The sequence below is a fragment of the Prionailurus bengalensis genome, chromosome C1, assembly GCF_016509475.1.
Source record: "Prionailurus bengalensis isolate Pbe53 chromosome C1, Fcat_Pben_1.1_paternal_pri, whole genome shotgun sequence".
In the NCBI taxonomy this organism is placed as follows: domain Eukaryota; kingdom Metazoa; phylum Chordata; class Mammalia; order Carnivora; family Felidae; genus Prionailurus; species Prionailurus bengalensis.
In genome coordinates, this window is record NC_057345.1 from 95,449,378 (window position 1) to 95,519,286 (window position 69,909).

General features: G+C 45.1%; 4 protein-coding genes and 1 long non-coding RNA gene across 5 annotated transcripts; 1 reads left to right on the forward strand and 4 right to left on the reverse strand.

Annotated features, from left to right (window-relative positions):
• Window positions 1–2,581: 2,581 nt before the first annotated feature.
• LOC122479442 (pepsin B-like) lies at window positions 2,582–13,584 on the reverse strand. The gene is made up of 9 exons (XM_043573350.1): window positions 13,470–13,584; window positions 9,918–10,108; window positions 8,594–8,711; window positions 7,973–8,091; window positions 7,102–7,301; window positions 5,767–5,889; window positions 4,092–4,239; window positions 3,119–3,217; window positions 2,582–2,889 (listed from the first exon to the last, which is right to left on the reverse strand). The coding sequence occupies exons 1-9, from the start codon at window positions 13,582–13,584 to the stop codon at window positions 2,737–2,739; spliced, it is 1,266 nt and encodes a 421-aa protein (XP_043429285.1). The 3' UTR covers window positions 2,582–2,736.
• A 1,938-nt stretch (window positions 13,585–15,522) lies between these two features.
• On the reverse strand, window positions 15,523–28,866 carry OVGP1 (oviductal glycoprotein 1). Its single transcript, XM_043573351.1, has 11 exons — window positions 28,842–28,866; window positions 28,199–28,228; window positions 27,583–28,006; window positions 26,293–26,349; window positions 25,904–26,069; window positions 25,298–25,422; window positions 23,921–24,029; window positions 23,639–23,824; window positions 21,975–22,091; window positions 17,305–17,440; window positions 15,523–16,360 (listed from the first exon to the last, which is right to left on the reverse strand). Exons 1-11 carry the CDS (start codon window positions 28,864–28,866, stop codon window positions 15,840–15,842), a joined length of 1,896 nt encoding a protein of 631 aa, XP_043429286.1. The 3' UTR covers window positions 15,523–15,839.
• Window positions 28,867–29,568: 702 nt separating this feature from the next.
• Window positions 29,569–32,184, reverse strand: LOC122479636. The gene is made up of 2 exons (XR_006296388.1): window positions 31,458–32,184; window positions 29,569–29,838 (listed from the first exon to the last, which is right to left on the reverse strand). It is a non-coding gene; the product is annotated as an uncharacterized LOC122479636 (long non-coding RNA).
• Window positions 32,185–34,429: 2,245 nt separating this feature from the next.
• Window positions 34,430–43,204, reverse strand: WDR77 (WD repeat domain 77). The gene is made up of 10 exons (XM_043575836.1): window positions 42,948–43,204; window positions 42,508–42,693; window positions 41,370–41,511; window positions 41,038–41,087; window positions 38,165–38,235; window positions 37,976–38,030; window positions 37,431–37,502; window positions 36,754–36,862; window positions 36,136–36,204; window positions 34,430–35,549 (listed from the first exon to the last, which is right to left on the reverse strand). Exons 1-10 carry the CDS (start codon window positions 43,060–43,062, stop codon window positions 35,390–35,392), a joined length of 1,029 nt encoding a protein of 342 aa, XP_043431771.1. The 5' UTR covers window positions 43,063–43,204; the 3' UTR covers window positions 34,430–35,389.
• Window positions 43,205–43,320: 116 nt separating this feature from the next.
• Window positions 43,321–58,146, forward strand: ATP5PB (ATP synthase peripheral stalk-membrane subunit b). Its single transcript, XM_043575837.1, has 7 exons — window positions 43,321–43,458; window positions 43,738–43,774; window positions 47,947–48,092; window positions 50,234–50,397; window positions 50,947–51,072; window positions 56,349–56,528; window positions 57,811–58,146. Exons 1-7 carry the CDS (start codon window positions 43,419–43,421, stop codon window positions 57,886–57,888), a joined length of 771 nt encoding a protein of 256 aa, XP_043431772.1. The 5' UTR covers window positions 43,321–43,418; the 3' UTR covers window positions 57,889–58,146.
• Window positions 58,147–69,909: the final 11,763 nt, after the last annotated feature.

A 69,909-nucleotide genomic window follows, 5' to 3' on the forward strand; every position in this document is an offset into this window, starting at 1 on the left:
GTAGAGAACTTTGCTTTCTACCTGGAGACAGCCTCATGGAGGGAATGGTGGACATTTATCCAAAGACATCCATGAGACTCTGGAGGTTACTGTTTCTCCCCCTTCCCACAAGCCCCCAAAATTGTCAAATGCATCACCTATTAGAAAACAGAAAATGGGATCTTCCAAATGGGGTTGACTTGTCCCATTCTGATCTCAGGAGGAAGGCAGTTCTTCTAGAAAGTTCCTTAAGTGAGGTGAATTTCAGTCAGTCTTTGAAGTTACTTTCCTTTTAAGTCCCTCTGGCAATTCTGGACTTTCTTTTGCTCACTGCCCTTGGCTAAGGAGCTTCAGAGGGACACAGGCCAGAGCACAACAGGGGCTTCCAGTTTAGAAGTAAGAGTAGGGAATGAGAAACAGAGGATTAGAGCAAAGAAGCCAATTTTTCTAGAAGATAAAATTACTGCCAAGGAAAAGGATGTCATTTTTATTTTTGTCAAGGTAGCTTGACATTTTCTTTCCTCTCCTCCAGAGCTACCTTTTCTATACTGTGTACTTTAGTCCTGAGTGGGGAGGTGGTCCCCAATACTACCTTTGGATTTCAAGTCCACCCAGGGTGTCTGTCCTGTGACTCTCCCAGGTATTTCAGAACAAAGTGCTGACTGCTGCTCGGGGGCCTGGAACTGGGAAATAGGACATCATCATTCCACTCGCAGGGCATGATCTTGTGATTGATCAAGCAGTGAAGGCATAGGTGAGGTCTACACACAGGCACAGTTCCACGTTCTCTGGCATGTATTTGGCAGGATCTGGATACTGGGACCCGTTGGTAAAGTAACACACAAGTTTCATAGCTACACCCGGACGGGAAGACCAGAAGGTAGGAGTTGGAAATCTTGAAACTCGCCATCTCCGTGCCCTGGGACTTTTCCGTGGGCTACCAGGAAAGGAGCAACAGAAACACTCTGGGGATGCCAGTTCTCCCTCTGGTTTTGGGGCTGGGGATGTGAGGAAGGCAGACAATGGGCCAATTTGGTGAGGCAAGACTATAAGCCAAACCCCCTTCTCAAAGACCTAGGAATGGAGTGAGAGCAAACAAATAGACGATAAAAATGGCAACTGTTTTCCACGAAGATTTCTAATTTCTGGAAAGTTAGTGATGGATCCGTTCTAAACTAGCACATTCTACCGCTACCTTCATTCCACACCCTAACAGGAATCGTCCTGATCCTCAGCAGCCCTCATTACCAATGCCATATGTTCCCAGTGGCTACGGATGGTCCCCTGCTGATGAATTTCAGGTTACTCATGATAACTTGGATTTTCTGTATCTCAGGATTGAGAACGTTCCAGACATTTTACCACTAACGAAAGATCATGGCTTTATATCATTGAGGCTAACCACTAGAGAATGAATAGAGGTGATACTGAGGCAGGAACAGTAGCTGACAGGGCAGATGGTGAGGATGTAGGTGAATTGCAGCTGAACTGAGATCCGTCCCTTTGGCAAAAAAATTGAAAAAGAAAAGTCTGTATCTCTTATAAGAGAAACACAACAAAAAGGAAAAGGAATGGCCAAAGTGCTTACATTAGTCAGTTCCATTAGATCAGTAGAGGGGAATGATGCGATGCTGTGGAGAAAGGCACACCTCTGTCCACCACCACCACCCATGCACATCTGGACTGAGAATTCTTTGCGTCTTTCTTCCCAGATACATCTTTCTAATTACATTTCCGGAAACAATTTTGAGTCCCAGAGCCACACCAGTTCTTAGCTCCCCAAAGGCAGCATTACTGCGGTCGAAGAACCCACTGCAGATGATTGCTCATAACCTACCGTGGAGGGCAAGTTCAGCTACTGGTCTTACTGCCATCAGAAAACCGCTCTGGAGCCAGAGGCTCTACTTGATAGAAAATCCCTAGGGAGCCAACGCCACGCCTCATTTATAATTGCATGCGTCCATGGCTTGCACATAGCAGACTTCATCACGTGGCAGCACAATAAAAGTATTTAATACCTTGAATCTGGATCTGATTTTAACACTAGCTGTATGACTACCTGTCCACACCTCACTTTCTTCCACTGTAAAATGAGATGGGGTTTCTAAACTCAAAAGCAGTCAGGCCCAGGCAGGTAAAGTGCGTACGTGAGCAGCCTGAGAGCACCATAGGGAGGATAATGTCTACGAAAATACCAGAAAATATTCATTAAAACTGTGCTGCTCCCTTCAAAAAGAACCACATTTTCTGATCAGATTTGTTCTCAGAGCACCAGTTGGAAATGTTCTCTAAAGTTTCTTTTTCTTCTCTAAAATTCTTGAGTCAGAGACTACTCCGGTTCACGTTCTTGTCTAAGAATGCAAAGAAGAATGTGTTGGAAGGGAGAGTGCTGGGAGAGCTGGTCACCTCCAGCCAGCGTTCGTCATGAAGGGACTGTTGCGTCCTTAAGGTCTGTGCAGTGGGTCCTCACTCAGAGATCTCTGCTCCATGTTCTCCCCCATTGGTCAATTCACAGATTTCCCAACGAGTGGGCACTAATTTTCAATTTAGAATAAACTACTACAAACATAAGGCAAAGAAGACATTTGGAAGGAGCAACAAAGACATTTGGAGATTCTTGATTTATTAGTTGCAGGAAGTAAGACTCTAGTGCACAGAAGGGTCAGATTAGTCTAAAATGCTGCGGTCAGCCCAGAGAAACTGTAGGGTAATCCCAGAGTCCTGCAGTGAGGGTGGAGACAGCTGCCTCTCACCTGTCTAGACAGAGAGGGCAAAGCCCATTCTATTGTTGCCCATGTCATAGATAGTGTAATATTCCTTGAGGAAGACATCTCCCAGAGTCCACAGGGGCTGCCCACTGGGGGAGGGCAGGTAGGTGGCCTCAATCCCAAGGGTGCAGTAGCCATTGTTCTAAAGAGACAAAAGACATACGGATATAACATTTTTGCATATAAAAGCCTTTCCCCACAGGAAGTTCCCACCCTATATTCCATGACACCTGCGGGGTCTCTGGCTTCTTGTTCACCCTCAGCCCTGCTACTGGTGACTCCCCATAGGTGTCCAGACGTGAGCTGGGACACGGAACAGCTGTTTGGGCCCATCCAATCCCATGTCCGTGGAGCCCGGAGTGCATACGTACATTGAGGACATAGGCAGAGGGAGGCAGAGGTAAAGGAGACCCGCTGATGACGAAGGTGATGGTGGGCATGCTCTGTATGGAGTTGCAGTTGACCACAAACTGAGAGAGAGGAGAGGCAGAGCTGTAGCGTGCCAGGAGGCGGGGGGCCCAGACAAAGGGCCCCAGTCCCCCTTTCCCTGTGAGACTTCCTTCCTGACCTTCCAGCAGAGGCTGTTTGAGAGCATGGAAGGCAAAACCCGATTCCCAGGCACAACACTGACCAGGTGCTCTGCTTTCCTGGGTCTCCCTGAGCACATCTCAAGTTTGGGATGTGTTGGTATGGCCGTAAGGAGTTAGACTCATTCCAGAACTGATTTCTACCTTCAGAAAGTGCAACTTACAGAGAAGAAACACAGGCCCAGCCTGTAAAAGCACGCTCTCACACAATTCATATCCCTGCTTGTGTGTACCTGTCCATGTACTCATCACACACACACAAACACACACACACACACACACACACACACCCTGAGGAGCCAAGATTTGGTCTGACTAAACGAGACTCTTGCATGCTGGAGGAGCAAACTGCAGAAGTGTGTACAAGGGCAGCAGGGGTGGGGACGGGAGGCTGCTCAGATAAAAGCCAAAGGAGTATTTCTAGGTAAAAAGAAATCTCAGTAGAATGGGGAAATGTGATATGCCTGCCTCTATTGGCACACGTCAAATGACACTGGCCACACCAAGGTGAAATGTGCTCCTAGGGCCTGCAATGGAACAGCCGTCCCTCCTGACAACCATTCAGCCCATACTCACAGTCTGGTTGGTGTTACTCCCTCCCCTCACCCCTCCTTGCTTTGAGGGTTCATGCCTGAAAGGCCATGCTGTGTCCCCACTTAATCTGTCCTGCCAGGGGTTTAGCCCCCCACCCAAACCCCTCTTCCTGTGCTGAGGCTGCATCCGTGTGCAGAGAAATCCTTGGCTTCTGGTTACTCACATCACCGTACTGAGACACCTCGGCTCCTGTTGCCTGCAGGAAGGAGTTCATGTACTGCTGGGGCACAGCCAGCACGTAGGTCCCTGTGTCCACAATGGCCTGGCAGCCCTGGGAGCACAAGCCGGTGGGCTGGTTCCCAACGAGAAACCTGAGAGGGATACCAGTACAAGAGAAATCAGTGGCCTACTGCCACATGCCTGTGCCATGTTCACCCTAATCTCCCCAACCTCGGAGCTCCGATGTTCTGCCTCTTCTAGGAAGCCTGGCCACCCCACGACACAGCTGCCCTTATAATGTTGCTGTGCCTTCTTGGTCTGGTAACCCTTCCAGCTCTGACTGAGAGGCCTGGGGAGGCAGGGCTTCTCTTCCTTTATCTTATCTTCCTTTTTCTATGTCTTACCTTTCTATATCTACCTATGTGAGGTCCACACAGTGCCAAAGCTGGGAATCACTTCATAAATCACTTGGGCATCTAATATGTGCAAGACATTCTTGCAAGAATTATCGTGATACAAACAGGAGCAGATTGTATTCATTGTTTTGAAAGAATACCTTCTAAGAGACATGAGACAACACCATACATTAAGCTACCACTTAATGCAGTAGCTGGTAATCTCCGTAATGTGGTCCTGTGTGATTCAGTCGCCGGCTCCTTCTCTACCCTTCCTCTTCAGTCCATGTATCTTTTGGGTACTGTTGGTGAACCAAGGTACTTGGATGTAATGGTGAATAAGACACCCAACCAATTACCTCTCTCTCTACTCTTCACATTGGGCTGGTTGCACTGTGACATACCCAAAGATGAGGAGATGCAAGCTGGTAAGACTATGGGACTGAAAGAGAGACTGGGCCCCTGAGAGGCCTTTTCAAGGGAGGTAGGAATTCATCTGGGCTCAGAAGGATGTGCAAGGACACGAGGACCACTTCAGGTGTTATAGTCAAAAGAGAAGAAGCAAGAAAGTCATGGCGAGGTACAAGGACATGGTCAGGTCCGTGCTGCACATCCGGAAGTGGTGGGAAGGCTGTTCTGATAGGTAGGGCTCAGCTGTCGGATGGTCTCGACTACTGGCCAAAGACATGTATCTTTATCTGGCAGTGATGGACATTTCCTGAAGGCTTGGGGTGTAGAAGTAACTGATTCATGATCGTGGGTAAGGGGATCAAATATGCTTGGGCTCAAATTTTGAAATGTGTGAAATGTGTGACTTTGGATAAGTTACTTAACCTCTGAGCCTTGATTTCTTTATCTATGCAAAGAAATATACTGCTGACCACCTTATAGTGTTGTAGTGGAGATTACATGCAATAATATATTAAATAAATATTTAGCACATTGGGCACATAGAAAACACCCATGACAGCTATTACATTTCCTGATGAAGGAAGTGGTAAAGACTATGCTAATTGGGATAATGAAGCGTCCAAGAACAAAGATATAGATTCACAGAGACCTAGGAATGACCAACCTGCTGACATGGCAAGGCTCAGTGACCAAGTCAAAAAGTTCAGTCGAGAGCTAGATGCCAAAGTCTACTGAGCTCCAGGAATAATCAGCCTGAGGGTTTGCTGATTCTCTTTAAGAGGTTTATGCCATGACAAGAACAGGAAATAGAGTCACACTGGAGGGACACTCTAGGGGTGTCCATAATCCATAGGAACTTTCCTCTGTACTTACTCATCGATGGCAACCTGCCAGTACAGTTCCCGGGTGACAGGAGTCCAGACGATCTCACCAGAATAAAATTGGCTGTTCATTCCTCCCAGGATGAGCTCTCCACCATACTCATAGGTTGGTTGGCTAGGGAGAAAAGGAGAAGAGCGTGAGTTCCCACAACACACATGGCCAGGCAGCCCCTCCCTCCCCTCTCACTGTCCCTCTCTCCTTCAGACACAGTGGAACCAGAGGAAGAGGGGTACCATCCTCTGACCTGCTCTTCAGGCTCCGCCAGGCTTAAGGCATAAGGGAGAGGAGCCTCCTCGGAGGAACACCCAGAGTACCAGAGAACTGGAAACACAGACTATGCTCATAAAAGAGGCGATGGGATTGGAAACCAGGCCTGTGAAAACAAACTCTAAAAGCTTCCCAGGGACACCCTCCTGAGGACAAAGTGAGAACAAGAAGAAACCCCTCAGAGAGTACCTGGAGGGGCCTGACAGACAGAGATCTCAAGTGGGCAGTGATGGAGATGCTCCTGTCGTGCTCAGGTTGGTAACTAGACAGTGTTAAGAGGATTCAGGCCTCTTCTGTTCCCTAACCTAGGCCTGCCAGTCATTGAACATTTGGACTCAGGTCCCCTGGGGATCATGTGGTTAGGAAGATGAAGCAGTAAGTAAAGTTTGCCACAAGAGTTCAAGGCCAGCAGAGTAAGAAAAGTACTGAATTTGTGACCAAGGTATTTGCATTTGAGTCATGGCTTCACCCCTGTCAGTGTCAGTCATGCTCAACAGTGACCACCTGTCTGAGCCTGCATTGCCTTTCTGGAAAAATGGAGCTAAAAACAAGATTTTTGAGATGTCCTGTGAAGTGATGACTACAAGAACTCTTTTTGGAGCCAGATATGTTCTTATAAATATCATTTCGTTATAGTTCTCTTTATTCTATATTTATACTTATTGTATTAAGAAATGATCATGTGGCTGGTCCTATAAGCTCTGAATTTTGTGAATCTAATACAACAATCTCGACATTTACTTATTAAATGTTGAGTGATTATAGTCCATTTTTAAGAAAAGAGTCATCTTGTGGTGCCTGGTGGCTCAGTCGGTTGGGCATCCAACTTCAGCTCAGGTCATGATCTCATGTTCACGAGTTTGAGTCCCACGTTAGGTTCTGTGCTAACAGCTCAGAGCCCGGAGCCTGCTTTGGGTTCTGTGTCTCCCTCTCTCTCTGCCTCTCCCCTGCTTGCACCCTGTCTCTCAACAATAAATAAATGTTTAAAAAATTAATAAAGTAAAATAAAAACCCTCACAGTGCCTCATTTGCTGAGCCCTACAGGGCAAAGATGCTCACCGAGAGAAGTAGAAGCTGAAGATGGGGTTGGTGAGCTGGCCCTGCTGCATCATGCTCTCCATGACTGTTGGGCTATTCCCCACCGCCAGGTTGGGGTAGGCCATTCCCAGGATACCATCAAAGTTTGCATAGTAGAAGGGGTTGCTAGGTTCAATCTCACTCAGACCAAACTCCTGGTTATGGATGACGATGTTCTGAACCTGAGACAAGTGAAAAGAAAAGATTAACAATTCAGGGTAGACAAATCCTTCCCAGACTTAGGTGTCCAGGGAATGGAACCTAGACCCTTTTTTAGGGAGAAGAAATTGGCTTCTTTCATTGAGTTGGCTCAGTCCTAGTATGGAAAAGAAGGGACAACAGCATCAGCCAAACATGCATGTCTTGGAAAGAAGAGTGTGGGTGTTGGAGAAGTAGAGGGCATTGTTTTTTGGAGTTAGTTTCCACTTCCATGGACAGCGAAAGGACAGTGGCTGGTTTTATATCGAACAATCCGTGTGCACAAATGACATAGGAAATGCGTGTGCTTGATGTAAAGAAAAGAAAATAGTGAAAGGAAGGTCTTCAAATACCCAGAGTGAAGTCCTGTGGAGGAGGAAGCAGATGTGCTCCAGGTGGTTGAGGAGGGCAGATAAGACCAAGGAGCAAAGTCACGGGGGAGGCACAACGTAAAGAGCCTGCAGCAGTCAGGACTGCGGTGGGGCAATTCCTGTCTTGGGACAAAGGTTTAATTAGATGGCCTGTGGCACTCTTTCCAAGAGTCCGCTTTTAGAAATTTGTACCTAATTAACAACTTTGATATCTATGACAGCTTAAGAGTCTAGAAAAGGGGAGCCAAATGGCAGACCCACAGAAAGATGAGAACAGCACTTACAGTCACGGTGTCATATCCCAGGAGCACAGTCAGGCTGCCACTTCCATAGTATAGTGTATAGGTTTGCCCATTGTTTTGGTAGGTGGAAGACATGCTGGGGTTGAACGTGTTGTGATTGGCTGTGCAAAGAGACAATGCAATGTTAGTGTCAACACATTTTCCAAAATACACGGAGGACACTTATCCTTGATGGCCTGGGACCATCAGACCAAGCCTGGGATTGGGCTTCAGCCTCAGACTCTGGGCTGAAAGCAATCAATAGCCCCAGAAAAGTCTGCCCCCTTGGGAAACAGATGTTGCCCCAATTCCTTCCAACCTACCATTTCCTGAAGCATGGGTCAACTCAAAAGTGCCAAGAATTGGGGCCCACAGAGAGCTGAGGAAAGGGATCAATAGAGAAAGGAATGGAAGCCCTGGTCTACTTCTTTCGCTTTCTAGAGATGCAGCACTTGTGAAATACAGACCAAGAGCAAGATTTCCAGATGTTCTGAATTTAAGGAGGCTGAGATCATGGATATGCACCAAGAACTCTAGACTTGGATGATGGGCTTGTGCTTAATCCTGACTCTGCGTCGCCCTCTGCTCCTATCCGTAGGTGGGTGGTGATGGTGGTATACTCACAACAGGCCTGGCTCTTGCAGTAGGTGGAGGGCACCCACAGGTTGGATGAACCCGTGTCAAAGAGGACCAGGAAATTTTGTGGTGGTGTCCCAATGCTGATCTCTCCAAAGTAGTAAGACTGCAAAGAAAAGTTTGTTACCCCAGTGTATTAAGCAGCCAAGCCATGTCCTAAAGATTGAGATGAAGTTGACTCACTAGAAGCCACATTGTGGCCAAATTATATTCTTCTCTTTCCAGAAATTCTCTGTCACTTCTGGAGCCAGAGCCCCTCGATATTCTCCATTTTTGTCCTTACATGCAAGACTTTGACCAGGTGAGAATTAGTCTGGCAAGACAATCTCTCCTTCCAGATGTGTTTTCTCCTTTGCAATAAGGTGATACCTCCATGGATTTGCCGTTCTATGCCAGAACATGCAAAGCTGGAGAAGCAATCACTTTTTTCTCCATTCCCAGTGCCCATCACCTTCCCCATCTCTCTCTCTCTCTCTGTCTCTCTCTGTTTCTCTGTCTCTGTCTCTGTCTCTCTCTCTCTCTCTCACACACACACACACACACACACACACACACACACACCTCTTTCTCTTCCGGTGTTAGATATTTCCACACCATTCTCCTCCCTTGGTCACTTAGTAGCCAAGGTGCCAGAAATAAAAAAAGAAAGGTGGCTAGAAAAGCAAGAAGAGAACTTCACTGAGACATAGTTTGAGTTCTAAGTGAATTTTAGCCAGTCATGTCACTGCCCTGCCTCTTCATCCACCATCTATAAAAGTGGGACTTGAGATAGGAGATTCCTTAAGTGGCTTCTAGATCTGACACTCATGTAACATCTCACTAAAGACAGTCCATAGGACACCAGTGTGTTGGGATGCCCTGAGCAGACACTGCAGTCTCAAGAACATGCAAATACTTGCTCTGAGCACCAGTGTATGTTCCCAAATGGGGAGCTACATAGCATCTGGAGCTACTGGAGATTTTGCCTGGCTGCTTTGCCTGTGCTTTCCCTCTTTCCCCTACAGCTCATCACTAGGACTTCCTTTCGATTGCTCAATTGACTGGAACATGGTCATTCGGAATCTCCTAACCATGTAAATGGAGCTTTAGAGAGTGAGCCAGTAATGACAGGAAAGAAGGAAGGAGAGGGAATGTGATAGTCTTAAATGTCTTAAATGGTACCAACTCATAACTTCTCCGGATACTTTCCTGAGGAAGGGAGAGACGTGGGTTTAGTAAAAAGTCCAAAATCAGAGCTAATGAGAGGTCTAAATGAGTATCTGAGAATGGTTTTCAGCCAAGGTTTATAGACACCACCTTGACCCTCACTTACATTCAGGTAGTTGGTGAAGGGCTCATAAGCAACAGCATCATTATTGAAAAGATACTTGGCAGCTGGATCAACCTTTGGGTGGTTCTTCAGGAAAGTCTGTAGTACACCCCGCTCTTCCATCACCTGGCGGATGGACTTGCCTTTCTTCAGAATGATTCTGCAGAGAATAGGGCAAAAGGAGTGACCTTCACCTTCCCCATGAAAGCAATGCCTTCATTGATCTGATGTGGGTTTTCAAACCTTCTTATACTCTACCCAAGAAGAGCCTCTTATAAGAAATCCTCCTGGATTTTAGTGAGTTCTGACCACTGCAGTCACTCCAGCATTTCCAGCATGAAAATGCACTGCAATATGTATTTGGGGTTTTCTGCTTGCATATGGCTTACACAGAATAAATATCTGTTCCTTCCCAGTCCTTCCTCTAAGCTTTATAGATACTGTACATCCTTCCTTCTTGTCCCACAAAACACCAAACCACCTTTAATCACACACACACACACACACACACACACACACCCCATCTGTCCACCCATCCATCCACCCATCCATCCATTGTAAGTCTTCACTCCCTGTGGTTTTTGGGTACATGTATCATGACACAATCTGACTGCCTTTCCATGAGATCTATAGGGGGAGGCCTTCGCTCTACCATAGCTTCTGATGCTCCCTCAGGGCTGAAGCTGAATCCCCATACACACCTTTCCACACCCTCCGAGAGGTGTAGACAAACCAACAACAAGACCAGGATCTTCATGGCGTTGATTTCAATGGCCCAGAGACACGTAGGACACAGTGGCAGACCCAAGGGATGGGACACACAGAGGGAGGTTGGATCTCTCTTTTATACCTCCATCTCCCTGCTCTTTTCATCTGAAAGCACGTGAGTTTCTTAACCTTTGTACCAGCTTGTGCCCTACAAGTCCATGGATTCTGTTTGTTTTTCCCTCTGGTAAGTGTCATGGCCTTTTTTATCCACTCTGTAGTCAACTTAAAAAGCAATTAGTGGATTTGCTGATCGAATCCACAGATTAGGATGTGATAACAAATGTGAAATGCACTGGGAACAAAGGATCCTGGTGCCCACATCTACTGGGAAATGGGTGCTGGAAACTTCTGCCAAAACAATGGAACAATTTGTGCTTTGACTCCAAAGTCCATGTGCTTTTGGGAGATTTACAATAGACTCTCCACTTCTTCCCCTTTTCCTTCTTGTTCCTCTCATCAGACTCATCTATGGTCTCCTGAATGCGATTCTCACAGTCCATGACACTGATCTTTATTTTCTGTTTCTTAGTTCACAATTAGCCAACACTTATGGAATATCTACTCTGTGCTCACCTCTGTGCTAAGCTCTGGGAGCACAAAATAAAATCAGAAATGGTCCTTGTATGCAAAGTCGGCATCCTGTCAAATGACTGACACCCTAGCATTCACATATGTGTTGAGTGAACAAGAGGGAGAAGAACAGTATGATAAAGCAAGCAGAGACAAGGAGTGATAGCTTCTGGAAGGATGGAAAAGCCTTCAGAGAAGAGGTAACATTTGAGGAAGGATCTTGCCAGATGGTAGTTGAGAAAGCAAGGAAATGGAAAATCCACTGGAGGCAGAAGCAAAGCCTGGACAACGGCACCCAGGAGTGAAGTGATGTGATGAAATCAGAGAACATCGTGACCAGCGTGGCCAGAAGAGCAATTTTCAACATGGCTCCTCGGAAGCCAGGACCCAGCCCAAGAACCTGCACTGGGGCTTAGCAGTCCTCATCATGCTAACTGTCGCTCTGGAAATTATTTTCTACTCAGGACCCATCGCAATGGAAAGGCCTGTAATGCTAAAATCAGAATACTCTTGATTCTGCAAAACTGTATTAAAGCAACGTATGTTCAGTATCCACCATATTTTAACTTCTAGTCCATTGAACTATTTGTTATCATGCTCCATACTGATGGAGCACACCTTGGAGCACCCGGATCAAACTCCTGGAGCACAGCACTAGGTGTCTACACAGACGTGACCAGAAGGTGAGGCAGACCCGGTATGCCATGCTAAGCAACATGGGCTGTATTCCATAAAGAGTTAAGGAATCATTAATTTTTTTTAATCCTGGAAATGACACACTTAATACCTTCTATACACACCTTACCTATTTGTAGGTATTTGTACCTATTTGTGTTCCTAGTTGTAACACTTTACTAGCTTCTAGATTGTAGTGTTTTAGAAGCATGTGGTAAGAGTAGCCAGTTTATAAAATGATTCCCTACATAAAGTTGTAGCAGCATGAGAGATTATTGGAACTTTGTCATGAATCTACTCCTGAACACTTTGAGCTATGCACAAAACCTAAAGAGTTTCTAATTTCATATTTCTTTCTTTATACAAAGAAATTCTTTAAAATTTTTTTAATGTTTATTTATTTTTGAGAGAGAGAGGTACAGGGTGTGAGTGGGTGAGGGGCAGAAAGAGGGAGACACAGACTCTGAAGCAGGCTCCAGGCTCTGAGCTGTCAGCACAGAGCTTGGCGTGGGGCTTGAACTCATCAACCACGAGATCATGATCTGGGCCAAAGTTGGACACTTAACTGACTGAGCCACCCAGGCGCTCCAAGAAATACTTAAATGGAAACTTGAAGCTCTACAGAAGATATGCTTATATCAATAACTCCCACTTATTGGCTTTGTATCAGATACATGTTTCATTTAACCATTGTAACAACCTTAGAAGCTGATTTAACTACCCCATGATCACATAGTTAATCCGAGCTGGGATTTCAAGTCTGGTTTGTCTGGACTCAACCTGTGTCTCAGAACTCAACCTGTATCTCAGCACAGCCCCTCCTCCAAGCTCAGGGCACTCATGCTCTCTCTGCGTCAATGTGCACAAAAGCATTGACTGTATTTTGTTGTTGTTTGTTTATTTATTTATGTATTTATGTATTTATTTTTGAGAGAGAGAGTAGAGCACGAGTGAGGGAGGGGCAGAGAGAGAGAGGAAGGGAAAGAGAATCTCAAGCAGGTCCTGTGCTGACAGCACAGAGCCAGACATGGGTCTCAACCTCACGAACCATGAGATCATGACCTGAACCAAAATCCAGAGTCTGACGCTTAACCGACTAAGCCACCCAGGTGCCCCAAATGTATCGACTTTAACGACAATGACAGATTTATATTTGATTTCATTTTCTGTACAGAGGTATTCTAACTACTTTTTTTCTACTCTCCTAGTTTTTCTTCCCACCTGCAGAGAAAATGTAACCCTGTATGCTGCTGCCCCCTGGTGGCAATATTCCTAACTCAACAAAAACAGGGTTTGGGAACCTTTTATGTAACTCTTCAAAGTCAAATGAGAAAGTGACAACAGCTCCTAACATGGTGTCCACAGATCACCTTCCTGTGCGGAGACAACCGGTGCCCGCTCATTAGTCATGCCCGTGGAGCTCGCGTCCTGCCCCCTTGCCCATCCGCGTCAAACCTTGCCAGGCGTTCCTGGGACTTGATCGTACATCTGTGCCTCTGGCCACCTGCCATTCCTTACTCCAGGCTCCCTTACAGCACTTACCAAGGCTTCTTTGCAGCGAGATAGTAGTACATGAGCTCTCAGAGTCTGTTTCCTCAGCATGAGATGAAATGTCGGTGAAGCACAGACCAGCCACTAGCTGCTCCCAGAGGTACATCACTTGAGTACTTTTCTCTCTCCCACCTGCGAGTCAAGTCTTGTAGAAGCCTGGTCTTGAAACCTCACCCACTGTCCTCGGCCCAGTGGCCCCCACTCGGAATCACCACTCAGAATCATCCACCAGGAGAGGGGAGACGGGAGCAGTATACACAGGCCTCCTTCCCCAGTTAGTCCAGGGGTGTTTGGGCACCTTCTCCTCAAGGTATGGGGCCTATTCGGATGTCACTGCTGTAGCCCCTTCTAGTGGTCCAAGCAGGAAATATATGTATGGATACACATATTTCTATATCAACCAATCCATATATAGTTTGAAATCATGATTTCATACTGATACTTCTGAGCCTAACGCCACAGGGTTCTTTCTAGCCTTTTCTGTTTTCCTATTTGTAACTACTTTCTCCGTCAGTGAGAAACATGGCCCTTCTTACCCACAGTGGATTTCCTTCTGTGTTTAATTCTGGAATGCATAGAAAGCAGTTTCAGAATGGCTACCTTATATACGTGTCAAAAGCAAATTTGCTGGAGGCCAGTATTTGTCCATGGTTCCTCTTTAGCTTTTCAATAAGGAGGCAAAATGCCGTTTTCCAAAGTGACTAAGGCTAGCTCTTTTCTTCCCTAATTCCTTCAATGTGATTACGCTGTTGGTGCATTTTTAGCGTGGCTAAATACATTTGTTGCTGTTTGTGCTCTAATTTTGAGTTGCTCTAGCTCCACCACCACCATCATCCTTGATTTTATTTATTTGTGGGATGTGAAACAGTCTCATGGTTCGAAAAGTCAGAATGACACAAACACGTGTACTCAGGTAAGTGGCAACCCGCCCCCCCCAACCCTTTGTACCCCCTTCCTGATCTCCCGTTCTCTCCACACCACCCTCACTCCACTCCTGCTAGTACCGATTTCATTATTTCCGTGTTTATCCTTTCTGTTTCTATTCTGTTTCTTTCCTTCCGTAATCTTTCTGTTACTTTCTATTACTCTGTGCACAAACGAGCAGACGTGTGTTTTCTTATGCCCCCTTTTCCCTTACGTGGAAGATAGTGTACTACGGACGTTTCTCTGCACTTTTGTTCTCTTGACAATAATACAGATGCTGTTTAAATGATGTGCTTAGAGGACAACACCAAGAGGGTGTGAATGTAAATACCGAAGAAAAGGGACCCAGGGAAGAGACTTGGAGCTCCCCAACATTAAGAGATCAGGGATAAGAGGAGAAATCAGCACAGAACGCTGTGAAGGAATGACCAGTCAGGTAAAATCAAAACCCGGAAGCATAGTTAAGGAAGTGTGTCACTGGGGCAAAAGGTGGCTCAGTCTGTTAAGGGTCCGACTTCGGTGCAGGTCATGACCTCACAGTTGGTGAGTTTGAGCCCCACTTCAGGCTCTCTGCTCTCAGCGCAGAACCCACTTCAGATCCTCTGTCTCCCTCTCTCTCTGCCCCTCCCCCACTCGCTTGCACACTCACTCTCCCAAACATAAATAAATATTAAAAAAGAAAGAAGAAAGAAAGAAAGAAAGAAAGAAAGAAAGAGGATCAAGGAGGACAAAGTGACCAAGTGTGCCAGTGCTGCTGCTGCATCAAGGAGAATCAGAAGTGAGACTTGAACTCTGTATTTAACAACGTGGGCATCACCAGTGACCTTGGCAAAGAGTAGTTCTGATGTATTAATGGGAGGAGATGTTACACCGGTGTGACATGAGAGGATTGTGGGAAACTGCCCTGGAAGAGATTCTGGCTCTGACCACCAGCAAAGTGAGTGTTGTTCAAGGCAGAGAGGGAAGCAACATAATCCACACTGGAAAACATCAGCATGGGCTAGACCCAAACTCCCTCCTTCCAAAAACAGCAGTAGGGGAACGTGAACTTGAAAGGCAGAGCTGACAATTGCATTGCTCAGGTCATTTCAAGAAAAGAACTCCAGGGAACTCAGATGGATTCTTGTGTTTCCAGTTTATTCAACAGAAAAGAGACGAACTCCCTGTGGCTTTGGGGCCTGCTCATAACCATGAATGGTTTATGAATGTCTGGGTAAGAGCAGCTCCTGTCAGGGGATCTACAAGAAAAGATAAGGGCTTTCCCCAGCTTCTGCCTTCAACAGAGCTTAGGCTCCTTGACACACAGCAGCGTTTTCTGGGTTTTCTTTCTTTAGAGAGAGAGAGCACTTGTTGGAAGGGTCATCAAACTGACAGAGGACTCGTTCCCATTAATGGGAACACAGGGCTTGTCCAAAGCAAGAGGAATGTGTCCTGGGGCTAGATGACAGGGCCAGAGGATGGCCTCCTGCTTTCAGCTTCTGTCTGAACACCAACATGGTGGTCTGTGTCCACCTCAGAAGTGGTGGGCTCTCTTCTAAGAGTCTTGGTCTGCCTGCCAGGAGTGACTGTAATATTTCTGGAGGGGGTAGTCATCATGCCAGGGGCTACAGCTCTCTTTCCAAGGGGCACGATCCTCTCTCCAGGGGACTTAGTCTGACCATGCATAGAAACCATACTCATCTCTCCGTGAGTCATAGCGTCTCCAAGGGTCTCAGTCTTCATTTCCACAGCCACAGTGTGCTTTCCAAAGGACATAGTTTCACTCGTAGGGGTCACAATCCCACTCTGGTGGCCTCTAGTCATATCTTCAGACTTCCTATGGGTGTTAGAAGCCATAGACTTTCCTTGTGAGGACAAAAGCCCCATATCATTGGTTCCAGTCGGTCTTTCAGGGTCAGTTCTTAAAGAATTCATAGCAGTTGTGAGCCAAAATGTTGGTGAAGGAGTTGAGCTGAACTCTAGAGGAAATCATCAGAACAGGATGAGAGTCCTACGGCTTCCTCCCCATCCTGTTAATTGCTGGCAGGACTACGACCACTCCAGGGCTGAAGTACTTGCTCCCAAAATCCAGAAGTGAAGGATTTCATAATGCACTGACTTGAGGGCATAGATAAAATCCCACCACATTGAAGCCCTGCTCCCTCGCCTCATCATGTTGATATGATCCCAGGCACCTATGGGCATTTACATTTACATTTCTGGGGAACGACCCCAAGAAGCCTGCCAGTTTTCTATGCTTAAGGCCTCACTTTGACCTTACTGATGGCACCTTCAGCAAGACCTTGCTGCCCCCCAAGGCCTAATAACAGAAACCTCCTGTGTCCCCCATGGTAGAAGGCACCAGGAACAACATGGAGGGCAAGGAGCCCTGACAGCATTTTGTAAAGAATTGGGTTGGAGTCCCATCTCTGCCCTCGACTAGCAGTATTGCCTTTCTGAGCCCCAGTGTCCTTGTCCCTAAAATGATAGTTATAAATAATCTCAAAGGATGCTGCAGCTGTAGCATGCCAGATTCCATCTCCTAACTACCAGGGCAGTCTCTACTATCAAAGAGGTTATCAAAAGAAATCCGACTTCCTCTTCTGGCCCTTGTCCCACGAAAGCAGGAGGAAGCCTCTGAGGAATAAACTGACATATATTGAGCGCTAACATTGAGCCAGCAGTTTTCATTTCTTATCTCATATAGTTCTTATAATAATGTCATGAGTATAAGGATCATTCCCGTTTTGCAGATAGGGAAAACAAAGCTCAGAGGGTCAAATGGAGCCTGCCTCTAAGCCAAGGAAATGGACTGGGCTGACATCAAAGTTTGTTCTCTTCCTTCGGTGCCATGCTGTCTCACCGAAGCCTGCAGATCTAAAAGATCTGCTCCCAACCCCACTTCCAAGCCATAGGTACTTACCAGCTTGCACCAGGAAACTATGCAACTTGGAGACAAGGGGGAAAGGGCCAGTGCCACAGAAAGTGCCCTTAACGTCATCCAGGTCCAACGTCCACACCATGGCTCCCCCAAAATTCTCTCCTTTTATGAACCTTGCCTGAAAAAGGAGTAGTCGGTCAACCTGCTGTGCTGGCCATCCCCCAGACTGGGTACAATGGCAAAACACTGAAGACAGACCCTCAGGAAACACTACAGTAGCATGGTTGGTAGTTACAGCCTGTATTTGAATCTAGCCTTTACCACTTATTAGCTAAGGGATCTTGAAAAGGTCACACAAACCTTTGCCTCATTTGTAAAAAAAAGGGATAACATTTCCGATATTTTTTAGGAACCGAAGAATCCCTTCATGCAAATGCTACAGCATGGATGGAGCTTGGAGACATTACGCTGAGCGAAATAAGCCCAGCACAACAGGACAAATATTGTACGATTCCACTCGTAGGAGGTAGAGGAGTCACATTCCCATAAATGGAAAGCATAGTGGTGGTCACTATCGGGGGTGAGGGAGAAGCGAATGGGGTTTCAGTTTGGGAAGATGAAACAGTTCTGGAGATAGGGGCGCCGGGGTGGCTCAGTTGGTTCAGTGTCCGACTCATGATTTCGGGGCAGGTCATGATCCCAGGGCCATGGGATCAAGCCCCACATTGGGCTCTGTACTGACCATGAGGCCTGCTTAAGATTCTCTCTCTCTCTCTCTCTCTCTCTCTCTCTCTAAAAGAAAAGTTCTGGAGATAGATAGAAGGTGGTGATAGTTACAAAACAATGTGACTGCACTTAATGCTGCTGAACTGGACACTTAAAAATGGGCCAAATGGCAAATTTTATGTTTATGTATATTTCACAATTTTAAAGATGATTTTTTATATGAAATTTATTGTCAAATTGGTTTCCATGCAACACCCAGTGCTCATCCCAACAGGTGCCCTCCTCAATGCCCATCACCCACCCTCCCCTCCCTCCCACCCCCCATCAACTCTCAGTTTATTCTCAGTTTTTAAAAGTCTCTTATGGTTTGCCTCCCTCCCTCTAACTTTTTTTTTCCTAACCCCATGGTCTTCTGTTAAGTTTCTCAGGATCCACCTAAGAGTGAAAACGTATGGTATCTGTCTTTCTCTATATGACTTACTTCACTTAGCGTAACACTCTCCAGTTCCATCCACGTTGCTACAAAGGGCCGTATTTCATTCTTTCTCATTGCCGAGTAGTATTGCATTGTGTATATAAACCACAATGGAAGACAATTTTTTTAAAAAGAATTCCTACATGTAAAATATTTGGATCAAAACCTTGCACATAATGAAAACTGTCTCACCAGAGTCCCAGTGCCAATCATTATTGTCATTATGCTGAAACACAGATGTTGCTATATTATTTTAAAACCACTTCCTCACGCCGTATATCACAGTGACACTATAAAGAAGAGATAAAGCAGGTAATACTGTCACCTTTCCACAGGTAAGAAAAGAGAGGCTTTTGTCCATGATTTTTAAAACTTCAGGGGCGCCTGGGTGGCGCAGTCGGTTAAGTGTCCGACTTCAGCCAGGTCACGATCTCGCGGTCCGTGAGTTCGAGCCCCGCGTCAGGCTCTGGGCTGATGGCTCAGAGCCTGGAGCCTGTTTCCGATTCTGTGTCTCCCTCTCTCTCTGCCCCTCCCCCGTTCATGCTCTGTCTCTCTCTGTCCCAAAAATAAAATTTAAAAAAAAACGTTGAAAAAAAAAAACTTCAGATATAGGGGTGCCTGGGTGGTCCAGTTAGTTGAGTGTCTGACTCTTGATTTTAGCTCAGGTCATGAACCCAGGGTCATGGGATTGATCCCCAAGTCAGGCTCTATGCCCAGCGTGGATTGGGATTCTCTCTCTCTCTCTCTCTCTCTCCCCCCCACCTCTGCATCTCTCTCTCTTTATAAAATAAAATAAAATAAAATAAAATAAAATAAAATAAAATAAAATATTTTTTACAAATCATTAAAAAAAAAACCCTCACCTATAACTAAATGGCAGGGTTTAGACCCAAATCCGAGTCCTATTATTACTTTGCTAGTATTCTCTGTCATGGCTAATGGGAAAGACAGACCCCATCACATCCAAATAACTACATGACTTGGCCAAATCAATGGGCTCCTTTCTGAGATTTACTTTCCCCAAATGTAAAATAGGAAGAAGGAGGAACCCAATTATAGATAAGCTGAAATTGTCAAGATTCTGAGATTTTACTCTGCTTACAAGCCAAGTTAGCCTGCCAGTTTATGTGTGCGCACACATGATCTCTGGATCAGAGGACAGACCATTATTACTCATGGCAAAAGACCAATCACAACAGCACTTTGACTTTGCTCCCCATGGCCTAGCTGCCCAAAGAATGACATGGCGAAGGCCAGATATACACCTGTACGTGCAGTGAGGTCTGCGGCACAGGAGAGGGATCCTGAAACTATGAGCCTTGAGCTTATGTGAGACAGCTGGCAAATCGGACCCTTCTCCCCTCTGGACGGTTTGAGAGCTTCACTGGGATGGGACTTCTACAATCTCTGAAAGTCAGCAAAGGCTCTGGGGGAAGAGGGGAAGGCAGCTTTCTACTTTTATTATAGCTGCTCTGTTTCTTTTGCTCAGAATCCCCAGACAGCGCAGAAACGCTGAGAAATCCAGGGATAATTATCTCCCGATGATGACCTCTGAGGTTTCTTCCAGCTCTGGGATTCTGTGATGAAATCCCTTAACCACCCTCACACGGGGCTCTGTTCCCCTCTAGTTCTGCAAGGCACAGTAACTGCCCCTCAACGCGAGAACACCATCCCTGCTGGTCTCAGGCTTCCCCAGACACACAGGTCAATGCCCTCCCCCATGTCCTGTGGATCATATATTGAATTCCATCCAACTGGGTAATTCCACTGAGTCACTGGATTTTTCTGTGTGTGTCCTCTGTTCCCAAACTGGAGTAAGATCCTGGAGGCTGAAAGCCATACTCTGCACCTCTCTCTGCACAGCGGGCCTCCCCCAGTGCTGTGCACAGAGGAGGTACACGGTGGGTCTTCACGAATGCTGCCCTATCACCTTGTGCTTTCTACCCCAAACTTCCCCCAAAGAACAGCCAACACCTGTCGCTTCTGCGTCACCTATAGTAGAGGAGACAGTGACTTCTCTCTAATGAGACCCGATATCCAGGCAGTTGCCAAGTGCTGACAATTTCTCATTCAGACCCTACCTCCACTTCCAACCACCTGGTCCAACCCTCAGTATGTCACCGGCACACTTCCGAGTCTCTCTCAGAGCTTCCAAAATGCCAAACCGGTTACAGCAGGATCACATGGAAACATAGTAAAAACAGTTCCCAGATTCTTTCTAAGACCTGCTGAATATTCAGGGGTGGAGCCACATCTTTCTACATTTATCAAGTCTCAGGTGATTCCAAAGCAGAGGCAGGTTCAGAAATCACCAAAGCATGTCATTTCTGTTTTAATTCACTATAAAAAAAGACCTGCCAGGCTCGACTTCATTTAACATTGCTTGTGTGGGGAGAGGAGGTGCTCACCGTTAGGCTCTAAAGGTTTCAAACTTGCAGGTCATGTACCTGCACGGAAACCTGATTTTGCCTTAAAATGCCTGCAAGAAGAGGTCCAAACGTCTTTGCCAGCGTTCAAGTCCCTCTATAAACTGACCTGTACTTTACTGCCTTCTCTTACGCTTTACAAAGCTTCTCTGCCCCACCCAAATTTTTCTTTGAACCTACTTTGAATGAGCTTTCAGCACCCTCTGACCCCATGTCATTATCTCCTGCCGCTCACCTCCCTGAGGAAGCCCTCCTTGACTTCCCTACTCCTGACACACATCTCAGTGATATTCACGGGGCACTTAGCAAGTTCTACCTCATATTGGTATTTAGCTGTTGTGAACTTATCTGGCCCAAGCAGAAAAGAAGAAACTGTTGCCAAAAATCTGCATAAACTGAGAGAAGTCATTTCTCCCCTCAAAACCGCGACTCCTTTTCTTCCAAAGAAGAGGGTTGGGGCAGGGGGCGCCTGGGTGGCTCAGTCAGTTAAGCATCTGACTCTTGATTTCGGCTCAGGTCATGATCTCTCGGTTTATGAGTTTGAGCCCCACATGGGGCTCTGTGTTGACAATGCAGAGCCTGCTTGGGATTCTGTCTCCCTCTCTTTCTGTCGTGCCCCCACTTGCTCTCTCTCTCTTAAAAATAAAAATTTAAGGGGCGCCTGGGTGGCTCAGTTGGTTAAGTGTCCAACTTTGGCTCAGGTCATGATCTCACCGTTGGTGAGTTCATGCCCCACATAGGGCTCTGTGCTCACAACTCGGAGCCTGGAGCCTGCTTTAGATTTTGTGTCTCCCTTTCTCTCTGTCCCTCCCCTGTTCACGCTCTGTCTCTCTCTGTCTCTCAAAACTGAATAAAAGTTAAAAAAAAAAAAAGGAAGAAGAAGAAGATTGGATAGACGGATTTAGGAAACCCCAGTTAGGTCAGGTATGCCTGAAACTCACCTGATCTAGTAAATCTCACCTTTTCACCTCCACCCAGTAAACACACACACACACACACACACACACACACACACCGTACAGATAAGAGCTTCATGGAAGCCAGAAGAAACTATATGCTGGAGCAAGAAAGGACCAATGTCTTACCTTGTGACTGAAGCTGAGGACATCATCATAGCCAACCCACACATTCCCCTTGTAGGCGTATGGGACATGCTGATAGTCAATCCAACGCTTCGTCGCTTTCTGGACGAAGGAGCAAATCTGCCAGGAGGATCACCAGGTTAGTGCCGGGAAGTCCATGGAGAGAAGCACCAGCAGGCAAACTGCTCTTTTCCCAGTGACAAAGCATCCAAGAATCCCTTGCCAGGGAATGAGAAGAGGCAAACCAAAGAGGGAGGGGAAAGCCACTCACAAAGGACCTCCTCTCTTTTCTGAGCAAATTCGTATTAAAATATGTTCCTTTCTCTAATGTCCGTGATGGAAAGAAAGAGAGAAACAAGGAGTGGCTGACATCCTTAAAAATCAAATCAGGGTTTGCTAAATAATGCCAATATCAAACTACGAATGGTAACCTATCTGACCCTTGACCAAACCTGTATCTTTTTCAGAGAGTTCCCATAAACAAACCTCTCCTGTCTTCTTTAGAAATCAGCATAAAGGGGCCCCGTCTTGGAGGCCATCAAACTAGCTTGTGAATCTCTAATAAATTTCAGGTAAGGAGAACTGGGTTGTTACAATCAGTCAGGCTTGTGAGTTTGGCTAGGTGCCCAGCATTGTGCTAGAAACCATATGCCACGAAGAAGCAGAAGTATTCAAGCTGGTTGCAGAAGCTAATGTCTGAGGCTTTTCTTTCTTTCTTTTTCTTTCTTTCTTTTCTTTCTTTCTTTCTTTCTTTCTTTCTTTCTTTCTTTCTTTCTTTTCTTCCTTCCTTCCTTCCTTCCTTCCTTTCTGTTCTTTAAAGGTTCTGTCTATCAAACATGTCTTTGGTCTATAATGTCTTTCAAGACCATTATTTCAACTATGCCATCACTCATAACCACGCTTCACTGGATTAGCAGGAAAACATTTCTACCCAGTCAGCGCAGAGCACTGTGCCTCCACTCCTACCTAAGGCACCCATGCACACCATGTGCCTCCGTACCCGCCATCCTTGGCCTGCGGGGCCCTTCCCTCCTGTCATTCCTGCCCATCAGGATCATTCCTGTGCTCCAAAGCCCTGCTCTAAAGCTACCTGCTCCATGAGACCTTTCCAGATCCCTAAGCCACACACCCTGTGCCTCTTATTGTCCTCTCTTATGTTTTATATTCCCTTGGGTCCAAGTCTCTTTCCTCCACTCAGTAGCAAGCTTTGTTGAGATGGGGATTCAGGGAGTGGAATCGGGGTAAGAGGAAAGAACCTGTAGTAGAGGAGGTCTTGGAACTGCTTCAACATAATCTCGTAGCGGGAGGGAGGGAGTCAGGGAGCGGACATGAAACAAGATGGGCCAAGAGCGGTTCGAGATTGAAGCTGGTGAGGGGTAGGTGGTAGTGGCAGAGGGGGGGAGGAGGTGATACTATTCTTTTACTTTTGCAAATGTTTGAAATTATATCTATTTCAGGTACTAATAGTTTTTATTTAGGCCAGAGAGTAAGTCAGGATTGACTTGTATAACAGTTAAGATTCTCTTTATATAGTGGATTTCTCTTGCGCTAGTAAACTACCTCTTTGTCCTCCCGCCGTCACCCTTGCCTTTGCCCTGTTGTCTTTGCTCTTGCCCCAACAGAGGATGGAGACCTGACTAATAGACAGAGGTCTCTATTCCTGTCACCTCATAATAAGCCAAGAAGCCATCTTGCTTGGTGTACTTTCCTGAAAGTGCAACACCCTTAGCTTCAGCCTGTAGCCCATTATTAGAGGCCTTGAGGAGGTTAAACGTCCGTCCATAGGTGGGGAGCCCCATGAGGAGCTTCTCTGGAGGTGCCCCCAGATTCCGCCAGTATTTCATGGCATGTGCCTGCAGGTGGGAAGAACACAAACCCCTCCTTGTTACTGACGGCCAATGGCCTGGGCTCAGGGGCAGGTGTCGGGGCCCCTCGAGATCTTTCCTTACCGAAGATTTGGGGTCTCCAGGCAGAGAGAACAGGGGACTATTGTGTCCTGTGAACTTTTCCCAGCTCCCATGAAAGTCATAAGACAAGACGCTGATGAAATCCAGGAGCCTGCAAGGGCAGAAGGAGGAGATAGGAAGGTTGGGCTAAGCAGATTTCGAGTCAGGTCGCCAGAGGACTAACCAGCTGACTGGCTGCGTACTGGCCACTCCAGCTTCTCCCCCGTTTTGGCCTGGGGTGCCTGCCCATCTGTGCCAGCCACTCGAGATGTGTCACTGCAGCAAAATGCTGGCTAGGGACAGCCGTGCATGAAGACCAAGGCCATCCTGAGAGTTTCCGTGGAAGTAGACAGGAGTCGGACCAAAAAACACATTCACGCCTGACACAAGTGCCAACCGAGGTCACTTGTCACGACCTCGGTCATGCTGTCAGGAGGAAGGCGGTACTCCCCACAGCAGCTACACAGCTTCCATGCTTCCGCCGTTCAAGACACCAGTGAAACCATCTCTTCCAGAACACTCTCCGGATGACCAAGTGTAACCAAGTACTTACCAGGTCAGCAGTGCACCAGTGCACAAAAATGCCAGCATTTAATTTTGATCTGGCCGCTGGCCTCAGTACCATCGCTCTCTCCGTTTTAGAGCTTAAGCCGTTGAGACTCCGAGGTTAACTAACTGGCCTCAAGTCACCCAGCTGGCCTGCCCGGCCGTTGAGACCGATGCTGACAAACTCTATGTCCCATGGGGTCCCTCCCTTTTGTCCCCACACTGAAACCAGGCTCCCTGTAATCACACACCGAACCACGCCATCCTCTATTTTGGTCTCTGTTAGCCTCAGCGGCTCCTCTGTCAACACTCGATTCTTGAGGTTCAAGAAAATTAGCCCAGAACTGGCGTGTCCAGAGAGAGTGAGTTATGAGCGGTTCTTTGTTTAGCTTTGTAACTTTTTTACAGAGACCCGCGCTCTGAAAACTAGACCTGGTTGGGCATGCCTATTTCTGTTTTTGTGTCGGTGGCTGCTAACTCATCTGGCTCTCTGATGCCCGCCATGTGCCCCACAGTGTATGTCTACAGCTGTACTCTGGGACGGCAGAGGCCGGGCCCCTGGTATTCTCTCCTTCGAGACTCAGCAAAGAGCTTTGCAGAAGGCTCTGCCCGAGATGATGTGACTGTGGGCACTGGTCCTACAGCTACGTCTGGTCTCCTAAAGAAAGCCCAGGGTATGTGGGGCTGATCCCTGTCCCCACCTATGTTCCTCTGCTGGCCCCCCCAAATAGCACTTGCACATGGAGAGCTCACAGGCAGAGCGTTTGTGCCACGCCAGGGTTCTGAGCGTGACGTGCCTCCTTCCCTCCTGCCCCCCAGGCAGCACCCACTCACCTTCCCAGAAGGAGCACTTCATAAGCTGTTTTGATGATTTGTTCATCCCCAGAGACGGCGGCAGAGAGCAGCAGCTTGGGACGCCTGGTAAGCTGCGCCTCCTTCTGGAAGGCAAACAGGAGCTCCTGCCAAAAAAGGCAGATGCACAGATCCAGACAGAGCAGTCAGGGAAAGAATCATCCAGGATACCTTTATTTACAGAGCCCCTTGAGCCAGGCTCTAGGGACACAGAGGTGAGTCAGACACAGCCCCTGCCCCAGGCTCGTGACAGAGGCGGCCTTGAGCCAACGTGGTAAGTGACTTAATAGAGGGCTGGCCGGGCAGGGGGAGCACAGGCTGCCTGTGGGAGGCCAGGAAGCTGCACCGAGGAGGCATCACTTGGGCTGCAGTGCTGGAGCAGGACCTGGGTGTGACAGTGAAAAAGAGCCACTACGAGGACTCCTGCTCTTTTTGCCAGACCCTTCTAGGATGGCAGTAAAAGAACATTCTGCTACCGCTCTCCCGCCCCTGCCCCCACCTGGCCTTCTGCTCCTCCTACGCCCCGAGCCCAGATATGATAAAAGTAGAATCATTTCTGGATTCTGGAGCTTCCAGACTTGGCCTTACTTCAATTAAGAGGAGAAAAGTCCATCGGTCCCTCATGGGACTGCCTCTTACTCCGGGGTACAGGAAGAAGAGGTCCAGACCATCAAAGTTATGTGTCCTCAGGAGGGATATAACTGAATCAATAAACCTTTCCCGGTTGGCCGATGTGGAAAGCATGGTGGTGAACCTGCAGGAGACCCGGGGTGAGGCAAGGAAGGCTTTTCTCAGAACCACAACCCCCACAAAGCCCCTTGGTTTGCACCTGGCAGCTGGCCCGCAGACAAGGGCTGGAAGAAAGAAAGGCAGGTCTTTGAAACTCCCAGCCCTTCTTAAAAGCCCCTCCCAGCCCTGGGGGCCAAATACCCAGGGATGGGGAATTCAAGCAGCAGGGAGGGGCCCCAAAGTGTCACCTGGTTGTGCCAAAGTTCCACCCACCAATGGACAGCAGTGTTTTCAGCTTCCTGTTCCTGTGATGCGGGATAGAGGGAGGTAAGCTGGGTCCCCACTCCAGTGGGCCCCTGGGGAACAGCAGAAAGTTAGGGGGGGAGGGGAGTGAAAGGGGAAGTCAGGTGGAGGGAGGGGCAGAGAAGTGCAGAGCAGAGAACAGGGAAGAAAAGAAAGGAAAAGAGGGGAGAACATTCAACCCATGCATCATCACAACCCGACCTCCCAGGATGTCCAAAGTCCACCAAACTCCCCCACATCTCATGATGCTCTTGTGCGAAGGAAAAGAAGTAGTCTCAAGATGTTTCTCTTCACCGTTTTCTTAGTCAACAAATATTTATTGAGTAATTACTATGTGCCGTTGATTGCCTTAGGTGCTTGACTGTGATACAACAGAGAACAAGACAGACAAGCTCCCTGCTCACAGGGAGCTTGTGATCTAGTGATGTGGGATTTCTCCCCTGGCCATCTATAACTATTAGCGCAGTGACAGACCTCTCCTTGGACAGGGAGAGAACCCAAGAGAGCTGGGGACAGAAATACAAGCACTTACTGAGCACCACTTCTGCTCAAGGCACTCACCTAACCACTGGTACGCAAATATACAGGAGACACTGCCCCTTCCCTCGGGGACCTCACTGTCCTGGAGGGGTGGGGTGCAGGTGACAAATGGTGATAAAGACACTAGCATTTGTGAAGCATCTGTGATATGCGGACCCTCCTTGAAGCATTTTTTTTTTGCATTTTTAAAATGTTTTTTAAGTTTATTATTTATTTTGAGAGAGAGAGAGAGAGAAAGCTCAAGTTGGGGAAGGGCAGAGACAGAGAGGGAGAGAGAGAGAATCCCAAGCAGGCTCCACGCTGTGAGTGTGGAGCCTGATGTGGGGCTCAAACTCACAAACCACGAGATCATGACCAGAGCTGAAATCAGACGCTTAACTGACTGAGCCACCCACGCGCCCCACCCCCCTCCCCGAAGCATTTTAATAGCATTAGTACATGAACTCCTTCCCTCTGGCTTGAAGGGTGAGCTGAGGGTTACTAGGCAGAGGCAACAAAGGCAAGGAGGCAAGAATGAGCTCAGGGTGTTATTCCTCAGGGAATTCTCAGGCAGAGATGATCCCGAGCCCCCTGTGAGAGGAGGCTAGGACCCGAAGAATCAGAAGAAAGTTGATAAGTCACAAGAGAAAATAGGCTTAATTTTCTCCTATTTGTAAAATCTGAAAATCCAATCCCCACAGGCCATCGGAACACACTTCTCCTTGAGCTTGTTGAACTCTGGGTAGATAATGTTCTCATCCCGGAAATCCTTAGCAACGATGCGATTGTTGTTCATTGAGGCGAAGGCAAATATCAGGTGGGTACAGAGGAAGGGGTCCAGGTCACGGGGCAAGATCGAGGCAGGGCCAGGTCGGCTCTGCGCCCAGCCGGCAAAATAACACACCAGTTTGTGGGCGGCGCCTGGCAAGGGAGAACGTGCGTTAGTTGGCAGAGACCCAGGGAGAGGGTGGAGCTCAGCTTCCACGGAGCGGTGTGAACACAGCCCGAGAGGCCAGGCCACCGTAACCCCCACATACAAACACACCCCAAAGCTAGACTGAGGTCTGATTCCCCCTTCACCCCAACCGCTGAGGCCCCAGGGGGGAAAGAACGCCTTATAAAATCCTGATAGGATGGATCCTCAAGTCTGGACCCTGCCAACGCAGAGTGACAAGTGGCAGGTGACTCAAAATCTTCTGCTCAACTGCAGTGGATGGATGGTCCCTGACACAGGGGCCAGGGCAGGGAGGGGCTGCGGGAGACACTCAACACAGAGCGCTCCTCAGCTGGGGGAGCTCCCTGGCTCCAGAGAGGAGGACACACTCTCCTTACCGTCGTGGTGCCTCAGCACAAGAACCAGCCCTGCAGGAAACAAAGGGTGGAATCACGCTCTGATTCACATGCATGCCCCGAGTGACCTGCCCCGGCCACCCTCCAGTCCTCCCGGGCACCCACCACCCGTGCCCCAGAGCCAGACACAGATGCACAAATGGAGACAGCCTCCCTTCACCTGTTTCCTCTTCTCTAAGTTGAACCAGTGGAGCCAAATCTATCAAAGCTCCTATTTAACCCCAACCAACACCATGTGGATACACACAGGCTCGGCACAGGGACAGCGATGACTTAGAAGTCAGCGAAAGCCGTAGGCCAGTGGTTGTCGCCTTGGCTGCAAGTACAAAAAGTGATACTCTGGCTCCTCCCCCTGGAGGTCCAGGGGAGGAGATTCAGATTTCACTGGTCCAAGGTGGAACTGGGCATAAAGATATTTAATGGGCAGCTGGATTTGAGAACCACTGCTCAGATGACTCCTGCCTGGGCTCCTCTGTGCCTTCCCCATGTCCCATCCCACCTCCACCTAAGCTGCCCCCACCCCCACCCCGAGTCCTAGGCTGCTTCTCAGGCACTCAAGAGGCCTTGAACATTGCTGTCTGCTGGACCGAGTGACCTTGCAGGGGCTGGGAACTGCCACACTCACCAACCCACAGCAACAGGCTCCCCATCTCAAAGGTCTGAGAGCTACAAAGCTGGGGCTCGAGTGCCTTTATAGGAACTTCCCCGGGCACAGGCCCGGGACAGTGCTGACATAGCCTGGCTACACACACACAAAACCAGGGGCGGTGATGAATGGGCTGCCGCCGCGTCACAGTGACCCCAGCGCCTCCCGTCCTCCATCAGAGCCACAGTGATGCCAGCAGCCTCCCGTCCTCCCTCAAAACCAACAAAGCAGCAGCTGGGTCTGACCCTGGCACACGGTGGGTGTCCGCCACGGGCCAGGGCGAGGGCAGGGCAGCGCTCAGCCCACTTCCTGGGATTCGCGCCACAGGGACTGAGTATGAGGAGTACACACTATATGGAGGCAGTCATTCCATTGTTACCGGATTATTAGTTGGGGAAGGGGTGGAATATAAAGTTTAAAAGTCCCAGCCTCGGACCTAGGCACGGTAAGGTTTGAACCTCCGTGTTGCTTAGCTTTTTGAGCTTCAGCTTCCGCACTCGTAAAACAGCTCATACGGTTTTATAGGAGTCAACGAGATGACATAAAAAACATTGTTAGTTCAGGGCTTTGCTCGTAATAAGGGCTCAGCGAACGGTAGCTGTTACTAAGGATGCCAGAACAGTTGCCCAGCAGAGCCGGGTTCTCAAACTCCCATCCAAGACTCGCCAGGCAGGTAAAGTAAATGGGTGAAGCGGGCTCAATAAAATAGCTCACTCTCCACTTTATTAGAAGGATAGCAGTCCGAGCCGAGTGACATACACCAACTAACATGAAGCCTCTTGGTCAGGAGACACTAGAGATGGGTATGAACAGAGGCAGCTGTTCTGAGTAACCACTCACGGCTGCCATGTAGTGAAATAGACCCAGTGTTGGAAGATCCCTCAGTTTCTCAAGAGAAGACAAAAATCTGAATTTTCGTGCGGGTCAACGGTGTTTGAGCCAGTACACGAGCCAATGCTGAGAACGTGTTATGAACCTAAGGAATATAAGGAATACAACTCTGGATACCTGAAAGCCAATATTTTAAAAATACAACAACAACAATATGAAGGATAAACAAAAATAGATATGTAGCCAGATGCTTTTATGATCCGTCAGTTTTCATTTTCTGCTACGAAGGATCTCAAATCATGAGTAGGTCCCATATTTCACGATCTGAATCTCAATCATGGAGGACCAGAAATCGGATGCTCATCTTCTCAGAGACTGACACTGCTCACCTCATCCACACTTCACCGAGGTACTAACCAGATGTCAATATAATAAATGACACGGCAAAATACAATGACTAGTGGTTAAATTAGTTCCACTTCCAGTATGAAGAAACCAGGAAGATCAATTTTTTAATCAGAAGATTGCTTGGGGGCACGTGGGTGGCTCAGTCGGTTGAGCATCCGACTTCAGCTTGGGTCATGATCTCACGGTTCGTGAGTTTGAGTCCCACCTGGAGCTCTGTGCTGACAGTTTGGAGCCTGGACCCTGCTTCGGATTCTGTCTCTCTCTCTCTCTCTCTCTCTCTCTCTCTCGCCTGGACCCTGCTTCGGATTCTCTCTCTCTCTCTCTCTCTCTCTCTCTCTCTCTCCGCCCCTTCCCTGCTTATGCTCTGTCTCTCTCTTTCTCAAAAGTGAATAAACTTTAAAAAAAATTTAAAAAAAAGAAGACTGCTTGGATACCATGGAATAAAAACAATAGATGTTATAGGATGTGTAGGCAAGGAATATTTCAGTAAAACTCTAGGTAAGCCTGATGGAATACCCCACCTAAAAGAGACTGTCTCCACTTACTCATCCATCTTTGCCTTGCCTTAAGTACTCAACAAATACCTGTTGAGCATGTGCCAGGCCCTGCTAGGCACTCTAGATGCAATGGTGATCAAGACAGTTTCTGCTCTCAGGGAGCTTCTAGTCTAGTGAACAGATTGTTCACACCCCCTAGTGTATGTCTCTCTCTTGGAGATGTATGCATCTCTCTCATCTCTCTTGGATAGGTGCAGTGGGGGAAAATGTGAGTTTTATCACCAAAGAGACTTACTCTGTACCATCACTGGGGCCACTGGAGTCCCACCTACCTGCTCAATGCCACCCTCCATTCCTTGGGCTAACAGTAACCTGAATCAGGAAATAATTAAGCCTCCTGAGGGCAACACTGGATTAGGATGGGCAACAACTTGTACCTCTGGCTACATTACCCCTGGTGTGGTTTCTAACACTAAGGACCATGCTCTTACTTGTTTCCCAATTTCTAGCCCAGGTCCCCTAATTCTTGTTAATGGGTCTCTGAATTCATTTTTCTTCCTGTTCTGTAAACTGTAGGCACTACAGTTGTTTCCCAGGGCCTGGGTCCTGACTCAGTCTTGCCAGGCACCTGGGGCCTTTGCTGGCTATCTTTTAAGACCTCCCTGATGTGGATGCATGCCTCTCTCTAATTCTGAGCCTCCCTCCTGCCACCTCCTGTCCCCCAGATTCCGTATCACTGAGATTTCCCACTAGGTTTGTGCCTTTCCATCCCGACTCCCTCCAGGAGGCACTAGCTCCTAATGCTGTCCCCAGCACAGAGCTCAGTCTGCCTGCCAATCTGCACCGTCCTCATCTGTACCTGGGTCAGTCCTCTGGGATCCTATTCTGCTGCAGTGGACAAGGCAGGATCTCAGACCTAACCATTGATTCCATGCCTTTGCTATGGATGCATTGATTCCTTTGCTATGGATATAAAGAACACCACGATGTAACAATGGATGCCCGGGAGGGACCTCTGCTTCATTCAGGGACGATCATGCCAAGGGTAGGAACTAGGACTCCATGTGTATAGCAGATGATGAATAGTAAATGCCGAGTGAGGGTTCTGTTGAAAGTCAGTATGCCATGTCGCTCTGTCTGCTTTCAATCCTTGACATTTTGCTGTCAAAAAATACCATTGTTATTTTACACACCCACCCGGATACTTGAAAATACTCCTCCCTGGTGCCTAGCCCGTTCTCATGGGAAAACATTTACAAACGTCTTTTAGTTGACTTACTGAAGAAATGCCTATGGCAGCGCACCCCCTCCCAGATTTTACAATCCCCAAGTAGACGAAGGCAAGATCAGAGCCAAAATACCTCGGTTTTAGCAAAGCATTTGGCCAAACTTTTGTGATACTCATGTGGATAAATTGGACAAGTATGACTTGAACAAAATCAATTGATTGAATGAATCCAAGAGCCCAGAGTGTTGACTATGGATTGGTGCAAACTTAAAAGATCTTAACCATTTTACATCTTTAAAATGAATGGGATGAGGGTGCCTGGCTGGCTCAGATCACGAGCATGTGACTCTTTTTTTTTTTTTTTTTTATCGTTTATTTATTTTTGAGACAGAGACAGAGAATGAACAGGGGAGGGGCAGAGAGAGAGGGACACACAGAATCCAAAACAGGCTCCAGGCTCTGAGCGGTCAGCACAGAGCCCGACGCAGGGCTCGAACCCACGGACCGTGAGATCATGACCTGAGCCGAAGTCAGACGCTCAACCAACCAAGCCACCCAGGTGCTCCGCAAGCATGTGACTCTTGATCTGGGGGTTGTGAGTTCAAGTCCCACAAGTGGCGTGGAGTTAACTTAAAAAAAAATGTTTTTAACAATAAAGTGGCTAGACAGAGCAGTGTTTCCCAATATTCAAGATAAAAGATTATTTTTCGTTGTGCATGAGGATTTAAAAAAATTTTTTTTAATGTTTATTTATTTTTGGCAGAGAGAGACAGAGCATGAGCAGGGAGGGGCAGAGAGAGAGAGACACAGAATCCGAAGCAGGTTCCAGGCTCTGAGCTATCAGCACAGAGCCTGATGCACGTCTTGAACTCACCGACTGCGAGATCATGACCTGAGCCAGTCGGACGCTCAAGTGACTGAGCCACCCAGGTGCCCCCGTGCGTGAGGATTTTTAAAATACTAACATGTACTAGAAAATGTGGATTATTCCCAAACCTCTAATTTCATATAGTTTAAACATTGAGGCAGTTCAAAAAAGAATATTTGATGAAGGTAATACTGTTTGGGTATTTTTGCTGCTGTAACGTGGGGAGTCAGCATGAAATGCCTATGTAGCTATTTATTAAAGAGCTGACCGCCTGTCCTGTGGGGCAGGAGAGATACCTTGGGAACCAGAGCAATGTCTGGTGCCACCTGAAACCATACTTGAGCCTCCTTCAGCATTCGGCTCTGGGAACTCACTACCCAAGGAGCAAGCTTCCTGTAACCACGGACTGGGGATTAGCAGTGGAATAGAGTGAGTCAGGCTGATGGGCTTCAGAGTAAGAACAATGAAGTCAGGGAAGTGGATTCATTCCAGCATTAGACATCTGAACCAGTGAAATTAAATGCAACATAAATGCCCACAGTTTTAAGCAAAGTAAAATGACCAGTTGGAAATCAAACTCACCAGTAAGTCTATGCTCATGCTACTGAAACCATTCCCATATCCAGGCCCCAAGTGAATAACCCTACGTGTAATACCGCATTTCTCATTGTTTGCTCACTGTCACACACACACACACACACACACACACACACACACACACACACACGCAGCCCGGGGGGGGGGGGTGATTTTGATTAGGTTTGCAAATGTCTCGGTGGCAATCAACAGATGTGATCACTCTCATCAGCACAGATCAGAATCTAAACCAATTTTTTTTTAAATGTTTATTTTTGAGACAGAGAGAGACACAGCATGAGCAGGGAAGGGGCAGAGAGGGAGACACAGAATGTGAAGCAGGCTCCAGGCTGTGCTGCCAGCACAGAGCCCGACGTGGGGCTCGAACTCACGAACCGTGAGATCATGACCTAAGCCGAAGTCAGATGCTTAACCGACTGAGCCACCCAAGTGCCCCCCCCTTTTTTTTTTTAAACAATTTAATGTGGTTCTTCAAAACCTAGGTTTTCTTTCTTTCCTGTCATTTTAAACACCCTGATACAGGTGGACATTTCCTTGGGTTCTCATCTCCACTGCTTTCCTCTCCACCATGGCTGAGTTCACCAGGAAAAGGACTAGGCAAATTTAGTTCCTACCCACCTCACCCCTCCTTTCTCTAGGCCATCACAACTTTGTGAAGTTTACCTCTGAGAACTTAAAATGTTTCTACCCACCCACCCTATTACCTTCCAAGAAGCTGTAGTTAAGAACGGTGAAGGGTTTCTTCCCACCTACCCCAAACCCAGTACAGCACAGGACTACAAATTCCAGTTTTTACTTGGGGGTTATTGTGACAAGAGCTCATGCTTGGCAAGGGTGCAGCATGGAAGCTTTATTTATTTCGTCCATATTCCTTCAAACTACCTCAGTTTCATGTGATTTTAGCTGAGCTAAACTTGCAAAGCACTAAAGTACATAATTGATTGTATGGAGTTTCATAATCCGTAATTGACCATGATTTATGGTGGTAGCCAGCCCATCAACCCAAGTGACTCAACATTTACTTTAAGTTCCAACCAGCTGCTCTAAGGGCTGGGGAAGCACACAGACAACGAGCTAGAAGACGAACACCCTGATGCCTCACGTAAGTGAGATGTGTCCAACTGCACATAACACACGCTTCAAAAGACAGGCCAGCAAAGCCTAAACTTTTTATTTCACCAACCAGTATTTCTGATTCTCTGATGCTGCATTTAAAATCTTCAGAGTCCACAAAAACAGCATTCAGACTTCCTATATCAGAGAAAGGGATCCAGAGGCCAGGAGAGGTCAGGCCCCAAGCTGTTTGGGGGTGGGAGATGTGGCACATGTTTCTCTGCAAGCCTGGGTCAGTTTTTCACTTAATCGAAATGCCTTTAAGCTCTGTACCACCCCCCAACTTTTTCCATGGAATCTACGACAGGAAAACACTCATCTTTCATACACACAACTCCATGAGGGGTGGGGAGCATTACACAGGCACCAGCCAAAAAATGTATCTTTGAGTCAGTTTCACGGCAAGGAGATGTGCAAAACTATGATGAGTGTTCTGGCTCTTCCTCAAGGTGAGTCGGGCAAGAGTTTTGTGGATGGAAGCATTGCCCGTGAGAAAGGTAGATTAAGTTTTATAAAAAATAAAGTTGTTTCTATCTCCATGAGTAGTATATAAGCTGCTTCCAAGAATCCAGGGATGCCCACATCCCACATTCCATCTAGCCACGGCCAATTCCTCATGCACAGCTACATAGGAAGCATAAAACCCTTTTGTGAACTTTTTGGGGGTTTTTTGGTTTTTGGTTTTTTTTGGTGGGGGAAGGACTTGGGAAAGACATAAGATGGATTTTAATTCCCCCCCACCACCAAAAACTATGCATCTACACACACACTCAGACACACATACATATCCAATTTTAGGAAAGTTTTTCTTCCCTAGGACTACAGGATCCCAGAATCCAGCCTTCCTTGGGCTGAGAGACAATGCCTATTAACTGCCCAGATCTAGTGTATCAACATAGTGTATAAGGCTCCTGTGTGGTCTCACAGACTGAGAGGGCAGGGCAAAGGGAGTGGTTACTCATGGGGGATTTGTTTTTTGTCTTATCTACTCAACAACACTCTTAGGTCCAAGGGCTGGGAGAGGCTCCGTGGGCACGATGTGGTGGGTGACCTGATGGTCCCAGCCCACTGTGGTAAGGAGGGAGTGATTGAGCGGGGACCACGTAGCATCTCTCACAAAGTCTCTGTGGGCTCGGCTTCTAAACCTAGAAGAGAAAAAAGGAAAGTCTGGGCACGGTGAGAACGAGGAGAAAGCAGGCTTGGAGAAAAGAGAGAATCCAACACATCCAGGGCACCTTTTTGGGATGTGTTATACAAACTTCACCAGATGTGTGGCCTTGTCACCAGGATAGAGTATAATCATCCAGAGAACTTCATCGACCCTTCAATCCAGCACCCTAACTTCATGAAGAAATGGTGGCTAGAGCAAGGGTAGTAACATGGGCCAGGATCAGAGAGCACATCATGGCAAAGGCAGTATAATTCAGGGACTCTGGTGCCTTTCACTGCACAGCAGGTTGCATTTCATATACGTGTTCTTCGCGTGAAAAGGGTAGACTGCCCCCTTCTGGGAGACAGCTGGAACACCAGACTTGGAAATCCCACCGACCACCACACCCCTCCTCTACCAGGGCCAGTTGTGAGCCAGCACTGGGGACGGGGAGCCGGTCGGTGTCACCCTGCTCCCATCACCCAGCCCCCTTGAGACACAGTGCGTGGAGACAGAAAGGACCCAGCCACCCTCCGCTCTTGTCCCCGATTCCCGGTCACAGGACCCCACTTCACACTTACACCTCGGAAAGGCCCGAGTCCAGCACAGCAAGTGAGCAGTCCTCACTGACAGAGGCCAGGAAGGGAGAGCTAGGAGAGCAAGGGGGCGGGGGGCAGTTATGAGAGGTAAAGTCATGGTTCCAAGACAAATCCTACCTGGTTTGCCCTCAACCCCCACCCCAAAGTAACCCAGAGGAGGTGACCTGATCCCCACCTCAGGTTAAGGTCTGGCTACCACTCAAGTCCACATTACAAGTTGCAGGGAAGGATGAGGGAAATGGAGCAAGCCGGGGTTGACTGTCATCCCGGCAACTAACCACCCCATCTAGGCCCTCCCTGCAGCTTCAGCAATAACCCAGAAACACAGGCTTTCCCAACCACACAGTCCCAGAAGCCCACGATATTCATCATTTTGGGTGTTGTGCAGGAACAAGACCATATTTTAGCCATGTGAACACAAGACCATGCTACCCAAAAAAGGACTATGGTCTTAAGAGATCTTTCGTGTTCTGAAACCTTAATTAGACCACCGTCTGCTTTAAGGAATGACCTAATCAGCTAATGCTTTGCAAACATAAGCACTCCCCGTGTGCAGTTCCCATTCACACCCACCAGGCCCCTGGGAACAAAGGACAGTACCTGTGTGGGGAGAACACCAGTCCAGTGACACACTGGGAGTGCACAGCTGAGCTGAGGGCACACCTTGCACTCTTGGTGTCCACAAGGGAGATGGTCCCACTCTCATCACCTAGAGAAAAGAGGGAGCCCATCACAGTGGGTAAGAGCATGGGCCCTGGCGTCAGCCAGACCTGGATCTGAATGCTAGTTCCTCAAGCTTGCACAAGCTAACCATTCTGAGCATCAGTTTCTTCTTTTGTAAAGTAGAGATCGTTAGTCACTGGTGGTTGTTGAAAATTAATGAATGAGGTAGTTATTATTTCAACCAAAGACTGTGTCACCACATGCACAGCCTCATCACCACAAGAGCACGAGAGTGAGCCCTATTCTGCAACTGAAGTCCCTATATAGCAATCCACTTGTTTTGTACTCCACCGACTTGCAGCCAAGCCCGGAATACAGGAGATGGAACGCACAATCAGCAATCAAATCTACCAGGAAAAAAGTCGTCATGTTTTTTTTTTTTCCCAAAGCCAAACGAAAACCACTTCTGGATCATCCCGCCTTATCACTGGCATAATATAGGTGATGCCCAAGTGCACTGCTGAGATTGTGCAGCTGGAGCCTTGTGCGTTACAGGGTCAGCGTGCCCTCGTCCTCCCCCTTCCTGGCATAAAAATGCGGTGTGACAGGCTTACCAAAGACAAAGACTTCACTCTGCTGAGGATGCCAAGCCAAGGAGGTAGGTAGGTAGCCAGAGGCAGTGCAGCCTGCAGAGAGAAGAGGGCTCTGAAATAAGACTCAGAGCCTAGCTCTGTGAAGAAGCTTCTCAAACGAAGTCACTCTAAGTCCCAGAAGCACCTTTATTCGCCTTCCCAAACCCTGTGAAGACAGTTGTGTCCTTGCCCTTGACCCTCAAAACCTCATTGATCCCTCAGCCTCCTGCCCTTTCTGGACGGACCCGAGTCACAGGCAAGTTTCAGGCATAAAGCATGAAGAGGACAATTCTGGCCCCTCTGTCCACCCGTCCCAGGAACGGAATCAGCCACCCACAAGCCTACCCTTCCTTTTGGTCCCCACTGCACAAAATGGAATCAATAGAACCTCAGAGGGAAAGAGAGTGATTACGTCCCCTATGTCACAATGACTGAGGATCTGGTGACTGTGCCTTTGTCTCTCACCGAGGAAGCCTCTGCCAGGTGGGTTGCTAGTATACCCTCCCACCACCGGCTCTCAGACTCACCCATCTGTGATGCTGGCTTGGGACAGCGGGTATCCCAGAGTAAAATTCTGTTGTCCTAGAAGAAGGAGGGATGGAAAAAAGGCTTCACAATCCCCAAAGCAGCTGCTGGCCAGGTGTCCACTCTAGACTTGTGGCCAGAGGTCTGAGTGTGGTTAGGAAGTGGGGAGGGAAGGAGAGGCTGTATCTCACCTCACTGCATGAAAGGAACACGGAATCCTTGTGGGGAGAGGCGGCAACACAGGTGACCTGCCCGGAGTGAGCTGTGAAGGAGAGAGAAAGCGAAGTAGGACAGAGCAGAAGCTGGACGCATTACTACCGAGGAGCCCAGATACTACCGAGGGAGGTGTGAGAAACGGGCCTGGTCTCAGGATGCGACTTAACCCGTTCTGTGAGAGATTTTGGATTAGACAAAACCCCGGAAAAAATGTTGGTGGAGTCACAGAACCTAAAAAGGCTTGGGGGAGAAAAATGAATTAGTAAAGACAAGAAAGAGGAATTAGGGGCTGAGCAAGAAGCATGAAGGAATGTACACCCCAGAACAGCAACTGTATTCTCCTATGTAGCACACACACACTTCCAGGTAACACAGCCTTTCAAGGGACTTCTAGACGCTGCTACTTTTAGAGAAGTAAACTTTTCCAATGTTCTCTTTCCTGAAATCGAACTGAGAAGCTGCCGCAGTCTGCCCGTGCCCCTTGCCTCCCTCCGCTCCCACATTCCCGTTTTCCCAGGCGTAGAAGGCACACACACCTCTCGGCCGTCCCACACCTCACCATGGCACGATGCCGGGGGGTACAAAACCCACAGCCATAAAACAAAGGGGCTTTTCCCTAAGAACCAGAGAGTAAACGAAAGAGCACCTGGGTAAAATCCAGAGGAGGGGCTGGCCCTGTTTCACCGGACCACAAACCACAACACACCACGAGCACCAGGGTGGCTCTGGGACTTATCTCTGTTTCTGCCTAACAATGACAATTTTGAAAAATATGGCAAACGCTTGTGGTAAGGACACATCTGACAAGTCTAACCGAACCTAAAAACGAAGTCGGACTTTTTCTGACAGGAAGTGAAGTCTAACTTGGCAGCTGGCATAACAGTGCTGATTGTTTTTTAGCCAGTTAGGTTATTCGGTAGATATTCTGCATATTGAAGAGGCTTAATCTCCAAGTCCAAAATTTTGACAAACATATCCTTGAAACCAGTACACAATAAATGACCAGAAATTACTTCCTTTGCAACTGTTTAAACTTAAATTAATTGCCAACATAAAAACGTGTGAGAGGGTAATTTTTTGAAAAATTTTCAGGCCGACATGCTAAAAATTCTGAAGATTGCTGCTATGTGTTAATTACAGGCTGTGGAAACCACCTACTATAATGGCATCTGACCAGATTACCTGAAGTGGTCTGAATATGGCTCTGCCCCAAGACAGGAGAATGTAATCAAACCACCTTCCATAGTTCTTTCCTTGCCCTAGAATCCATAGAAAGCCAACACAATGACAAAGGATTGCTCAAGTGAAAGCAAAGCTCAGACACAAGCACCATGGGAAAGTATAAAAGATAAAGAAGACGTAGGGTAGTTCTATTTTAACTTTTTGAGGAACTTCCACACTGTGGAAAATGGGTGATGGGCACTGAGGAGGGCACTTGTTGGGATGAGCACTGGGTGCCGTACGTAAGCGATGAATCACGGGAATCTACCCCCAAAACCGAGCACACTACATACACTTTACGTTAGCTAAACTGACAATAAATTATATTAAAAAAAAAAAAAAAAAAAGATACTACGTAGTGCCTCTGCCCTCAGGGGATTTGCAATTCAGACAAAAATACAAAGAACTAATGAAAAAAGCTGAACAGAGGAAGTACTGAAAGAGTTAGCACAGACCAGGAAAACCCCTCGTGGGCCTAAGAAACAAAAGGCACACGTAACAGACTCCAGCACCAGCATTTTAACATTGTTTGACTGTTTATGGGTCTTGGACCCTGAAGGTCCAGGATGTGTATGAGTTTGATTTTGCTTTGGCACATAGTGAATCACGCACTCCAAAGTTAGAATTGGCAGGGAAAGGCCCTTAGCTATTGAATGAACATCTCTTAGCCACACACACATTAATGCTCTACGCGTTATCTTCGTGAAGATGTCATCTTCATGAAGAACGGCTCTCAGAACAAAGTCAACTGGTACTGCTATTAATGAAAGTAAGCAGAAAAAGTAACATTAATACAAAGTGATGGTTCTCACTAGAAAAACAAAATTTTTGTGGAAGTGAATACTCAAAAGCTCGAGATTCCCACGTCTCAGGTTTATACTTGGAGAAGGCCAAGGATCTACTATGCTTGGGTTTAATTAGAGCAGTATGTTTGAAGGGAGAGTGACAGAAGGGCTTGAATGCCAGGACAAGAAAAGGGGATGTTAATCCACAAGTCACAGAAACCACAAACGATGAGGGACTACAGGTGGAGAGATGAGGTGAGTACCACCATCTATGCGAGGTAAAGCCTGAAAACAAAACGCATCAGAAATGGAAAGCAAGACGGCGCCTGGGTGGCTCAGTTGGTTAAGCATCGACTTCAGCTCAGGTCATGATCCCACGGTCTGTGGATTCGAGCCCCACATTGGGCTCTGCTGACAGCTCAGAGCCTGGAGCCTGCTTCGGATTCTGTGTCTCCCTCTCTCTCTCCCCATTCTCCACTCACACTCTGTCTCTCAAAAAAAAAAAAAAAAAAAAAAAAAAAGAAATGGAAAGGAAGATCCCTGACCAAGGGGAAAAGGGTTCCAAGGAACTTGGGGACCCACTAATAGTGAGGAAGCAGGAGGGGGGGGAACAGGACTGAGAGGTGGAGTCCCCTGTGACCAAGAAGATGGTGAGGCCATTACCAGAAACAGGGAAATTCAGAAAAGCCTAGGGATAGATACTGGGGCCTGACTATAGTTTTGGAAGAAAACCATCAGGCAGAGGGCAAGGAACTGCTGCCCCTAACATCCAAAGTCAATGAGCCCAATGGGAGAATAACAACAAAACAGCTAAGGCCAGACTGAAAAGAATGTGTACTCACCCCGGTATGAATTCAGTACCATCTGCTGGGCAAGGTCCCAAACCTTGATACTAAGAAGCAAAAGGAAACAGAGTCTTAATTTTGACCTATACTACCTACATAAAAACAGGTGTTCAAACAAGAACTTCCTTTGACATGTCCTATGTCATTGCTTACTGGGCTGCTACTAAGGTCTGTTCACAATAGATTGCAATATCGCTAAGAAAATCTTAATCATAATTAATCACCGGGTTCTTACAATAAGCCCAAAACGTTACTCGATGAGGCTAATAAGATAGTAAAGGCACCCAGCAGAGGTCTAAAATACAGGAGCGATGAACACAAGGACCCACCAGAAGTCTTTGCTACCGCTGACAGCTTGTGTGCCAGAGCTGAGGACACTGACCGTAGACACGATGTCATCATGCTCATACTTGCAGAACTTGCTGACAATGAGTGTCTCATTCTCATCCAGCTCCCACAATTCAACAGCACCTGTTGGGAGTGGGGTGAAGGTTGAGGGAAATGAGCATGGACAACACCAAGACAGTAACTCATGTCTAAGATTCAAGTGAATCCATTGTCACTAAACTAACAAAGTAAGCTATTGCTATAAAAGCAAAATCCATTATCAACAGAGGATTTAGCTAATTTCCAAGCCATCTGGCTTTATGCTGGCATTACTGTTTACTTAGTTAACAATCCAGAAAATGAGGTGGGGAAAACTTCTAGAAAGACAAGGAAAGGTGGAATGACTGGCAAAATTCATTATCTGGCTTCCAGTGAGAAAACACTGGAAAATAAGTCCCAGGAGACAAGGCTAAAGTCTCCACAATCTGTGTAACACAGAGCCCAGTGCGGTTAAATCTTCCCAATTGCTTGAACATTAGTATTTGTTGAACAACTTGCATAAATGTCTCACAGCATCTTTAAAAATATGCTGAATAACTGAATGTCTTGTACAGGGACAGATTAAGGACAGAAAACACCCCAAAAGTTGTCTTGATAGTGCTCATGCTCAACTATCAGAGAGGCTCAGTTTTTAATGCCCCACTTCTATGCATGCCTTCCAACACCCAAATACTGATTTTTTTTTAATGTCAAAGACTCCATTGCTGAACCTGACTTTCAAAACAAAGGAAGCAAAATAAAGACATTTAAAAAGAAGAAAATGGGAAGAAATGGAAAGAGACAACACAAACTGACTTAAGCATCATCTTTAAGATCAAGATTGTCTGGGTTTGAGGAGAGATACTGGGAAGGTTACTGGAAACATAAAATGGTTCTTATCCATTCCTTAATTTTGTTAGAAATTCCCCCCATGCAATTTATAGTCTCCGAAAGGTATTTTCCCACTACACAAGAGCTCTCCTTCGGCCAATACCCTCAAGCCCCCCTAAGCACTGATTATGGAACATTAAAGATTGAGTCCAGCCCGACCAGTATCCCATCATCTATTTCACCTGTGGGGTCGAGGAGAAAGTGACTCACCTGAATCGGAAGCCACTAGGATACCTCTGTCCCCAACCCAAGTGAGGTCAGCCACTCCGGCCTCCGTCTGTACTCCAGCGGAACAGAAGCCTTCGTTGGGGGCGGCACAAGGGTCCTTGAACAACCAGAGGGAGCCAGCCCAGCAGCGGCCACTCAGGCTGGAGGCCCCGAGCAGGAGCGCCCCATCTAAGGGAAGTACAAGCTGTCAGCAAGGGACGAGTGGAAGGGCTCGTCTCCATGGTGACCACATTGAACAGCACGCGGGCCGGGTCTGGGTCTGAGCTCAGGAACGCGGGGTTAAGATTGGAGACTGAACTAGGCGACGCGAGGCGGGGGTCAGGAAGGCATGCGGGGCGGGAAGGAGCGCTGGAAAGGCCAGTCCTGGGAAAGGGCATCCCGGGCAGGATGAGGGAGCTCCCAGGCCCGGGATCTTGGCTCACCAGAACGATACCGCGCAGCCTCCAACTGTCGTTCCATACAAGCGGGCGCATTAGGGGGAAGGTTCCACTCGCGGGCCGCCGAGGGCACTAGTGGGGGCGGCGTTTCCTTTCGCATCTCCACGGTTCCAATTCCAACCTAGACCCAAACTGAACGCCCGCCCGAGACAGCTCCGGCAGTCCCCACGTGGTGCTCCTCTGGGCCTCCGCCCCTCTCCACAAGCTACGGTCACTCTACATCTCGCGAGAATTGCTTGTACGGTTCCCTTCCGCAGCCGGCTAGGCTCTGGCAAAAGGGTCTCCGCGTTCCGTGCCTCTTATCGCGAGAAAAAAATCCGAGGCCAGTTACTGGCCAGAGGACGCAACGTTGTGTTCTCGCGAGACTTGTGAGCCACCATCTTGCTCCCGCCCCTGACAGTGTCTCTTGCCCGGGTCACTAGGACGCGGAGAGTGCTGCGTGGACCCTCGCTGACTATGCTGTCCCGGGTGGTGCTTTCTGCGGCCGCTGCAGCGGGTGAGCCGTCTAGACCCTAGTCCGGGCTATCAGGATGATTGCAAAGGAATGCGTCTAGGATTCCATGGGAGGGGTGGGAGGAAATGGGGTGTAGAAAGGCGCAGCAAGACTTGGGCCTGAGTGAGAAATGAATTACGTCTCTCGTAAGGGGAGCGTGGGAGTCCCGGGGGACAGGAAAGAGGAGTCCATGGTCTTAGTGGGCAGGCCTTGCGGGGACTGAGGGAGGGGCAGACGAGATTTCACCTTGACCTTGCTGACCTGCGCCTTGTTTCTGTGTAGCCCCCCGTCTGAAGAACGCAGCCTTCCTCGGTCCAGGGTAAGTAGGAGAGGTGTAATACTGCCCTTCGTCCTTATCACCTCGTTTCATTTCTCTGTAACCCCCTTTTAGCTTTAGGCCTGAAGTTACCCTCTTTAGGTAATTTTGAAAAGCTTAAAGTCTCATTCAAACATTTGTGTTGTTCTAACCGCCTGGAACATTGTGTCATCTCACGGCAAAGATTAATAGGCTAAGTGATGTGTTCTAACTAAGCTGGAAATTGGTGTTTGGTGTCTTCTAAGCCCCGCCCCTTTCCCTTCTGACCTTCAGGTAGAGGTAGCTGCCACAGTCCACAGCGGAATCGGAGTTGATAAATTGCATACCCAAAAACGAGTTCTATTAAATAAAAGAAGAATGTTGTTTTCAGTCTCTCCCAGATTCCAACTTTTACTACCAAATCTTAAGAGTCAGAGAAATCATTCGTTCAGTAGATGTCTTCCTACCTACATAACCAAAGATAGAAAAATGAGGAAGGCTAACTAACTTGGTTTTGTGGAGCTCAGTCTTCTAGAGAAGGCAGTGGTAGAGAGTAGTGGTTTAGAGCAAAGACTCTAAAGCTAGAACGTGATACACCTGGTTCCTCCACTTGTAATGCTGTGTGACTGCAATTTCCTCATCTGCAAAATGGAGATAATAGTACATTGTGGGTTATGAGAACTAAGAGACTTGGTTCCTGTGAAACTCTAAGAACAGTGCTTGATACATAGTATGTGATTAGCGTTACCGTCTGTCACTCATGTTTCGTAAAACATGTCAGTTTTCTTTGGAATTTCTTTTTGCTTCCCGACTTAGTCCTAAATCTTGCCAGATTTGATAGCTATTTGTGCCTTGAAAAAATGGCTCTAATCCATCTGTCATTTTTTGTGTGTGCAATAAAGTGAGGCTATAATTGCTTCTAGCTTATCAGAAAAAAAAAAGATTCCATACGGACAAGTTAACAAGTAATTGCAATAGAAGTCATAAATAAAATAACTGTATATAAGATATAGGGAACATCCTTGATTTCTCTTTCCACATTCCATATTTAATTTATTCAACAAGGCTCTTCCTCCAGATTTTATCTGGACTCTTGTTTTTTTCACTACCACTGCTACTGAAGTATGAACCACTGTCAACTTTCACCTGGTCTATTTCAGTAGTCTCTTAACTAGTCTTGTTGCATCTCTGTTCTTGTCCTGTTACAACCTGTTCTCACAGTAGCCTTAAGGATTACATGACCCCCACCCCTCCCCCCAGTCCCAACAAAACCCTCCAGAGCTCCCCATCCCACTGAAATAAAATTCAGAGTTACCATAACGCAGAAGATCCAACATGAATTGATCTCATCCTCCCTCTCGATTTATCTCTTTATATTCTCTTTTTAGCACTCTCCAGCCATGCTGGCCTTCTCGCTGTTCCTTTGAAAATTGCCAAGCTTACTGTTGCCTCGGGTCTTTGTACTTGTTCTCTCTTTTCCCCAGGTCATTGACTCATGTGTCGTCTGACCTCCTACCAAAAAAGCCTTTTGCACTGCATTGCTCCCTACCTCCTTACCTTACCCCACCCCATTTTTCTTCATAGACTTTCAGTGCCTGAAATTGTATGTGGACCTACACACTCATACGTTCCACAACCCCACTAGAATGTGAAGGCTGGGACCTTGTCTGCTCATTGCTGTACTGTCAACACCTGACATAAGGATGACTGAATGTGAGATTGGGGAGGTCTTTATAAAGGATATGCTTGAAATGTTGTGAAGGCTGCTTGGGCTTGGCAGCCGTTTAGTGAAAGACATACCAGGCAGAAGGAGCAGCATGAGGCATGTTTTTGGTTTTTTTGTTTGTTTATGAGAGCTCTGAGTAGTTCCATATGGCTAGAGGGTAGGAGAATGAAGGAAGATGATATAAAATCTGACAGGTGCTGAATCGTGTATGCTATATTAAGGAGTTTGTTTTCTGTAGGCAGGAGAGCCTATTGAAGAGTTTTAAAGTCAAATTTGCATTTTAAAAACATTGGCAGTAGCGGGAAGGAGCTAAGTTTAAGAGGTATATTTGTCGAGAAGCAGGGAGACCAGATTTGGGATTGTTAACTGGTTTAGGCCAGAGATAATGAGGGCTTGAACTAAGGCAGTTGGGGAGAGAATTTGAGTTGGTCTGAAACAAGTTTTATAGTTTAAACATGCAAGTTTAGGGGCGCCTGGGTGGCGCAGTCGGTTAAGCGTCCGACTTCAGCCAGGTCACGATCTCGCGGTCCGTGAGTTCGAGCCCCGCGTCGGGCTCTGGGCTGATGGCTCGGAGCCTGGAGCCTGTTTCTGATTCTGTGTCTCCCTCTCTCTCTGACCCTCCCCCGTTCATGCTCTGTCTCTCTCTGTCCCAAAAATAAATAAAAAACGTTGAAAAAAAAAATTAAAAAAAAAAAACAAAAAAAAAACCAAGCAAGTTTAAATAGTTCAAGAACTTGTTGAAGCAACTTCTATAGTTCAAGATTTAAACCACTGATTTAAATCTGGTTCTCGTCCTGGAGTAGTATTGCTCTCCAGGGGACATTTTGGCAATGTCTGAAGACATTTTTGGTTGTCACCACTGGGTGGGAGGGGGGATGCTAATTGGCATCTTGTGTATAAAGGCCTTGGGGGTACTGCTAATCACTCTACAGTGCACAGAACAGCCTTCCACAGCAACAAAAAAATTGACAATAGTCCAGAAAGTCAGTAGTGGTGAGGTTGAGAAACCCTCATTTAAATGAAAGAATCTTGAGCATGATTCTCAGATTTCAAAAGTTGGTGGGCTAGCCAAGACATTGAGAGGAGAAATATTCAAAAGACAAGCAGCAAACCAACATCAATGAAATAGTATAAACGCCTACATTGCAAAGGGATAGAGGCAGAGCAGGGGGGTGGGGGACAAAAACATGTTGGGAATTTGAAGGAGACGGAGCTGACAGCATATATAAAAAGACTAGAGGATTTTATTTCATCAGAATTTTAATGAAATACCAATATACTGTAACTTCTAAAAATGCAACCTTGAGCTGTTGGAATATGAGCATAGTTTACAAACCCATGGTAATAGTACAGTGATTCAAGCCCAGTAATGGCATTTGCAGGTCTTCCATGTATATTTGGAGAATGAATGAATTGATCAAGCTGTATTTAGAGTATTATGTTCAGTTCTGTATACCTCCTTTTAGTAAATAAAACCAGACAGCTCCTTGTGGGGGACAGTTAGGATTGTGAGAGAACTGAAGATGTTTAACCCAGATGCACGAGCATTATGTGTGTTACATAGAAAAATAACATTAGAACTAATGGATAGAGGTCTCGAGTTTGTACACAGCAGTTCAGCTTAAAGACCAACATAATCTGTCCGACACTGAAAAGGCCTGTTTCACACCATGATTAGTTAGCACACCATCGCAGAGCATATTCAGAAGGGCCAAAGTCCTTGCCATCAAGGTGCTCTCAACACAGTGGACCTGTACTGTAATAGCTAATCGCTTACATAGAACTTTACCGTATGCTTAGCACCATTCTAAGACTACATAAAATCTTCACAGCAACCCTATAAAAGCATGTTCTTTATTCCCACTTTACGGAGAGAAATCTGATTACAGAAGCTTAATCTTGCTCAAAGTCTAGTGGCACGTCTAGGATTTAAACCCAGATAATCTGGCTGCAGGGTCTATGTTATGTTTTCAGTTCCAGTAATAGACATACAAAGTGCTAGACAGATGACCTTTAAGACCTACAGAAGGGCTTCTGGTTTGGGTGGATAGTTACATAAAACTTCCAGTCAGGGTACCTGGGCGCCTCAGTCAGTTAAGCATCTTAACTTTGGCTCAGGTCATGATCTCATGGTTCATCAGTTGGAGCAGTATGTCAGGCTCACTGCTGTCAGCGCAGAGCCCACTTCAGAGCCTCGGTCTCTCTCTCTCTGCCCCTACCCCACTTGTATGCTCTCTCTCTCAAAAATAAACAAACATTTTAAAAAACAAAACAAATCTTTTAGTCATTCACCTTTGTCACACAGCTAATTATTGAACCCTCCCTTTCCTGTTCCTGGTCTGTTCCCTTTCCATTATGACAGTGGGAAACCGCCTCTGTCCTCATCCCCATTTATTGTTTCTACTAATTGTGCGTACATTGTGTTCTTTTTAAAGAATAGGCTTTAAATTTGTGTAATTGCTACCCGAAGGGTATTGCAGGCAACAAGGATCTTTCACACAGGGCAGCCAAGCCTTGCCCCTGTACCACCTCTTCCTGAATATGGAGGAAAAGTTCGTTTTGGGCTGATCCCCGAGGAGTTCTTCCAGTTCCTTTATCCCAAAACTGGCGTAACAGGTAAGCATTTGCCCAGTGTTCGATAGTATGTTTACATGGTATGGTTTATGTGTACCTAGGATTTTAGTGGCCTCTTAACCTCTTCCATATACCCCAAAAATGAAGTCAAAAGTAAATTGTGGAAGTGATTCAATGTAACACTTTTGATTCGGTTGCTCTAACTTGTCTTTGGAGTAAATGTGTTAGGGATTTTAACTTGATTTTATAGCGTTGTGCCATTTGTTGATACACCACATTTATTAAATGCCTGCCCTATGCAGGGCATTCTTCTAGGCATACAGGGGCAAACTAAGGTGCCTGCCATCATGGAACACGTGTTCTGTTACAGGACAGACAGTCAAGAAATGAGTAGTTGTATAAGGTACTGTCAGTTAGTGGAAGAACTATGGACTGAAATAAAGCTAGGTAAGATCATAGAGATTATTAAATTGTATATATAAGAATTAAAACAGAAATTGGGCCATATTAGGTTTTTCCCTTTTAAAAAGGCATAAACTATTCTGAGATCTTACATTTTTATAATGCAGTATTCTTTCACTTACGTTATTTAATCCTTAACAGTCCTGTAAGAACTTTTTATTTCACAGAAGAACTAGCAAATAAAGAATTTGCTGACATTTATTCTGTCTTTAGTGACTGAGTTGGACTTACACCCAGGGTCTCCAATTCAGTGTTTACTTTTACTTTTTTACTTTTACTGCAGTGCCTTTCTTGCTACAACTACGGGTGTGACTGTGGAACATAGGAAACCAAAGTTTTTTGGGTTTTTTTGTTTGTTTGTTTTGTTTTAACCCTCCAGGGAGTGGCCCAAAATAGCATTTCTGTACCTGAATTTGCAAGAAACATTAGGGTCCTCAGATCCCTATAGGTGATACAAAACATTACATATGAATAGGCTTTTTCGCAAATTCATACTTAAAATTTTTGATTTGCACTCAGGGCACCTGGGTAGCTCAGTTCGTTGAGCATCCAGCTCATTTCATGATCTCATAGTTCATGAGTTCAAGCCGAACATTGGGCTCACTGCTGTCAGCGCAGGGCCTGCTTAAGATCCTCTGTCCCCTTCTCTCTGCCCCTCCCCCACTTGTGCGCTCTCAAAAATAAGAAAAACATTAGATAAAATAAAATTTCTGATTCACAGTCAGATTTAAAGTTTGTATACTGGAGTGGCATCTGAGTGCTTCAGTCAGTTAAGCGTCTAACTCTTGATTTCTGCTGAGGTTATGATCTCACTGTTTCTAGGAGCTCCCTGCTGACAGTGAAGAGCCTGCTTGGGATTCTATCTCCCTCTTTTTCTGTCCCACATGGGCATGCATGCACACTGTCTCTCAAAATAAATAAACTTAAAAAAAATAAAATTTATATATTGGAGGCAAATTTTTTTTTTAAAAAGGAACTGTTGAAAGTTTTTTCAGGAAAATGGATAAAATACATTTTAGACTATAACCCTTTTATTTTCATAATACATCCTAACATTCTTTGGTACTAGTGTTGCTCAGAAAAACTGTAAAATGCTGCCCTAAAGCCTGCTTTGTCCTTGTCTCATGTTTTGAGGCATAGCAGAAGATCCTAAAGAGACATACATCATGCTTTTGTGTCCTTTCAGAACTCATGTCCTGGTTAAAGAAAAAGATAGCTATGTTTGTAGCATTGCAATTAGGTGCTGTAAGAATTGAGAGTCCTGCGATTTATTTAATTCATACAGCTTTTATATTGGGTTCTTTTTGCTTATTTCCAGTGTCTGTTTCCTATTCAATATAAAGAAATAGTATATTTTGCCGCACAAATTACTTCTGGAAGTAACCTGACGTTTAGGTTTGTTAAGCAGTTGTGCTGGGCACTTTACATACATTATTTCTCAGTTTCATCCACCCTGTGAAGAAGGTACCATTCCCATTTTACAGATGAGGAAACTAAATTCAGAGATTATTAATATTTCTTACGTGTTATAGAGTCAGATTTCCTGGAGTCCACATCCTTATTCTTTCAACTCTACCATATGGCTCCTCAGGGCAGGGTCATCTTTAAATCCAGTTATCTTAAATCATTATATAATACCTTCAACTAATAAAATGCAGAGGTTTTTGTCTTCCCTTTCAGATACAGTATATCCATCATAAAATAACTTTTCTTTCTTTTAGGACCCTATGTGCTTGGAACTGGGCTTATCTTATATTTTCTGTCCAAAGAAATATATGTGATCACTGCAGAGACCTTTACTGCCGTATCAACAATAGGATTGCTTATCTATGTAATTAAAAAATATGGTGCCTCTGTTGGAGAATTTGCTGATAAACTCAATGAGGTAAGAATCATAAACCTTATTTCTCAATTTAGATTGTGCTGAAAGCATCAATGCTGGGCGCCTGGGTGACTCAGTCAGTTAAGCATCCAACTTTGGCTCAGGTCATGTTCTCACAGTTCATGACTTCAAACCCTGCATCAGGCTCTGTGCTTGCTCTCTGTTTCTCTCTCTCAAAAGTAAATAAACATTAAAAAAAATTGAAAGCATCAATGCCATCAAGTGATGTTTCTGATGTTAATGTTAACTAACAAGAAGTGAATTTAATTATAATGATGAAAATTGTGTTAATGCTAGTTACTAATTTGAGATAAATTTTTTTAAATCTACCAAACTTTCTCCAGTTTTTCCAGTTTTGTTCATTCAACAGGATGTTGTGTAACTATTGTGGGCAATTATTATTAAGAATTTGTGCATTTTTTCCTGTATCTGTATGTCTCTTTGTGGGTGTTTTCACAAATGAAGAATATAACTTTGAAGAAGCATGAAATGAAGTTATTCTTGTTATCCTTTATGCTTTCATTGATCTTTGTTGTAAAATTATAATTGCAGCAAAAAATTGCCCAACTAGAAGAGGTGAAACAGGCTTCCATCAAGCAGATCCAGGATGCAATTGATATGGAAAAGTCACAGCAAGCACTGGTTCAAAAGCGCCATTACCTTTTTGATGTCCAGAGGGTAGGTTTCAGAACCTCCTAAGGAGAATGGTTACTCGTTTGTGTGCATTTAAAACAAAAATTAGAATCTCTTATGAGGAATGGTTGAATATGTTGAACACATTTTATTAAGAAAAGAGATTTGGGTGGGGGTTGGCAATTACAGCTATTTAGATATTCAATATCTGTCAAATGGATAAATAATTAGAATTACTACTCTAAAATTAAAAGTTATAAAAGAACATATTTTGGATCCACACAGAAGGAAAGTAGTTATTAAATTATAGCTGACTAAAAAATGGTATTCGCTCTCTAAGGCCATAGGCAAAGTACATGCTCTGTGTTTCATATATGCTTGCTGTGAGGAAATCTGATACCTTATATTCCAGTTTACAAAGCAAATTCAGAAAACAGTGGAACTTTTTACTACGGTCAAGGCATCATTAGATGCTAAACTACTTAGTTTCAGGAACATTTTTGGAACACGTTCAAGTATTTTTGCTTTAACAATCATATTGTTATCTCCTCTGAGCCCAGTGCTTTTTGCCTGATATTTACAGTGACATGGCCTTATATTGATATTTTATGTTACAGAAGCATGTATGAAATGAAAAACGAGATACGAGTATCTAAAATATTAAGGATGTAGGCCAGTATTTCTTAGTGTGGTCTCCACATGTGTCAGTCGTCTTTGGTGCAGGTTTTTGGACCCAGTCAAAGACTGGAAGCAGAATCTATGTTTTTAAAAACTGATTCATAAGGATTCTCAAGCACGTAAATGTTTAAAAACCTCAGAAAACTTTAAAACCTTTCTGTACATAATTTAGATTTCAACCAGAGAATGAAATAAAATCTGACTTTTGAAGATACAGCTTTTTCATAAGACTCAAATAGGTAGTCACTGCATTTCTGTTTATGAAATATTTAATAGCTCCTGATCGTCAAGGCAGGTGTTGGGAATAAAAGAAAGTCTGCCTTCATGGAGTCTGCTTTCTAGCCAGGGGTTGAGAGAATGATAGAAAAACAATAATTGAGCAGATGGGAATGCCAACTGGTAATAAGTGAGATGTAGAACAATTAACTAGGTAGAAAAGGAATAGAGTTAAAAGGAACTAATTAGAGGAAAAGAGATTTACAAGGGGGGAGTTATTTTTATCAGGCAGTCTAGAAAGATCTCTAATGTGATACTTGAACAGAGACCTGAAGAGGTGATGGTACAAGCTATGTGGACTTCTGGGAAAATAGCGTTGCAGCAGAGGGAAGAAAAATCACAAGGGCCTACACCTGGAAACTTGTTTGGTGTAGTCCAGGAAGAGTGAGGACGCCAGTGTAGCTGAAGAGGAATGAGTGAGGAGGAGAAAATGTAGCAAAGTAGATAGTGGTCAGGGGCTGGATCAGGTAAAGTTTTTAGGCTTCTCTATGGACTTTGTTCTCTGAATGAGAAAGTCATTGAAGCTTTTAAGTAGAGGAGTAATACAGTCCCACTTTTGTTGAAGTGTCACTCTGATTGCTTTGCTGGCAAATAGCCTTCAGTCTTGTAGCACTGGTTTGAAATGCCTACAAGTTAGCCAAGTACAGTTGTTAGGTACAGACCATTGGATGTAGGAGTCTGGAATTTATGGGGAGGATTCTAGGCTGGAGATTGGGGAGGTCATGAGCTGACAGATGGTACTTAAAATTACAAGACTAGAACATGATGAAAAGAAAAAAACAAAAACAAAACAGGTGAAAACAAGGACAGTGTCAATCTGTAGTCATCCTAGTTATGGTGAGGAAATAAAGGGCCTAAGAATTTGCTGTACATTTAGCAACATGGAGGTTCTTGGTAACCTTGGTAAGGGCTATTTTAGTAAAGTGATTGGAGTAGGTTGAAGAAAAAGTGGAAAGAAAAAAGTGGAGTCAGTAAGGACAACTGTCAAAAATGTCAAGGAGTTTTACTGTAATAATGAGCAGAGAAATTAGCAGCTAGGAGGGGACGATGTAGGAATCGAGATTTTTTAAAGATGGAAAGTATGATTACATGTTAGTGTCTGATAGAATTTAGGAGAGAGAGAAAAACTGATGCAAGAAAAGGGGAGAGAAGTTTGCTGGAGTGATGTCCTTTAGTAGGCCAGAGGGCTTGGGACATAGAGTGCAGGGGGATGGGCTGCATCCACAGTTCGGCCGCAGTTACAGAAAGGAAGGCAAGTACACGAGTATGGATTCAGGTGTACTAGGTTATGTGGTGGTAGAAGTTTGTGGAAGTTCTCTTACCGCTCCCCTTTTCTCAGTGAAGCCGGATGAAGGTCATTTGCTGACAGTGAAAGTAGTCAAGGAGGTACCAGAGATTAGGAGAAAGAAGGCCCGGAAGATCAATGGACTAAAGAAATGTACTTAGAGGTATTAAGGGCCTACTTGAGATTAATGTCTCTGTGTAACAGGCAGATCTGTAAGGATTCACACTACAGACTAAAAGATAACAATGTCCCTGTCACTGTTGTTGATTTGATCTTAATCTAGAGGTAGTAGGTGGTATTAGAGAAGAGAAAGGAATAAAAGATCTGTAATTTAGCAGAGGCAGTTATCATAATTTAAAGCTTACCTAATTATATACCTAGAAAACCTAAGAGAATCAACATAACTTTTAATAACAAAATTCGGGGCGCCTGGGTGGCATAGTCAGTTAAGCATCCTACTTTTTGATCTTGACTCAGGTCACGATCTTACAGTTTGTGAGTTCGACTCCTACATCGGGCTCTGCGCTGATGGTGTGGAGCCTGCTTGGGATTCTGACTCTCCTCTCTGCCCCTCCCCTGCTTGTGCGTGTGCTCTCTCTTTCTCTCAAAATAAATAAATAAATGTTAAAAAATTTTAATGATCAAATTCAGTCAGCTGTTCGGGTGCAACGTTACTAAGAAACGAAATCAGTGCCCTCCGTATACAAATAGCAGTCAGTTAGAAAATACAGTGGAAGAAGATAAACCATCTAGGAAGCGATGCATCGAGTACACCTCGCTATAAGAATACAAACTTTTTACTTCAAAAAATAGAAAATGCTCATGTGGTTTAAGGTTCTAAGAACCTTGTTCTTAGGTTGGAAGACTCAATATTATAAAGAGATACACTCTCCCTGCTTTAATCTCTAAATTTAACACATTCTTATAAGGAAAATACTGATAGCCTGAGGGTAGGGGATGTTGGGGCTTGGACAAATTGATTATTAATAGAAGCAGAATACCCAGGAATATTTTGGAAAAGAGAAGTAGTGAGAACCTATCCTGCCAAATGTGAAAACCCATTATAAGATTATAAGAAACTATACGTAGTATGTGCATTGCATGAAAAGAAGGTCAGTCAGGGTGGTGCCACGGAAGAGAAGGTCTAAACGCTAAGGCAATTTAGACGTGCCAGTTTCATCATAGAGGGGAGAGAATTGGGCCCCTGTGTAGACATGAGGTTGGCTTCCTACCTTTTGCTTTCTACTAAAATAAATTTCAAATGAATTAAAGGTCTTTCTAAGGAATGAAACCATAAAAGTGGAAAAAGAGAACGTGAAAAAAAATACAATTCCTTTGGAGTTGGCAAAGCCTTTCTAATAAAGATAACAAAATCAGGATCTTCTGTGTGGTGACAGATGTTAACTACACTTACTCCGGTGACCATTTCACAATGAATGCAAAATACTGAATTTATGTTATATACTTGAAATTACACTTCAGTTTATAAAAATTAAATTATACCTCAGTTTAAAAAAAATCCATGGATAAAAAAGATGTATATGTACACAATGGAATACTATTCGGCCATAAAAAAAAGAATGCAATCTTGCCATTTGCAACGACGTGGATAGAGTTGATAGTAGTATGCTAAGTGAAATAAGTCAGAGAAAGACAGCCTGTATGATTTCACTTGTGGGATTTATGAAACAAAACAAATGAGCAAAGGGGGAAAAGAGCAAGAGAGAGACAAACCAAGAAATAGACACTTAACTGTAGAAAACAAACTGGTGGTTACTGGAGAGGAGGGGGCAGGGGGTTGGGTGAAATAGGTGATGGGGATTAAGGAGGGCACTTGTGATGAGCACCGGATAATGTGCGGAAGTGTTGAATCCCTGTATTGTACACCTGAAACTAATATGCTGCATATTTATTGGAATTTAAATAAAAACTTGAAAGAGAATAAAAATAGAAAAACTGCAAAACTCCAGAAATTATAAGAGGATAAGTTGTTCAATTGATCTCATAAAAATTTTACATGTACAAATTAGCATAAACAAAGTTAAATGACCAACTGGGAAGACTGTGTGTGTTCCATGTGACACAAAAGGGTAGTTACCTTAGGGGAGACCAATATCCCAGTAGAAAACTAGGCATAGGACATGGACCATTGATAAGTGACTAAGTGTAAATGGTTCCTAAATATGTAAATTTTCTCCTTAGATAATGACAAAGTTCATTTTTTCTGCTTATGAGAATAGCATGAGGTAAAAGGTTTTCTAAACATCATTGGTCAGGGTTTGTGTTGCCAGTAGGAGAATGAAGTAGTACAAGTTTATATGGAATTTGACAGTGTTGATCAGTTTAAGAGCATGGGCTTTAGAGCCTGGCTCCTTGTATTCAGATCTTGGCTTCACAGTTTATTAGCTCTGTAACCTTGGACAAGTTCCTTAGCTTCTGCCTCAGTTTGTTTACCATCAAATGGATATAGTAATAGTAACTGTCCCATGGTGTGATGATAAGACTTCATTGAATTGACACACAGTGTTTAGAACATAGTAGGTACTCAACAGATGTTATTATTACAATAGAGACTGACACACAAGTGCAGACATACGCAGCAGATGCAGCAATATTTGTAGTAGAAAAAAACGGGAAGTAGTCTAATCTATTAATAGAGCTTAGTTAATTAAACTGCATTATGGAACCACCAGTATGGTAGAATTCAATGTAACTTAAAATTGAGGTGGATCTACGTGTCATAATTAGTAAAAGGGATGTGTGGGTGTGTGCGCGTGCGTGCGCCTGCCTTTACCTGTATTTTGTTTATTGAATGTTTCTGGGAGGAAATACAGGATATACAGGAAGGTGGTGGCCTGTGGGGGGACTGGAGGAAACTTACTGTATATACTTTCAAACATACTTTTACTGTAAATATGCTATTAGAATTTTTTATCACATGTGTCTCTTACTCATATTAAATAAAATCATTTTGTGTAAAGTACAAGAAAGTGGTGGGGTGTTCTGACTGGCAGAATCCGCAGAGTGGAAATGATCCTTCAACTATGCAAACAGTTTTTGTCAATTCTTAATTTTGCCTCAGAATAACATTGCTATGGCACTGGAACTTACTTACCGGGAACGGCTGCATAGAGTATACAAGGAGGTAAAGAATCGCCTGGACTATCACATCTCTGTGCAGAACATGATGCGTCGAAAGGAACAAGAGCACATGATAAACTGGGTGGAGAAGCATGTGGTGCAGAGCATCTCTGCACAGCAGGTACATGATGTTCTGAAACTTCTGGAGCTGTATTCATTTCTGACGAGCCTCTGCTGATGCGCTGTTAGGCTAGGAATTGCTGGTGGGGAGTCTTTTTTTTTTTTTAATGTTTGTTTATTTTTGAGACAGACAGAGACAGCATGAGTGGGGGAGGGTCAGAGAGAGAGAGAGAGAGAGGGAGACAGAATCTGAAACAGGCTCCAGGCTCTGCACTGTCAGCACAGAGCCCGACGCGGGGCTTGAACTCACGGACCGTGAGATCATGACCTGAGCCGAAGTTGGACGCTTAACCCACTGAGCCACCCAGATGCCCCGCTGGTGGGGAGTCTTTAGGCTCCAGACGATGGGGTCGCCCTGTTTCGTTTCTCTGGGTAGTGGTAACTTGGAGGACGCTGCCCACCTGCCTTGATGGCTTTCCTCTTCACTCAGAACTTGGTATCAGAGAATCTCTCAGTATCAGAGACAGCGGGAGGTAGTTGGCACGGCTTGTGGCAGACTTGTATTCAGGTTCCATCATTTGGGAAACGTTAACCAACAGATTTCATTTTTCTGTACAGCAGACTGAATAAAGCTATTTCTGAGTCCCTTCCATTTCCTCATTCCATGATCTCTACTCCATTTCCTCTTCCTTGCCACTTAAATCACTGGTCATGAATGGAAAAGAAATGTTTTTATTATTTACCTAAATTTGATTTCCTTTTTAAAGTTTATATTCTTTTTTTTTTTTTTTACTTGATTTCTTCTTTCCCAAATATATAGTATATGTAGGCATTTCTAGTCATTTTCTGTATAACACTCAAGGACTAGAAAAACAGGGTCTATCAACATTTAATGATTTTTTTCTCAATAAATTGTCTTGTGTAAAAGTAACGTTTATTTAAGAAACGGGGAAAACAAAAAATACAGAAAAGAGACAAAATTATTCTCATTTTTAACATTTCTGTGTTACTAATGTCAGGTTGGTAGTTTTCAAGCAACTGTTAGCTGTGTAACATCGGTGACACGTGGTTACAGGAATGTCTGGCTTCAAATTCTATGTAGATTTCACTCATAAAAGCTGTGAGCCAGGGGATTTTAACTAGTTTCTGGGATTTGCTTTAAATAAATTGTATCTCCCCTATGTCACATAAAGAATTCCTAGTCTATCATATCAAGCCAGTAATCCATCTTGAGATTCTGTAGGAGCCTCAAGATCTTGTAGGAGGTATCCTTCAGAATTACAATGTTTATACCCTTCTGTGATTTGGAGATGTCTAAACAGATTGCTCTTTCTTTATCACAGGAGAAGGAGACAATTGCCAAGTGCATTGCAGATCTGAAGCTCCTTGCAAAGAAGGCTCAAGCACAGCCAGTTTTGTAAATGCATCTATCTCTGTGGAGACAGCTAGAAGCAGTTGACCAAGGAGACTCATCGATGTGGCATAGTCTTTCTGTATTGCTGTCTATTGAAGTTACACTTAACCTTTCCCAAAAGTGAAGTTTGAATTTCACATGAGAATGAAAACAGTCTGTTGGCCAGTGAGATGTTTTTCATCCTTCTTGCTCTGTATTTTGAGTTGTTCCATGATCACTTTTGAATAAGCAGTTTGCTTTTAATAAAATTTGTTGCCTGACTAAAGATTACCAAGTTAGAGTTTAAATTTGTAATTAATTCTACCATCTTGCATTAAAGTGACAGTTGAGACTAGGTTTTTCAAGTTGTGTAATATTCTAAAATATTTTAACATTTGTCATATGGGTAAAAATCAAACGTGTCATTGAACTGATAATTTAGTGTAAGCTATTCCTGGCCAACTGACAGGCTATTGGAAATTTAAAGCTTTTTTAGTATTCTTAAAATAACTAAAGGAAATCTTGTGTATCAAGTCACATTATTGACTTCGTTATTTTAGTAATATGTCTACAGAAAATATGGACCCAATGTGTCATAAAATTATTCTAAAGAATCCAGCAGGGGCGCCTGGGTGGCGCAGTCGGGTAAGCGTCCGACTTCAGCCAGGTCACGATCTCGCGGTCCGTGAGTTCGAGCCCCGCGTCAGGCTCTGGGCTGATGGCTCGGAGCCTGGAGCCTGTTTCCGATTCTGTGTCTCCCTCTCTCTCTGCCCCTCCCCCGTTCATGCTCTGTCTCTCTCTGTCCCAAAAATAAATAAACGTTGAAAAAAAAAAAAATTAAAGAATCCAGCAAATAAATTTAAAAAATCTTCCCTTCTATAGGTTTGTCTGCTTTTAATTCTCCCATACTTGTATAAGGATGTCCTTGTACACAGGACAGCTTACATAATAGGAAATATTTGAAAATATGTACCATATGGATAATTGCTATTTTCATTGACTTCTTAGGATTTTAATTTATGAAACAATAGATATCAGTTCAGTATTTATTGATGGATAATATATTCACTTACTATATAAATTAGATTGATACCCTTATTGTTAAAGAGATTTTGCTAGGGTCAACAGAGGTGTTTCAAATTATTCATTTAGCAAAGGATTTATAAGAACCTAGTTGGTGCTAAGCACCACCCTGTACTGATAATACAGAGAAAATCCCCTATCAAAAAGTTAAAAAATCTTTGGAAAGGCAGTAAGAATATGTGAACAATAGAGCCTTTAGCACAGGTGCTTTGAGAGTATAATGACAAGTACCATTTTAGATAGTCTCACTAGCCTCATCGTTTTTCTTGTATATAACTATCAGTGTTCAGAGAAGCAGAACTAGGATATATGTTTGTAAGGAATTTGACTGCTGTTGTGGGAGCTGGTTAAGCTGGTCTCTGAAAGTCTTTTTTTACCTTGGTTTCTGATGCAGGAGCTTGAAGTCCACAGAGCGGGCAGTAAAGAAGGCAAGGTGGATGTAAAGTGGGAGACACAGGAACAAGTAGAAATCGCAAGCACAGACTGAAACCCTTGTCCGTTTTTATTACCTCTGACTTTGATGGTATGATTTCCTCAAAAAGCCGGGGTCCTTTTTCACACATACCTTGCCCAAAGGTTAGAAAAGCTGAAGGGTGGTGCGGGAAAGGTGGGGAAGGCCCAGCTGCAGCTGCTGAGCCACAGATCAGCAACATGTACGAGCCACTGGACAGTTGCTGCTTCACACCTGCCCTCTGAAATTGCTCAAGAATCAAATGGCTCACTCTAAGCAAAACATTCGGGGAAGAGAATTCTGGAAAGTAGTTCAGCCTAACCCACTTGACACATTAAGAACCACCACAATAACTATCCTGTTAATAAATGTTACCCTGAATAAAGAAAGCAAAAACTCTAATCCCAGGAAGTTCAACGAACCTCCAATAAAACGTGGAGACAGCATGGGGTGCCTGGGTAGCTCAGTTAAGCATCTGACTTCGGCTCAGGTCATGATCTCACACTGCAAGTTCAAGCCCTGCGTCGGGCTCTGTGCTGACAGCTCAGAGCCTGGAGCCTGCTTCAGATTCTGTGTCTCTCTCTCTCTGACCCTCCCCCATTCATGCTTTGTCTCTCTCTGTCTCAAAAACAAACATTAAAAAACAAACAAACAAACAAAAAAAAACATGGAGACAGCAGAAAGGTGACAAGTCAGAAAAGAAAGGCTGAGCTGGCATTTGAAAGAGGAAGTTGGCCAGAAGAGTGAGGGATTCAAGTCCAGAAGGAAGGAGCAGCATTCATGATTGTAGAGAAGCTAATGTAACAGAGCAGCATTCTTAAAACTGAAGAACTTGAACGAACTATGAATAGGAGTTATATTAGAGTTCTTAATGCTGTGCTTAGAAGTTGGATTTTGTTCCGAGGAGAGGGAAGCCAGTGAAAGGTTTTAAGCAGAGGAATGCTAACTTTCACTTCAGAAAAGTCACTATCAACAGTAGAGGACAGTTTGGAGAGGCAAAGCTAGTTCGGCTGCTGGAACGTTCTAGCGAAAAGACATCGAAGACTTTTAAGGCCTTGGCAGTGTGGACGGAAAGGAATTGAGAAACACGGTAACAGTGGGATTGAGTGTAGAGAATATGGAAGAAGGGAAAAACGTGAGTCACAGCTTTCTTGCTTGAAAGAGAAGTGAAAGGGAGATATTCTCACTGTGATTTGGAATACAGGATAAACTGTGATTCAGGGAAGAATAAGGCTCAGTGTAGAGCCATGAAAGAACATCGGTGTTTGAGAAATGGTAGATAAGGAGGATTCTGCCAAAGAAAGAATAGCCACTTACTGGAGGAAAACCAGGAGACAATAGAATAAAATCAGGACGGTGGCGAGTTCTGTGTCAGAAGAGCCACTTTTTCAGGGAGATTAAGAGGACTTCACGCCCATCAGAGTTCATCACTTGGAAGTCTCTGGTGGCCCTGTCTAGAGTAGTTTTGGTTGAATGGTGGGGACAGAAGATCACAGCGGTGGTAAAGGACTGAAAGGCAGTGAGGAAATGGACCTTCATGGAATAATTTCCAGAACGCTACTCACCCTCCCTCATATTGTCTACATGCCCAATGAACAACTTAATGGCATCTCAAACTGAAGTCAAAAATAGATCTCTCAGTCTCTGCCCACAGCCTGCCCTTCCCTCAGATAATGGCACTACCATTCACCCAAGCTGCTCAGGCCAAAAACTAGGAGTCAATCTTAAGTTCCACTCCCTTTCCCTATCCAATCCATCAGCAAGTCTTGTTACCTTTACTCTCAAACTTCTCTCAGATCTGGCCACTCCTCCCACTGCTTAATCCAAGCTGCCGCTTCGGCTACTACACTTCGGGCTACTACAATTCTCTGTTGCCACACTTGCACCTCTTAACAGGCCTCCGTAGCCAAAGTGAGCTTTATCAAATGTAAGTCTAAACCCATCACTCCCCTGCATAAAACTGTAATGCCCCATCACACTTAAATAGAATCTAGTCCTCACCATTATTCATAAGATACTGTATGATCTGGTCCCCAGCAGCCTCTCGGACCTCACCTACCACTCCTTGTTCGTTCTGCTTTGGCTACCCTTTCTTTGCTGTTCCTCAGATGTCTAAACCTTTCTAGTTTGCAGTGTTGGCACAAACTTAGAGCTTCCCAGACAGGTTACCACGAATGGCAAATACGCCAGGAGATACTGCTCTCCTTAATATGTGCAGTAGCCGGCTGTTCGAGGCCTCAGGCCAATGATTTCAGGCTGAGAACAGCATCTGGGTTTCTCACAGGGCCACCTGATCTGAGCAGAGTCTGAAAGCATGCCCCATAGTCCCCAGAACCAGAGAGCCGGATGAGTGACGTCCTGCACTCAGCAACACTGAAACATTGCCAAGACAGTGCTCTGCCAACCTAGACCTTAGCCATAGCCAGTTATAGGAGCACATGCTGCTTCTCTTGGGCAGGAGGCCACGGATGGAGTAATTTATTTACCTGTGCCCCAGGAGTGTGGTGTCATGGCCCAAAGTGAAGCCAGCCAGGAAAGAGAGGAGGTGATAAGCTGAACAGGGTTCCTGGAGGTAAAACTCCACAGACTACAGCTCCAGATCTCCACCTTCAAATTACCAGACGTTTATTTCTATGTGGTAGATGTGGTTTAGTACTTGCAAACTGGCCGCGTGGTGATTGGCTGTGCAGTCTTCAAGTTAGAGTAGGGTGATTATTTTTTAAATACGTGATATGAAAAAGTCCAGTTGAGGGGCGCCTGGGTGGCGCAGTCGGTTAAGCGTCCGACTTCAGCCAGGTCACGATCTCGCGGTCCGTGAGTTCGAGCCCCGCATCAGGCTCTGGGCTGATGGCTCAGAGCCTGGAGCCTGTTTCCGATTCTGTGTCTCCCTCTCTCTCTGCCCGTCCCCCGTTCATGCTCTGTCTCTCTCTGTCCCAAAAATAAATAAACGTTGAAAAAAAAAAATTAAAAAAAAAAAAAAAAGTCCAGTTGAACTTGAAGTATTTTTGTGTTAGCAAAAGAAATAGATTACAATGTCAGTGAGAAAAGGGAACTGTTGTTAGATTCTTTACTTTTGTTATAAATGTGATAATGACCATAAGAAGATTTATTATCAACGATAACTAATAATAATCTGAAGACCATTCCAGTCAAGTCAGTCACCCTAATTCAGTGGTTATTCTTAGCAACATGCATGGTGAGATAACCAGAAATGTTTCCTGATGGGACTAAATATAAACTAGACAATGTCACCTGCGATGTTAATCTAGCTAAAAATATTTAACTTGAATCTATCAAGGCTTAAGATATAAATTCCAGTTCCAGGAAATGAAGGAGATAGAGGAACAAGATAAACGACACTAAAGGAAGTAATTAAATTAAGGATTGTTTTTCTATATATTAGGTCTTGTGTTTTCCCTTAAATTTTTTTTGATGTTCTCTATTAAGGTCCTATACCTCTTTTGTAACACTTATTTTAAATGCTATCTGCCCTTTATTAGTATTATAAAATGTACCTTGCTTAAATTTTCTGTTTGCTGTTGAAGCACGAAGTACAATTAAGATGTGGACCCCTGGCGCTTTGTTGTTGGGATTCAAATACAATTAAACTGCAAAATCTTGAGACTTTGGCTTCCACTAGTGGTAGACAAGGTAATTCAGACCAACTGTCTGACTGAAGAAATTTTTAACATCTGAGCGAAACATAAAACCTATCTTAGGGGTACAAAAGCACCACAAGATAATGAGAAATCGTCAGGCCAAGAACCGAGAGATGGTGGAAATTCAGAGAGGTGAGTGTAGCCCTCGGGACCACTTCTGCCCTGGAAGCATTTGCCAATCTGGAGATAGCCAAGAGACTACGCTATGCTTCTGGTGGCTTCACCGGCCTCTGGTAGCTTGAGGAATGAAAGACGGAGCCCAGGACCCATCGAGGATGAAACGCAAGTAAACATCACCACTGCCCACCATCACCACATACTGTGCACACAGTCAGCCGTGCTCAGAGCACAGGTGAAGCCAGAAAACACCAGTCCTTACACTTGACAATGCCTTGCTGTGAGTGGACCCACTCAGTGAACTCAGCCCTGAACTCGGATTAAGGTGATCCCAGATGGCCGATGCCCCCAGGTCTCTGGCCAAAAAAACCCACGAAACCTCGTTTGGAGGAAGAAAACATGATCCTAGTCTTCTCTTTCTTCTGCAAATGATTTTTCAAACCCAATTTTAGAGGAAGAGGTAATCAGATAATTAGAAGGTAAGATACCGTAAGCCAGGACTAAACAAGCCATAAGCTAATTATGCTTATTGTAGTGAAGGAGATAAAAGTCAGTCCGAAAATGTTGACAGAGGGGTGCTTGGCTGGCTCAGTCAGTAGAGCATCTGACTCTTGATCTCAGGGTTGTGAGTTCAAGTCCCACGTTGGGTGTGGAGCCTACTTAAAAAAAAATGTGGACAGAGAACGAGACACTCTCTTAAACAAGTTTTGAAACATATAAATTCTAGAACTGAAAAAATATACAGAAATTAGCTCAATTGGCCATTTTGTATAGCAGATTAGAAAGGAGCAATTATGAACTGGAAATAACTTAAAAGAGAACATCCAGAATGAAGAAGAGAGACAAAAAGATGAAAAACACAAAAGGGAGAGTAGGAGAGAAGATACAATAAGGTCTAAATATGTGGTTGGAGTCCCAAAAGAAAATGAGAGAAAACAAGGCAGAAGGAATATTTAAAGAGCTTATGGCCAGAAGATCGTGAAAGGAAATGATCAGTGTGTGGGGGGAAAGTACCTAACTAGAATTCTATAGCAGCAAAAATATCTTCTTTTAAGGATGAAAGAGAAAGATTTCAAGAGAACTAAAAATGAGTTAGCAACCAGTAAGTAGCACTTCATTAAAAGACTAAAGCTATTCTTCTTAAGACAAGGAAAATGATCCCATAGAACATGACAGAAACACAAGGGAAAAGGAAGAAAAACCTAAATGAATATTATAAATATAAAACCTTTGGAGATTAAAATATTTTTATGTAGAAATAGACAAATTCGAGGGTGCCCTAGTGGCTCAATGGTTTGCATCCCGCTCTTGATTTAGGCTCTCAAGTCATGACCTCACAGTGGCAAGACCGAGCCCTGTGTCAGGCTCCTCGCTAGGCATGAAGACTGCTTGAGATTTTCTCCCTCCCTCTGTCTCTACCCCTCTACTCGTGTGCATGCTCTCTCTCTCTCTCTCTCAAAAAAAAAAAAGTATATATATATACATTCATATATATATATATATATGGAGAGAGAGAGATTCATAATTACATCAGTAACTAAAGAATTAGGAAGCAGTTAGGATATAGCGTCTGAACAAACACAAACACAAACTGGACTTAATAGAGGTACAGAACACCGCTCCCAATAACCGCAGGCTGTACAATTTTTCTCAAGTACATATGAAATAGTATGTAAGACTTGACCATATAATATGCATGATGCATGTCTCAACAGATTTTAAAGGATTGAAATCGTGCCCAGTATTTTTGCTGACCACAGAAAAATGCTTACAAGTTGTTAACAAAAAGATAAGGAGATCTACATATATTTTGAAATTAAGAAACACCTTTCTAAATAATCCATGCATCAAAAAAATCAGAAAGGAAATTAAAAAGTATTGTAAAATGAATGATAGAAGATATAGAACCGCAGAGTGCAAAATCTGGCCCAAAACTTGCTGAAGTTGGGTTTGCAGTTAGAGGATCCTCAAAGAAGTTTTGTTTTGTTTTTCTCTTTGCCCTCCTCTTGCCCAGAGCCAAGATTGGAATAAGCCAGCGTTGTAGGCAGGATTCTACACTGCGGCACAGTGTCCACCCCCTGGTGTTACCCTGGGTGAAATCCCTTCCCCTGAGCGCAGATTTAATCTGTGCCTTGGATCTAATCAATACAATATAGCAAAGGTGGTGGGTTGTCCCTCCCCTGATTGGGTTACTTTATGTGGCCAAAGGTGATGAGAAGTCACTCCCACTGCTACATTACGCTGTGTAAGACCGTCCCAGCAGCCTAGTAAGACTCTCCTGCTGGCCTTAAAGAAGCAGGAGATTGTGTTTTGAACTACCTATGAACAGGGCCAACGGCAGAGAACTGCAGACAGCTTCTAGGACCTGAGGGCAGACTCCAACAGAGAGCCAGTGACAAGCTGGGGCCCCCTCGGTCTTACAGCCAAAAGGAAACGAATTCATCCAACAGTGGAGTTTCAAAGTGGATCTTCCCCCCCAGCCAAGCCTCTGATGAAACCAAGACCCCAGCCAATACTTGAACTGCACCCTGGTGAGAGCCTGAAGCAAAGAACCCTGTTAAGCTGTACCCAAGCCTGTAACCCACAGATCCTGTGAGATAATAAATGTGCACTCACTTAAGCCTCTAATTGTGTGACCATTTGTTATGCTGCTTTTGAAAGCTGGTACAAGGATCCCTACCATTTCCATCTGTGGCATGACTTTTCCTCATTTACCCACTGTGGGTCCCCTTTCAGAGGGTCCGATGCAAATTTCCACCTTTGTGCAGGCTTTAGAGTTGGTTTCCAGATCTTATGCACATGGCATTTCAACCCTAGCTCTGGCTCAACAAAGATTACCAGCTGTTCCCCAAGCAAACACCAGCTCCAGCTCTCACCCAGCGGGCTTCCTTTCTACCTTTGAGGATTTCCAACATCTAGTTCAGCCATGCATTTTTAAATGATGGTGTTTAAAATGTTTTACCCAGCACTTATTGGTGTTCTTTAACAAGAGGATCTCTTTAAAGATCCAATCTGCTCTATGTCCCGGGATTTCTGTTCAACTGTGCAACCCACTGAAGTCTTATTTCCCGCCACTGCCAACCCTAAGCTACATTCACAGAAGAGATCATGATCTCTTAATTTCCTAATCCAATCCACTCTTTCCAGCCCTCATGTTACTGCACCTCCCTCTCAGCAGCATCTGGCACTGTTGGCCACAGTTTTCCTTCCTTCCTTCCTTCCTTCCTTCCTTCCTTCCTTCCTTCCTTCCTTCCCTCCCTCCCTGGCTTCTAATAGCACATGTGAGATAAGAACTATCCCAAAATCTCCATGTCTTTTGCCCATTTCTTCACTGGATTATTTGGTTTTTGGGTGTTGAGTTTGATAAATTCTTTATAGATTTTGGATACTAACCCTTTATCTGATATGTCATTCGCAAATATCTTCTTCCATTCCGTCAGTTGCCTTTTAGTTTTGCTGATTGTTTCCTTCACTGTGCAGAAGTTTTTTATTTTGATGAGGTCCCAATAGTTCATTTTTCTTTTGTTGCCCTTGCCTTTGGAGACGTGTTGAGTAAGTTGCTGCGGCCAAGGTTGAAGAGGTTTTTTCCTGCTTTCTCCTCAAGGATTTTGATGGCTTCCTGTCTTACATTTAGGTCTTCCATCCATTTTGAGCTTATTTTTGTGTATGATGTAAGAAAGTGGACCAGGTTCATTCTTCTGCATGTTGCTGTCCAGTTTTCCCAGCACCACTTGCTGAAGAGACTGTCTTTATTCCATTGGATATTCTTTCCTGTTTTGTCGAAGATTAGTTGGCCATACGTTTGTGGGTGCATTTCTGGGTTCTCTATTCTGTTCCATTGACCTGAGTGTCTGTTCTTGTGCCAGGACCATACTGTCTTGATGATTACAGCTTTGTGATACAGCTTGAAGTCCATATCCCAAAATTTCCATAGTGTCAATATGGAAAAGCTTATTTTTTTGCTCCTAAAGAATCTAGCGCAGGTCCAAGCGACCCTCCAGAGAAACTGCCCTCCATATGATGACATAGTGATCCAGCTTTAGAGCTTTCAGCCTTACCTTCTCACCACAAAATCTCCGCGATCACCCTGCAGGAGAAGGGGTCAGAGGAGGTCTTACTTAAGCAAGTAAATGCTTCAACTAGAAGGGAATACATCACTTTCATTCATGGGATGTTGGCCAGACCTAGTCACATGGCACCACCCAACTACAGGTAAGGCTCTGGGCCAGGAGAGGAGAACCGGTTGTGGGTGAGAACTAGTACTGTCCACACAAATCTAGATCTCTTTCACGAGCCCTAGACCTGTGCATCCAACTACCTCATGTTCCGCGGCCACCCTAAAGTCAACGTGTCCGAGAGTGATGCGTTATTCCCCCACTCCCACACCCCTTTCTTCTATATTTGCACTATTAATCAGGGATACAAGGCAGAAATCTGGGAGTTACCCTGAGCTCCTCTCCTGTGCCTTCCTCTCACAACTGATAAATAATCCCGTCTATCTGCCCTATCTCTTCCTCCCTGTGCTCATTTCCTCTGGCCAGAGCTCTGCAGTGGCAGAGGACTTGCACCCACTTCCTGGATCCCAGTCAGTCCCTCCAGCGCTCTGTTGCCTACACCTAAATGTGACCATGTGATTCCTCTTCAGCAGTGTCTCCATTTCCTGTAAGGTAAGGTTTGTGTAGGTCCTCCATCACCTGGTCTTGCCCTTCGTCTCCAGCCTGTCCTCTTCTGTTCCCCATCCACACCTGAGCCTCATTCCCCACTGCACCAGCCACGTAAAACACTTGCATTTCCTGGACCGTAACCAGCGTGACAAAGCATGTCTTTGCTTGTGCAGTCCCCCTACCTGGAATACGCTTCCTTCCTCTGCCTGCCTAGAAAATGTGATTCATCTTTCCAGACGCAGCTCATACATCATCTCCTCTATGATGCTTCTGGTGACACTCACTTTTCTTCCTTATTTTGTAAGCTGGGCCCTTTCTCTCTTGGGTCCCATTCCATCCTGTGCAGATGCCAGCATAGCATCTACCATGTTTCATTTTACTGTCGACTCCAGAACTTGGCAGTGCATTTGGGTCATAGTAGGCGCTCGGTCAATGTCTGATTAATTAATTAAATCATCACTCTAAGTCTCAGGGCGCCTGGGTGGCTCAGCATCCGACTTCGGCTCAGGCTGACGGGGTGTGGAGCCTGCCTCGGATCCTCTGACTCCCTCTCTCTCTGCCCCTCCCCCATTGACTCTCATAAATAAATAAGTAAGTAAGTAAGTAAATAAATAAATAAATAAATTCATTACTCTAAGTCTTGAGCTACTGCTGTTTCCCGTTCTGGCTCTTCTTCCTCTGTCAGCCCTTTGGTAACAACTTTGGTAACAACTTTGCTCACAGTCTGACTTTGCCCTTCCTTGTTTTTGCCACCACCCTCCTGGATATCTCTCAAATTCACTTACGCCTCTCCATCTCTCTACTGCTACTGCCCTAGCCCGAGTTACTATTATCCATCCCTCCGCTGGGTCACTGCAGTAACCTCACAGCCTGTCCTTTCATACTTAATCCACTGTCTTCTAGTTTGCTCCTCTCCCCCAGGTTGAGTGATTGAGAACGCAAGTCTGATCGTGTCACCCTTGCTTATATACCTCTAGTGTAGATCAACCCAATTATCTTACAATAAAAACAAAAGCTCTGAGGGAACCTACCCCTTCCTGCCTCTTCAAATCCCGCCCTCCCCACCACCATGCTCCACACCCAACCCCCCAACCCCAGAGTCACAGGCTTCCTTGCTTTAGGCTGTTGTCATAGGAGTCTTGTTTTTCCTTTTTGAACTTCCTACCCTCCTTTCTGGCACAGGGCTTTTGAATTTTAACATTCTGTTCCCTCTGATCCTTTGTCTCATCTTGGCCTAGTGGAACCCCAACTCACACTTAGAATTTTGGCTTGCTTTTCCTCCAGGAAGCCTTCCCTGGTTCCCTGTATATATCATAGGCATACACAGTGGGGATCCTGCACCTTCACAGCGCATGGAATTATTGCAATTTATCATTTCCTTGTGTGGTATAGGCCTCTTTTACTAGCCTGAAAGTTTTATGGAGACACGAAAAGGCTGTTTTGGGCTCACCATTATGTCCTCAGGATGTAAGTACATGGCACACAGTAAATGTGCGACAAATGATTTTGGAGCGAATGAAAAAAATGAATTCTCTCAGCCACCGAGATTCAAAACCTTGACATAATCACTCATTTCATTCCCTGTATCCAGGTCCCAACTTTTACAACTTCCAGTCTCCTCACACCTGGAAGGCGGGTTCCTCCCCATCCCCAATGCTCATGTGCCTATTAAATACCTAAAATATTGCCATATTCCCCTAGCTGATTTCCTTGTCTCTTTCTCTACCCATAATTTATCCTAGATGAGGTGGCACAATCTTCCTTAAAGACCATGTTTATCGTATTATATCCCAAGTCAAAAACCTATAGTGGTTCCTTATTATTACTTAAAATATGTATTTTGCTTGGATTCAAAGACCCCCACAGTCTGGCTCAGATCTGTGGAACTATTTCCTACTTCCCCTCCTTCCAAATGCCCCACTTTGGAACCTTGCTGATATCCCAGAAACACATCCCCTGAATTCCAGCAACCAGTCCCAGGCCTGGGGCACTCTTCATACACGGTTCTGGTTCGTTTCTGCCCCCTCCATCAAACCCCATCTAGGCCCCAGAGCCCAGCTCCAGGCGTACCTGTG

Excerpts from the sequence above, each read along its gene's own strand:
- ATP5PB (XM_043575837.1), top strand. The coding sequence starts at position 43,419 with ATGCTGTCCCGGGTGGTGCTTTCTGCGGCCGCTGCAGCGG. Across the intron at positions 43,459-43,737 it reads TTCTGCGGCCGCTGCAGCGG|CCCCCCGTCTGAAGAACGCA; the intron begins GTGAGCCGTCTA and ends GTTTCTGTGTAG. Across the intron at positions 48,093-50,233 it reads TCCCAAAACTGGCGTAACAG|GACCCTATGTGCTTGGAACT; the intron begins GTAAGCATTTGC and ends TCTTTCTTTTAG.
- WDR77 (XM_043575836.1), bottom strand. The coding sequence starts at position 43,062 with ATGCGAAAGGAAACGCCGCCCCCACTAGTGCCCTCGGCGGCCCGCGAG. Across the intron at positions 36,863-37,430 it reads GAGTGAAGTCTTTGTCTTTG|GTGATGAGAGTGGGACCATC; the intron begins GTAAGCCTGTCA and ends TCTTTTCTCTAG. Across the intron at positions 35,550-36,135 it reads GACTCGGGCCTTTCCGAGGT|GTTTAGAAGCCGAGCCCACA; the intron begins GTAAGTGTGAAG and ends TTTCTCTTCTAG.
- OVGP1 (XM_043573351.1), bottom strand. The coding sequence starts at position 28,866 with ATGGGGAGCCTGTTGCTGTGGGTTG. Across the intron at positions 24,030-25,297 it reads GAAGTGCTCCTTCTGGGAAG|GCTCCTGGATTTCATCAGCG; the intron begins GTGAGTGGGTGC and ends CTGCCCTTGCAG. Across the intron at positions 22,092-23,638 it reads GCTTCTTGGCTTATTATGAG|ATTTGCTCCTTCGTCCAGAA; the intron begins GTGACAGGAATA and ends TCCTCCTGGCAG.
- LOC122479442 (XM_043573350.1), bottom strand. The coding sequence starts at position 13,584 with ATGTACCTCTGGGAGCAGCTAGTGGCTGGTCTGTGCTTCACCGACATT. Across the intron at positions 8,712-9,917 it reads CCTTCACCAACTACCTGAAT|TCTTACTACTTTGGAGAGAT; the intron begins GTAAGTGAGGGT and ends TTTTCTTTGCAG. Across the intron at positions 3,218-4,091 it reads AGGTGTCTCAGTACGGTGAT|TTTGTGGTCAACTGCAACTC; the intron begins GTGAGTAACCAG and ends CCTCTCTCTCAG.